Source organism: Motacilla alba, chromosome Z, assembly GCF_015832195.1.
Source record: "Motacilla alba alba isolate MOTALB_02 chromosome Z, Motacilla_alba_V1.0_pri, whole genome shotgun sequence".
NCBI lineage: Eukaryota > Metazoa > Chordata > Aves > Passeriformes > Motacillidae > Motacilla > Motacilla alba.
Window position 1 is genome coordinate 71620891 of NC_052046.1, and position 72089 is coordinate 71692979.

The following is a 72089-nucleotide window of genomic DNA, read 5'->3' on the forward strand; positions in this document are numbered from 1 at the left end:
CTTTTTTTTTTTTTTTTTTTTTTTTAACTGGCCTCTTCTCTGTTTTGTTTTTGTTTTCCTTTCTAGTTCTTCCATAGTGTAGTAAATAATGGCCACTTTAGGACAGAGGTTGCTTTATATTATTATTTTATGTGGTGTCTTTGGGCTTTTATGTGGTTACCATAACACAAGTGCAGCACTGCTGTGGAATCAAAATCAGTGAGGGATGTGAAGGTGTAGCTGACACCTCTGGTAGTGCTCTGTGGTGGAGTTTCCACACCCCACCCATAAATTAAAATAAGTTAAATACTTGATAATAGTTAATAAGGAAAGTGATGGCCAGGGGTTGAAGCAGTGCTATGTTGTGCAAGGGGAGTCTGTTTACCCACATTTATTAAAAAAACACTCCTCAAATACTGCTTGTCCTGACTAACCAGGACATGGCTTTATCTGCTAATGAGCTGATCTCCCTGTTATTCCAAGAGGCACCAGAAGTTTCCAGATGCTTGTACTGCTCATTTTCCTAGAGGAAGAGCTGCTGTAGTGGAACCTAGGCCAGGAGCAAGCCACCACAGGAATGGACCTTGGCTCCTTTTAGGAGGCAACCCCCAGAGATTTCTCCAGGTGACTCCACCTCATTCTCTGGACATTGGTGATTGAGCAGGTGGTTTGTTTTTGGGGTTTATTTTGTTTGTTTTTGGTTTTGTTTTTGGTTTTTTTCTGGCATGCCAGCTCCAGCTGGAAATTCCACATTGATGGAGTTTTTAAAGTGTCCTGCCATCATCATCATCATCTCATCTCCTGTGACTGGGTTTCCTTATTTGCAAAATTGTCTGTAGTGCTTCAGGGGCAGCTGTTTCAGCTGCCAGTTCCACCCACTCAGCTGCACTTGGCAGAGTTGGTCCATGGTGTCAAGAAATTCTCTGTGTCACACTGAAACCAGAGTGCTGATCTCCTTAATGGGCTGGTGCATTCATTGCTGTTCTGGTTTTCCCAATGCTAACATGTGTCTGACATTTAATTCCTATTATTCACAGGCACACATGAGTACCTGTAGCAGCCTCAAGAGAAAAATATGGATCTGTTTCAAAATGCTGAAACCACAACTTCTTTTCTTTGCCTCAGATATCACCTGGAAAGGTGACCCAGCTTGTCCAAAACCCATTTGGAAAACAAATTTTTGCAAGAAACCTGACCCTAAACCCTTATGTTACCAGCACCTTCATGTTCCCCCTTTTGCTCTCCTGGGTCTGCTTTTGGCTTAATCTACTTTTTGCTGTCACTGCCTGAGCTGCAGCTGACCTGAATCTGTTTCAGCCATGCAGGACATCCTAACATATTCAAGGCTGGAATTTCTTCTGGGAGTGGCATAAAATTGAAGTTTCTGCTGAGGTCAAGGACAACTGAGCCGTAAGTATTCACAAAAACTTTAAATTGAAAATACAAAGCTGTGGGAAGTGGGAGCAGATTTATTTGTTCTTACTGTTACCAATTTTACCTGGGACAATTTCAGCTCATACAAGTTGAGCAAAGAGAATGTTAAAACTTTGGAGGGGATCAAAAATATTTTCGTGTTTTGTTTGCATCAATAGGACCCAAACCAAGTTTCAAATTTCTTGTAATACTGATATACTTATTGGCATTAAAAAAGAGGAAGGGATTTTTTTTTTCCTTAAAAAAGTAACAAAGCTGAGAATTTCAGTGTCTTTAAGGAAGAAGCAGAACAGGATAAGTCGATGTGACATCATGAAACATAAGTTTTGGCAGCTCCAGAATTTGTTTGGATTTGTAATTTCACCCAAATCTGCAATTTACCCACACTCTTGACCTTTCAGCTACAGAGGAGTATTCCCCCTGTTTGGTGCCTCCCATTGCTTTAAATTAAGACCTCAAAAGTCCACAATTTTCAGTGAGTGTGTTTTTCCTCTGCTCACTGTCAGCACTGTGGAATGCCACATTCACACAGCTGGGGTCTTGTGCTTGTAATTAATTGCTGTAATGAATTAGAAGGATAAGAGACCACTACAAGGGTGTGAATATCCCCCAATCTATGCTTTAATATTACATGAAACTACTTTGTGCTCATGACTTCAAGGATTTTAGCAAACAAAATAAATAAAAAGAAGTAACTGCCCCAGCTCAGACCAAGTAACCTCATATAGCTTGGGACAAAAAAGATAATTTGTAGGTGGTTATTTTCCCAGAATTATGTCTGAGGAAAGCTCCTGCTTATCTTGGTGCTAGAAAGTAGAAGTGGGTAATTCAAGGAAAGATGAATCAAAAACTCTTCATTTCATTGTCACGTTCTCAGCCTCTGCTGGCTTCAGGGGGACCTTTGACTGAAAAGTTTAAACTTGTTAAATTTGTTATAGAGCAGTAGGAACCACTAATGATATGAAATTTAGTAATGTAGAATGGGTTGGTTTGTTTGTTTGTTGTTTTTTCTTTGTTAGCTTTTACTTATTTTAAGATGAGGAGCCCACAGCCACGAGCCCAAGTCTTGAAGTCAAATGCCCTCTTCTGGCCAAAACCTGATTTTCTTAATGTTTAAAATTAGGTGTTTAATATGAGAGTTTGTTCTAAACAAAACTCCAGTGTCACTGCAAGCTTTTTTGTTGGTGATGTTGTGAAGCAGGTCAGATTGCTGGACTGAGCTATTCCTGTTTGACAGATGGTTGTTTTCTGCCCAAATCCTCATGCTGCGAGTCTCAGAGGAAAGAAAGCTGGAAAATTGGTAAGTCAGGAAAGAAAGCAAAGTATGGCTGTCACTTTTGTGACAGTGTATTTTAATGTACGCCCTAAAATCAGGGCCACAGAAGGAATGCAAAACCTCTGCATGAATGTATCCTGAAAACCTCATGGCCATGATAGAAGTGAAAATTACAGAACAGGCCCAAGGTTATAACAGAAAAAAAAAAAAAAAAAAAAAAAAAGAAAAAAGTGATAAAGTCAGGATCTCAACCCAAATTTGAAGAGTTTTCATCACCTGTGACAAACGAGACAATTTCAGACTCCAAGGCACCAAGTTCAGCCAGGGAGGGAAAGGGAGAGTGGAAATATGCTAATTCATGGGGACTGTAAAGGCGTGAGGACATTCTCCTTCCTGAGACCTGACTTTGCCTCCTACAACTCATTGCCTCTCTTTTACCCCTTTTCCTTGGCACAGCCTTGGCTTGCAGCTGCCCTGAGTGTCAAAGGGTGAGTCTGTCACTCCAGAACATCATGTTGAAAGCAAGTAGCAGAACTCTTCCCCTTCTTTAGCTGGTGTGTGCTCTGCTTGAAAAACAAATGCTTTTAAGAAATTCAGGAAGCTGTGAAAAGTGAGGGCCTTGAGGATGGGCTATGGGCTTCCTGCTAAAACTTGGTTTTCACAGCTAATCTGAAAGTGATTAATTGACTTCTACATTTTTGGAGGGAATGGAAGAAACTGTGGGCTGGGAGGTGAGGAGCAGACTTAAACACTCCAGAGTTGTGGGTGTAGGGTAAGCTTAAAAGGCCACAGAGCTCAAGAGCTGTGGCAGCTCATCAAATTCACCTTTCAGCCTCTATGTGGTAAAGCTGCAGCTCAGGTTTCCATAGAAGTCCATGCTCTGGATGGGGAAGGATGTAAGGATTGACCAAAAGCCAATACTCCTGAGAGACAGGCATGGGAAGATCCAATTCTTTGTGTGCTGAACAAATAGCCATGTGAAAATTTCCTGGACAAGGGCTGCCTTGCAAAGTTTGTTTTTAAATGTGTATTTAAATTACTTTTCTTATGGATCAAATCTGCTCTTTAGTTGTGAGTCCTAAAAGTAGGAATGTGGCAGCTAGGGGTTTTTTCAGGTGGTAAAACCCAGTCTCAGAGTAAATGATTAAATGAAAAGAGCAGGCATTTAATAACAGATATTGATACATAAGGTAGGATGCACAGGACAGTGGAGAAGAGATGTGCTTAAAAGCAGTGTTTACATTTTATTTTTAATCAGAAGCCCTTTTAAAGTGATGCAGAGGGAGGGAGCAAAGTCTTGCAAGCGCTGTGGTGAGGTATCATGCCTTTCTTCTCAGTGGGACAACTCCCAGCCCCACTTCTGCCACTGGACCCTGCATGGAGGCTTTTACAGCTCTGGGATTTCTTCAGTTCCCTCTGGATGAGTGGGGTCTGTCCTTGTTGATGCCCTCCAAAATGCAGGTCAGCTCTTCAGATCAGGTGCCACAGTCACAGCCTCAGCATAGGCATAGGATATATGATGGAAGAAATCTCCCCTGGATCAAACAGAATGCTTGAAGGCAGAAATATCTAATTTAATTTAGAAAAGGAAAAAGAAAAAAAGCCATAAGACACAATTTTCTCTCCTTCCTGCCACTCCAGCATGCTTTTTCCAGGAAACTCCATCTTCAAAACTCCCTTCTTCATGAGATGCACAATCTCCTTGCTCCAGGCCCGTAGCAGTGCCATAAGCCCTAGAGTTTCTGCTTTGAGTTTACTCTGTAACACAGAACAACTTTGTCAAGATGCATGGCTTTAAAAGGTTTCTCAATATGGCTGCATATTTCATCAATAGAAGAAATATGAGATTGGGTGACTGACACAACATTTACACACTTTTTGTTGTTCCTGTTTCCTGTTTATAGTCTCTTTCTGGGTTCAGGTATCCTTGTGAGATGAGGATACCTGAAGATGGTTTCTGCGGCAAATTTCTACATCCTGTGTGGACACTTTTTTCTTTTCCTTTTTTAAAATTGAGTCCTGGGCTATGAAATTTCTTTTCTCTGCTTGTCTTTTGTGTTCATATTTACATTTATCATTCCTCTTTAAGCCTACCTGCATTCTTCCCCTGAAGGACCTCAGACTGCTTTTAAGCTGTGAGCACCTGATTTATCCATTCTTTGGCTCAAGGATTTTTTCTTTATCCAGACTACCACCATGAAGAAAAAACTGGAAGGGCAGTCCTTCCACAGCCTAAATGAAGGCTGCTGCTGCTCCTCTCTGAAGTGGCAGCCCTGACCACACAAGCTGGATTTTTCACTTAGCAAAGCTTTCTCTGGTACATCACTGTCTGAGCCCAAATTCAGAGCAGCAAACATAACCCTGAATCCAACATGAGAGAAGGAGAGATCATTTTGATGACAGTTCTTGATCACAGTCAAAAAGGGGATTAAACTTTGCATGGAAAGGAAAACAAGCATGCTCAAAATGCAGCAGCCTGTGTGGAAGGGGATTTTAAGAGGAGAAGGGAAGGAAAAGGAGCTCATGGATGTGGCTCTTTGACCTAGAACCTGCTTGGAGAAAAAGGGACAGATGCAACTGGTTTTACAAGAAAGAATCCTTAAAACATCAGTGACTTCACTTAAATTCTGGGTGTCTGTAGATGGCCTGAATTCTTATCAGGTGAGTTGGTGCTGTCACAGTAAGTACAAACATGTCATCCCCTCATTTTGGAGAGGCCACAGAACAAATTAGTGACGTTAGACACAAAATGCCATCCAGGCCACCCTGACATCCCCCAGCCCTGCCTGGTGAAGATGCTGGCCCCTCTACACAGGCTAACCGAGGTGCTGGAAATATTCTTAACACCCCAGTCCCTCTCTTCTGTGCGTGTGTGTGTACATATTCATCTGTATTATACAAAAATTACCATTTCTGACAGATCCTGAAACATCTTAATTTAATCCACAAATGGTTAAATGCCCACTGTGTGGCATTTTGCAGCTCAGAAACAGATAGTTAGGCAGCCTGTGCTGCAGGCATGTAACAGGTACGAGCCAGCACCTCCGAGGCAGTGGGAGCACTTTAAGTTCTTGGAGCAAAGCCAGGCTTTAGTCATTCTTTCCCAAGGCTAATCCTGTGGAGTGCTCATCCTCGTGCTGCTTTAATTTATCTGAGCATAATAGTGCACACTATCTCTCCTCAAGAGTGGGCAAGAGAGGCACCAACAGCAAACCAAGGTGCAGAGCCTGAACAAAATGAAAACCTTGGCAGGAGGATTTAGCTCCAAGCTGCAGATTAACCCCTCTGTTTTCAGAAATGTCAGAGTGCTGCCTCCCCTTTTGTTTGGGTTGGTGACTAAGAGCTTCACCCGCTGGTGGGAAAGTCAAATCCCTCTGACACATTCTTGGTCTGGAGAGGAGCAACCTGTACAAGCAAGGGCCACCACTATCTGTGTCAGATCTCCCTCCACACAAACAAAAATCATCCCATGTGCTGTTTTTTAAAAGAGGATTTGGTTTTTTTTATAAAAATCCTTCCTTATTGTGATGCAAGGTACACTCAAGTCTCCCAGTATAGATTATTTCTAGGGATTCGTCTTTGAAGGTGATCTCTAGGCACAATAAATAATATGCACTTATTGGTGAAACGTGAACCACGAGGCTTTTACTGAATGATGTAGGATTCTGGAATAGCTGTGAAGGAAGCACATCTCTGCAGTTATCCTTATGTGTTAGCATCTTTTAAAATAATCAACAATAACAGCAAAAATTTCTCAGTAACCCAACATGCTAATCAGCGACAACACGCGATATGGGATCATTTAATCATGTTTACACAGACTAGTCTATTATAATATGAAGTGTCCAGTGTTATCACTGTAAATCATTGCTGGAAGTTCACTTATAGCATGTCTGGCTGCTCCTGTGAAAGACAAAATCTTTTCTAAATGCAGGTGGAAATAGGGGACAGAGTCTCCCGCTGATTCCATCAGTCCTGGCACTGCCTCACACAGAGCTTTGAAGAAGTTATCCCATGAGAAATCCAATTCCAAAACCTAAAGAATGTCACAGAAGGATGTTCATGCAATAAAAGAAAAAATAAAAAAATTAAAATTAAAAAAAAAAAGTTTACACATTTAGAGAGCTTTCTCCTTTTCTTGGAATTGTCATTTTATTGGGATTTAATTTTTGTGACGTTGTCTGGACCCAGGTGAATGTAGGAGCACTAGGAATGGCACAGGCCTGTCCAAGCAGCTACAGCCTCAAATCTCTGACAATCATATATTTGTGAGAATTTATCTTCATGTGAGATGAAAACATGGAAGCGATGAACAACTAGGCAGTGAAAACACAATTTAAGAGGGGGAAAAGAGCAATTGAACATTATTTAAACAAATATTGGAATAGCTTTCCAGAGAGGGGAAGCTCATGAACATCCAGAGATACTTTTTTTATGGAATGCTGGAGAAAGTCTGTGCAAGAAAAGCTCACATGGAGCATTTGTGGTAGCCCTTTCAAAACTTCAAATTAAAAATTTTGGCAATGCTCACTCTTTCTTTGCTTTCTAGCCTACACATGAAAACATGAAAAATTTGTAATTTAGAAATGGTACATTTTTTTCCTAAAAGCATTCTATATTTCGTTGCATTTTTCTGTTTTTTTCAGAGTATTTAAGCCAAAATTGTCTGTGTTTAATCAAGGGAGATGTAGGAAAGTCGCTTGCCTTGTCACATTGACCCGCAGAAATAAATAACTACACATTGAGTGTGTGTCTGAGGGAATTTATGTACAAATATGTTTGAATGCATGAATTAAAGTAGGAAAAAAAAAAAAAAAGTCAGTCAGGGTCAGATCCTGGAGTATACCAAATCAGGGGTCTGTGGAGTGGGAATGGAGTTTGCTTTGAAAACAGCCCTCATCTACATCCTCTGCCTCCCACACAGGGGAGACCCACACGATATTCTTTAGGTTTTGGAGCTGTTGCAACCCACTGAGTTGGAGGAGACTCTGTCCCCTATTTTCACCTGTGTTTAGAAAAGATTCTGTATTTCACAGGAGCAGCCAGACATGCTATAAGTGAACTTCCAGCAATGATTTACAGTGATATAACTGGGAAAGAAAGAAAAAGAAAGAAAAAAGAAAGAAAGAAAGAAAGAAAGAAAGAAAGAAAGAAAGAAAGAAAGAAAGAAAGAAAGAAAGAAAGAAAGAAAGAAAGAAAGAAAGAAAGAAAGAAAGAAAGAAAGAAAGAAAGAAAGAAAGAGAAAGAAAGAAAAGAAAGAAAAAGAAAAGAAGGCAGCACTCCTCCTTTACCTCCTGCAACAAAGTGTTAATAAAAGGGACCTGAATTTCATCCCCTGCACATGTGAATTAACCCATACTCCTTTACATAAATGCTTGCATTTTACACAAAATACAAGTTTTAGGGGTTTTTCCTCTGCAGCATAACCAGGCATTGTGTGACAGCAACAGGCCAGTGGTTTTAAATGTACTTGAAAATATGTAATTTCCACTGTGTGAAACAGCTCAGTGTAGAAGCTGTAGAAGGGCCATAACCCAATCACCTGACAGATATTGCAGTTTAAATGGATAATATTTTAAAGTTTAATTCCTGGGGTCAGAGGTACACTGCCACCTTCATCTCAAGCGGCTTAAAAACCACTGGTTTTCCCACTTGCTCTTGGATATAAAAAGTATTCCTTTAATTCAAAACTGAATACATCCTGTGGGTGGTCAAACAAGGGCACAATCTTCCTTTCCTTCTGCTTTGTATTTTCTACCATTTTCCAGTGGGACAGAGAGAAAACAAAGAAATTAATTATGAGGGGCTGCAACTGAATGACACAAAAGGCAGGACTGTCACTGTGTTTAACACCAGGTGCCTTTGCCTCCCCTCACCACACCCCAGCACGCTCAGGGGACAGACAGGGACTCTCTAATGAGACATTACCACCCCATTTAATGGTTCCTTTTTACACATGCAGGCTGCAAGCATCTGGATATGCTTTTATGACAGCCCGTGTGCCTTCTGCAAAATGAAATACCCTTCCCAAAAGTGTTGCCTAAGAAATCTGTCAGGTTGTGACAGTGGGAGCTGTCGAGGAGATGCTGTCTCCTAAGACATCAAAACCACAAAGCCCCAGCAGCTTTCAGGGCACTTTTGGATGCCACACAGCTTTGGAGAAAAGCTGACCTAATGAGATTTTTCTCTATGGTTTGTGTGATGCACAGAGCTGAGAGAAACTGAGGAGCTGTGAAGCTCCAGAGGGCTTGTCTGGAATTCCTGGCATTAGAAGCACCTCTGTCCTGTCTTAGTTTAAGCTCAGAAAATGTCCCATCTGTGTGACAGCTGTCTTTGTCCACTGCCTGGAGAATGTTTCAACCTTATGATAATTTTCTCAGTCAAAACATGCAGGCAGTGCACACTATCTATAGAAAAAAATAATAAAATAATAATTTAAAAAATGCCTGTAAAGTAGTTCCTAGACTGGCCCTGGCTTTCACCCAGGCAGGAATGGGGAGGAAGGCAGGCAGGATGGGTTCAGGTCTGTCAGCACCTGCTCAAGGAGACATGTCCATGCCAACATCCAGCCAAGGAGTGATTCAGTGATATAATGGTGCCTTTTTTTGTTGGGTGAGTGCAACAGTGCAGAACAGGAGCCAAGCTGAGTGGAGCCTCGCCGTGCCCCTGGCAAGAACAGGCAAGGCAGAGCCCATGTGGAGGAAGGAAAAGTCAACTTAATTTTGCCTTTCAAGTGATAGCCAGCCCTGAGCAGGGTAGTTCCTACAGGGATATGGGCAGACATTTCCATGCCAGGGCCACAGTTCTTGGCTTTTTCAGCTGTAACCAAAATAGAAGTGGTGCAGCGTTGCAAAGGGAGGCTTTTCCTGTGAAATTTCAGATTCCTTTTTCCAGGCACAGGAGCCCTTCAACAGTTCAGCTGTGGTAAATCATTTTCTCACCAGCAAGAACCAGGGCATGAAGGTGAATCCTGCACCAACATACTGTGGTGAATCTAAACAGATACAAAAAAAAAAAAGAACTACTTTATTTGGACTGTGTTTTCATTCTATTGGGTTTTATTGCATTCTATGCGTATATGCATATATATATATATATATATATATATCTATATATCTATATATATATATGCGCATATATACATATGTGTATGTATATATATACATGTTTGTATTTATGTATATAAATACAATTAATTAATTTAATTAATTCATTCATTCATTAATTGATTAAAGGAGATGTGGCAATCTATTTAATTCAAAACACAGGTTTTAGCTTAGCTAAATATTACCCACTTGTCCCTCTATGCATAGAAATACTGCAATATACAACTTTTGTGATGACATTAGATCTTAGTAATAATAAAAAAAAATTAAAATTATAAGAATTATTTTTGGATTGTAATAACAATTTTTTTAAAACATTGTTAGGGTGCTTTATTATCCTCCCAAAGTATATTGTGGGATGTCAAGGATATAATTTGGAATACTTTTAAGCCAAATAATATATTGAATAAAAGTGTATATGCTTTCTGTGTACACAGAGTAAAAAATTCAGTCAAGGCTTGTTGCTCTGCAACCTCAGAGCACAAGGTATAAATTTTCTGTGTTCAACAGTGAAACCTTGGAAAGCATGTGATTTTTTTCAGGATACAAACATATTTTTTAAGCTGTCTATAATTTTTCAGGCCAAAAACTCTTTTTTATCTTCCCTCAAGATGGTTTGAAGGATGAAGAACAAACAGTGGGTCAAGAACAGGAAGGCTCAGGAATGTAAGTGTAGATATATGTATTACTAAATATAAATACAAATGTATGTATGTAAAATGCACACTAGTTTAGTTTAGTTCTGTTTATTTTATTTTATTTTATTTTATTTTATTTTATTTTATTTTATTTTATTTTATTAACTCTTGGGGGAATGGTAATGCCTATTTATAAACTTCTTCATAGCCTCAGTCAAACCAGCACTGAGAATAAATTAGCAGTGTTAAAAGAGAGCACAGAATTTAGAGGAAGCCTCTTGTTCTTTGTGAATTCTAATGCACCCAGGTTAATGTGAACTCCTGTGTCACTTTCAAGCTGGATGCTCCCAGACTTCTGAGGATGGAAAGATGTCTTTAAGACAGACTCACTTTTTGCCCCTGGGACTGTGCAGAGCACAAACTCCTAGACAAAAAACTTTCCAAGCTCCAAACCTGTGATGGGCCTCTTTATGCAGTGGATTTTTTTTTTTCTTTCTTCCTCTCTTTCAAGCACCACAGCCTTTAGGCTAAACTGGCACATGAAACTTCTCCATCACTCCAGAGAAAACCAGTTTATCACAATCCAGATTAAAACATATACATGGTCCCTTGCAGCTGTAGGAATTTGCCAATGCTGCTCCCTGTAGGAGCTTAAAAATGTCCATCAACTGAGCTGTATCTTTTGGCTGGTTTTTGCATGAATTTTTTCTTTTCTTTCTTTTTTTTTAAACAACACAGAAAAAAAAAAAAAAAAAGAGAAAAAAAAAAGTTATGCAGAAGGCTTAGGAAGTCCAAAAAGATTACTGAGGATTGTTGAGAACATTCGTATTGCTTTTCACCTAAATGAAACCTCCCTGGGGTGAGCAGAATCTAGAGCAGTTTAAGAGCCCTCACAACTTCCAGCAGGGGTCTTGCTAACAGCCAGGTTTGGGGAGTATCAAGTGTTCTGTGAAGAACTTTATCTGGCCTCTCATGAAGATTTGTCATGGTTCATACAAACAGCTGGAGATTTTTCAGGCATTATTATCACAGTTTTTTCTGTGAGGAACACCAGTCTTCAGCACAGGCCTGCCCTATATATTATGTCTCTTTTGGAGGTGTTTCTTTTTCTTGGCAGCTGGGATTTGATAAACTGTTTTTTCTTCCTAAGCCCGTGACTGACACAGCATGCAATTTCAAGTCAAGTGCTTAGCATTTCATTTCTGTAGGCTGCCAGCCAACCTTTTTAGTCCAGTGTTTGGGGGTTTGCGTTGTGTCAGGGTCTCAGAGGATGCTCAGCTCTTGGATATCAACACACAACCTACAAAATTTATGGTGTGTTTGTGTGGTTTTTTAAGCAGTGAGTTACAAAATCCTGAGCAACAAGGGGAGCAGAGTGGTTTTCCCACCTGCAGCTAAGATTTTCTGCAGTGTTTCTATTCTGTTATTTGTGGGTGGGGCTCCTCCAGGATCCCACATCACCTGTGGGATCACACATCACCTGTGTGCCTGCATCCACTTAGCAAAATTTTCAGCTGGATTCCCTGACACCAGTTTGAGCTCAGCAAGTGGAATTAGGGCTGTGCCAGTCTGTGGAGCACATCTGCATTTTTCACCTTTTCCTGGATTTTCTTCTTTCTAGCAGGTTTAAAGTCTGCCACAGCTGTAAGGGCCTGGAAGCAGGAGAGGAATTTCAGAGGAAGAACTGATGTGATCGTGAAAAACACCATGCAGTTCATCAAGGCTCAAACCATAGCACAGCTGTTCTTATCCTGGATGGCTCTTCCATTCCCCGGCTTCCCCTAGCATAAAACCTTTGTTTATTCACATCCTTAATGGTTTTTTTTTCACTTCCTTTGAACCCATTTAGCCACTGTCATTCATGATTTACCTTGGGATGTATTTTTTTCTTGAGAAGCAAAAAAATATTAAATAGTTCATGTCTGCTCTCTGGAATACAAGCATGGACAGAATTTGAATGTGTTGACAAAAAGTCTTTCTGCACTTGGGAGAAATTGTGTCTTACTTCAGGCTCACTCCTGGAGGTAAAGTATCACTTAGAGTAAGTAAATACAGGAAAAATCATCCCCAGTATTTTGAGGTTTACAATCCACACTAATCCCTTTTTTTTCTGTCTCAACATAAAATATGCACTTACTAACAGTTATTGTAAAATATGCTGGGTTTTCTGGGGGTCTATTGTGTACAAAATAGAGAAAAGGGAGAAGAGGAAAGAAAGAGAATGAAAAGTAAAAGAACAATAAGAAAAAGAACAAAACAAATACTTTTGCTGCAGTTGAGAAAAGGAAGGAAGGAAGTGTCGGAAGGAAGTGTCGGAAGGAAGGAAGGAAGTGTCGGAAGGAAGTGTCGGAAGGAAGGAAGTGTCGGAAGGAAGTGTCGGAAGGAAGTGGCGGAAGGAAGTGGCGGAAGGAAGGAAGTGTCGGAAGGAAGGAAGTGGCGGAAGGAAGTGTCGGAAGGAAGTGTCGGAAGGAAGTGGCGGAAGGAAGTGGCGGAAGGAAGGAAGGAAGTGGCGGAAGGAAGGAAGTGGCGGAAGGAAGGAAGGAAGTGTCGGAAGGAAGTGTCGGAAGGAAGTGTCGGAAGGAAGTGTCGGAAGGAAGGAAGTGTCGGAAGGAAGGAAGTGTCGGAAGGAAGTGTCGGAAGGAAGTGTCGGAAGGAAGTGTCGGAAGGAAGGAAGGAAGGAAGGAAGGAAGGAAGGAAGGAAGGAAGGAAGGAAGGAAGGAAGGAAGGAAGGAAGGAAGGAAGGAAGGAAGGAAGGAAGGAAGGAAGGAAGGAAGGAAGGAAGTGGCGGAAGGAAGTGGCGGAAGGAAGGAAGGAAGTGGCGGAAGGAAGTGGCGGAAGGAAGTGGCGGAAGGAAGGAAGGAAGGAAGGAAGGAAGGAAGAAGGAAGGAAGGAAGGAAGGAAGGAAGGAAGGAAGGAAGGAAGGAAGGAAGGAAGGAAGGAAGGAAGGAAGGAAGGAAGGAAGGAAGGAAGGAAGGAAGGAAGGAAGGAAGGAAGGAAGGAAGGAAGGAAGGAAGGAAGGAAGGAAGGAAGATCACATTCAAGAAAGAAGAAAGGCTTTTCAAACTTGATTTAGAAATATGAACAGGTAAGTATGATGCGTAAATTAGTATGTAATCAATAAAAAGAATAAATAATATTTTTAATCAACAAAAGAAAAGTACTAAAACCAAATCAAAAGCCTAGAAAGAAGAGATAAACAAAACCTAAGTGACTTCAAAACCAGTCTGCAGAACTTCCATCTACTTCCAGCCACTTGGCCATAGTCCCTAGGTCATTTTTGTTTTTTGCCCTGCCATGAATTCACAAGGCATTAACTATTTCCTTCCCTGTCAGGGGTTTTCATTGACCAATGATTATTTACTGTTCTACACAATAATTCTTCCAGGACACAGGTAAGTGGAATGGTATTAGAATTGTTGAGCTCCCAGGAAAAAAAATTATAGAGGAATATAGAGGAATACAGCCCTCAGCAGCTGAGCAAGAAATTATTTTAGGCATAAAGCAAGAAAATACAGAATCTGATCTATTATCCATACTGAATCATCTCCTGGGAAAAGACAAGTGCACTTCTAGAACTGGTGAGACTATCAGAGGCAGAAGGCATTGCAGCCTTATCATGATCTGTCCTTTAAGAGAACTGAGAGAGGGACACCAGAAATGCATTCAGAGTCCTCCAGAAAACAGGCTGAGAGGCTTCTAATAGTGTTGCAAAGCTATAAATCAAATGACAGAGAAAAGAAAGAAACAGAGGAAAAAAAAGAGAAAAAAAATAAAAAAGAAAACATCCAAACCCAGGAATCTGCAAATTCAGCACAGCAATAGGAGGTTTGTGGGATATCATCACTTTTAGCAGTTAGAGCAGAGGTGAGGGGGAAAGGCATGTCACAGACACTGCAGAAGGGGAGGAAACGGGATTTTGGTCCTCAGTGCTTCTCTGGGTACTGTCGCAGTGAGAGGCCGTGCTCTCAGCACTTGGAGTGCTTCACCCTTGGCAAGGTCTCTGTGGATCCCAAGGGGCCAGGCTGAATTTCAGCAAGACAGTAAGGTAATGTGAGAGAGCAGTAAATGTCTTAGAAAAGCAGTGTGCTTGGTGTGCACTGCCACTGGACATTTTTACACCCTGCACTGAACCATTTCTCTTCTCTTCTCAGTTTTCCTGTGATCCTCAGGCAATACACATTTCCTTGTCCATTGTTCAAGACCAAACTCTCTTGCCCACCACAGCACCTTCCACATCCCGATTCCAGGTAAATTAGATTTGTGATTACCCTGCCACGAATCAAACTTGTTTGTTTGGTGGTGCAGTTTTGACCAGCTTTGTGCAAATGGCATGGTGCAGGAGATAAACCTGCCCAGGTGAGGGTGAGGGTGAGTGGGAGCAATTTGGCACGGCCAGGTCTCAGTGTCCCACAGGGAGAGGGCTTGGGCTGTTAAATCTGAGCTATTAATGGATTCTGCTTCTTGTGTGGTCTCACAGAGCATGACAAGGCCAGTTGCAGAGTCAGAGGATGGCAAAGCAGTCTCCATCAGCTCTCTCATCATGTACATGAGTAACCAACAACTCACCAGCCCTCCTCTTACTCCCAACCCCACCCACCCACTGTGGGATGGAAGGAGAAGTGAATCAGAAAAGCAAAATCAAGATAAATTGATCAAAACAAGGACAGTTTAACAAGCAAGGCAAAGATGCACACACAAGCCAAGCAAAAATTTTTTGCTACTCCAGGTTTCTACAAGGACAGTTCTATATTTATATAAAGCATAGAAATTATGCTGCAGGAAAGAGTTCTGCTTTTCACCTGCCCTGTAATCCCAGCATGAAACAGGAGTTAGAAAGAAAAACAGGCCAGAAGCAGTTTGATTAAGTGTGTTTTTCCCCTAACTCATGAGTTGCAAGAGACAAAGCTTTTCTTATAACCAGATTGAAATAGTACTTAAAGGAGACGCCTTTGATATTTATAGAAGAATGAGAAACATCAGAAAATGAAATCTGCAAATTCTAGTAGCAGTCTGTTCAGAATTTGAGCTCTTTAAATAACAGACACTTCTTTGCTGAACATGTTTTTCCTGTCAAACTTACTTTAAAAAATTATCTTTTTTTTTTCTTTTGTTTCCTTCCAAAGAGCAGTGAGACACCACAATAGGTCTTATTTAAACAGATTCTTGTTTTATTAGGGATAATGAAAGGTTTAGTTCATCTTCTAAGCATGGTACCGTCACTCTGGCGACTGTGTAAACAGATATTTTAAGTGCAGATTAAGAATTACATTATTACATTCTCTACACAGAGAAGTGCTTGGTTTAAAAGTGAAGGTAATTATCTACAGATTTCAGGTAAATGGTGCCAAAAGAACCTCAGTGAATCGTTCACTGATTCTTTGACTAAAATTCTCAAAACCACATTTAATCTCTTTTAAAGAGAAGAATTGATTTTTTTTTCTTTTTTTTTTTTCTGGTAAACGACTGAATTTAGAACTGTGGTTGCTAAAACAAGAGAATCTTAAATATGACTTGATTAGAATCTGAAACAGTACCTAGGAGTCCTGATAGAAGAGGTTCCCTGACTCTAAAGCAAAGAGGGGAATGATCATCTGGCAGTTGGTGATGGAAAATTAAATTTAAGTGTAAATTATAAATGAGAATAATTAACTACTACAACAACCTGTCAAAAGGGGTTTTTTTGTTGTTTTTATTTTTTAACAGGTAACAAGGTTTTCTCCAGTGAGAGTTCTTCTTTTTTGCAATGATTGATAACTTTGTGGAAAGACATTTGGAAAATGTCTTCATTCTTCCCCCCCACCCCACTTGAACTTTCTTTAAAGGTATGTCTAATATGATTCCTCTTTTGCAAAAAAAAAAATCAGTTAAAGATTTGGTGCTTAACATCCAATTCCCATACTATTTTATTTAAGATTGGTTGAAACTTCCTCTTATACAGTAATTTGAGACTTTCAGTCCTCAATCTCAGCTGAAGAAATCTGAACTCAGATATTTCATTTGTGATTTCTTCTAGGGGATTTTTTTTTTTTCCTAACCAGCTGTAATCTCCATCACCTGGAATTTCCACCTCAAGGACAGTTCACTTTCCAAAACACAGACAAAGTTCAACTGAAAAATGTTATATTTCAGATGGAAACAAAAGGATGAAACTCTTTGATGCAGTGAGTATGGTGGAAGACACATTCATGCATTTCCATGCAGCTGAAAAAAAAAATCTTTGTATTGTATTTCTATATGTTACTAAAACAGTATTGGAACTCAGGTGAGCTGGTATTTTGGCAAATCTTTGATTATAAAATTAAACATATTTTTATGACAGGCATAATTTTTTCCTTGTCCAAATGAACATGTATGGTTTTATATACTTGAGTTTCAGATAAATTTGACTTTCAGAAATTTAGGTTTTTAGCATTGTAACCTGGTATTTTTACTGGAGATGTTCTGGAATGCAGATTACTTTTCAAAAGGTGTAAAAATCTCCAAGGAACTCCATATGTCAAATTTTAGCCTTAGCTAAATATAAACATATTAAAGAAAACAGTAAATAAAGGCAGCCCTTTCCTGAGGAAGTTTGGTGAGTCAAATGAAATATCATTATTGAAGATTGACCAAGACTGCAGATATTTGAAGCAGAAATTCCTTGGGTACTTAGGGACTAAGCTGTAGAACAAGATTCAGACTTTATTTCCATGCCACTCTATCTTCTGCTGCACATTCCTTGGCACTAGGAATTGCTAAATACAACAAATTCTTTTTAAGCTGCTGTGGACAATTCGTTTTAAGAAATAACCTAACATTAGAAAATTTTTTGTGTGGTATATTTTTGCAGTTTCTTTCCTTTCTCTTTCTTGTTTCTTTGGTAAAAATACTATTTGTCTTTAGAGGAAATATACTTTAAAAAAAATTACAATCCCATTTCACCTCAATTAATAACATGACACGAACCTGTCAGAGCTGTAATTCTTTGTCCTGAGCCCTTACAAATGCCGTGCTGCTCACAGAAATGCTTGGAAATGCTCTTCATAGTGGCAGCAGAAAACCTAAGGCAAATGACTGAGTCTTTAGCAGCTTCCCTGCCTGTGTCCTTAGTTATAAAATACATATATTAATGGATATATCTCAGTTGTCTGGTACACTTGAAGGCATCCCGTTTGCTGTTCACTGACACATCTGTTTCCTTTGCTTCACTGTGAGCAAAGCAAAGCATCTGGCCACTTCCTTGACCTTGGAGGAACTGAAAAAGCCATGTGCATTTTGAGGAAAATTACAGCAAGGAAATGAGGTAGCCTTATTTGCTTGCAAAAAGGCCTGATCCTTTAAAAATTTTTGTTAGTTTTTTTGGGTTTGTTTCACTTTGTTTCTTTCTTTCTTTCTTTCTTTTAAATTAAAGAACAAATTACACCTTCTGCTAGTGGTATGGATTAATTAAGGTGAAGATTAAAGTAAACGTAGGGCAAATAGCACCTGTAGGTAGTGCTTTGCACAAGTTAAGGTCAGTATCTTCTATGTATAAGGACTCTAAAATTTTATCTTATTACCCAAATTAGCTCTGGTCTCAGGGATGGTTCTTTCTTTTCCACTGGGATTGTGTTGTTTCTCATCAGCAGTCTGTGTTTTAGTTTGATTTGGTTGTGGGGTTTCTTGTTTGGTTTTAGCTGCCTTTTTTTTTTTTTTTATTCTTATTTATTTATTCTTTTTCTCCAAAACAGGAGGGGTTAATCAATGTTCAGGCTTCGTATTTAAACTTCATTAAAGCCTTCTGGTGTTGGTTCAGCTTAATTCAGTTTGCTCCCCCTGTTAAATTGCATTGGTTTAAAGCCAAACCTTGCTTAATCTGCTGGAAAATGCACGCACATCAAAGGATGGAATATCATGAAGGCAGGAATATGAAGGGGAAAGATGAGTGGCAGAATAACTTTTTGATCACAATCGTCTTCCTAATTTTACTCAAAGCTCAGTTAACAGACATTTTTGCCGGCTATGTTTAACATCGTTGTGCTGTTGCCCTCAGTTCTGTATCTCACACATCTGAAAACAAAACAACAAAACAACAAAAATCTCCTTTTTGGCCACTGTCGGTGACTGTGAGCCATGAACAATTTAATTCCTGGTGGTAAATGCCTCACTGAAGGAGACGTTAGCAAGCATCAAGGTTTTAATTTACAAGAGTGGTAAGTTTTGTTACACAATTATATAAACCTGTGCTGAAATCATAGGGAGTATTCAGATGTGCTTCTTTCGTCAAAATTTGCAGGGGTTTGGTATCTTTTTATGAGTCTGTCCAAAAGAATCCTGAGTCCCGTTTCTTAGCAGGACACAATCACAAGTCACTCGATTTTATTTGAGGGCAGAGGGATTTCTGTCGGTGTCACTTTCCCTTTCTAAAAGTGACGATCTGCTTTGGTAATCATGACAATTGTAAAGTGGCTTTGGTCGAGTTACACTTCAATAAGGCAATTATCTAGGTTAACACCTATGCTTAACTCCTGAAATAATTAGTTCTTTGACTGTCACTGGCAAGTGAGCCACTTTGTGCTAAATGGGAAGTTGCAGACTGATTGTAGATAAATCTCTGATTTGCTGATATTTGTGAAAGAATATTTTAAGAAGGTAAAGATCTCCCTCCTAGAGACAAGTACAGATAGAAGAGAAAACCTGATAGCATTTTCCATTTAAGGCTTTGTCAAAGCAAGAGAGAATTTTAGAGAATTTAGAGGATTTTACCACTCAAAATTTTTTCTGTCCACTGGCATTTCCAACAGTATCATCGATTCCCCTTAGGAATGGGAACCAGCGGCTTGCAGCGTGAGACTATTCCTCACCTGTGGGAGAAGGGAAAGACTATGACTGGAACAGTCTGGATGCATCTGTGGAAAAGGGAAAGGAAAAATAAGAAAATAAAAGTGACAGGTAAGAAAAGGATGTTATTGACCACTCCTGGTTGCAAAAGTGAGTTTTGAGCAGATGAACATGACCAAAGGGTACAACACAACAGAACTATTCATTCCAGTGTATCAATAGAGGTTGATTATAGACACCTAGAGTCTAAAATGACAATTACAATTTTTTTTCCTTAGAATTATTAGAAAAGCCTACTGCTACCCTCATTGTCTTTTGATAATGTGCTTCCTGTTCTCAATGTCTAATGTTCATAAAAACTGCCGAGGAATAAAATACACATTTAGGTAAAACACTGTAAAATCTCAGGAGTATTTTATTCACACTGTTCTACTAGAGGTCTTGTTTCCTGTGTTTTATTTTGCAACTGCTGTACATCAGAAGCTGATTCCTTTACATTTGGAGCACATACAGAAATCAACACAATACAGACCTATGTGTTTGGCAAATAGCTGGGAATCTTTGAAAAGGCATCTGTGTCTTGAGACACAAAGAATTTCTGCCTAGCCAAGGATTTTGTGAATGCTTTTGTAATTCAAAACAAACAAACAAAGGCGTGTCAGTAAATGTAAACTAAATTTGAGAGACAGTAAAGAGAATAATGAAGTGACAGGCAGGACTATTCAGATAACACAAACTGTTGTGGTTCTGCTTAGTCCTGAATCCACTGAGAAGCAGCAGGTTGCTCCTGTTGCTTTCTAATGCTGCTTAATTAATTCCTCTAAAGACACAAATGTGAGCTGCACGACATCTCAGCTGTCAGCTTGGAGATGCCAGCAAGGACAACACCTCTGCCATGTCACTCACATTCCGGGTGATTTGGGGATAACGCTCTGGAGAGGGCCTTGGCAAACATATTTCTAGAGCTCTTTGATCTCATTGCAGAGAGCAAGGTGTGTCTACAGATCCTTCTGAAGGCAGGATTTAGTTAATTGCTGTTGCACAATTTCTGGTTTGTCCTCTGCGTGGCAAAGTACTTATTTCCACACCTAGTGCAGCAAAGGACAGTGTGTCACCTGTCATGTCTCCAGCCCTTTCAATAGTTACAAGGTGCTGTGTTCATGGGAATCATTAAACTCCTGCTGTGTGATACCACGGAACTAATGTCTCAAAACAATTAGCCACGGTCTTATGTTGATTTAAGATAATGCAATCCAGTCAATGTTTTCCTTGTGCTTTCTGTAGAAACAGACAGGACCTGGCTCCCTGAGCTGCATTCAGTCCAGTCACTTGCAAAACCTCGTGTAGTAACACTCTTGGCACAAAATAGATTCAATGGCTGTGATTCAAAAGGAATAATCTGGCACATAACTTCAGAAGGAAGAAGAAATTCTGTAGTTGGAGTGGGGTTTTTTTTGTTGTTTGTTTGTTGTTGGTTTTTTTTTCTGGCCATACTATACGTTTGAATTCTCCAGAATCAGAAGCAGATCCCAAGGAAAAGTGGCTTCAGAAGAATAATTACTCAGGGAGTAGTTGGATGGGAGAATGTCCCTAAATGGAACTCTGCCTCCTTCACTGGCCACCAGCGTGAACAAAGAATATCAGAGCCACTGCAAAGCCCAGTGGATGCTCTGCTCTTCCAGTGTGTCAGGGGCAGCAGATTAGGAACTGCCTCAGCTGAATTTCAAATCTCAGGGGCCATATTGATAACCCAGCCATGTCTCATCCTCTGTGAGTTTCTTCAGTCCCTCCCTGAAATTTCCCTCACTAGATGCCAGTGTTTTCCACCCTGCTGGGAATATCTGAGTAATCCTGGTAAAAGTCAATAAAAAAAAAAAAAGCTGTTGTCTTAACAATATAAACTCATGTGTTCATTGGTAAGCAAGTGAAGCTCAAATGAAGAGCTATAAACTCCAATTATGAGCCCCCTTTTTAAGTGACCACACAACACCATGCAAATAATGAGTTCTTGACTACCTGCCATCTAAAATAAGGAGCAATTGAGCAGTTGTTGTCTGTAACACTTCATTTGGGGTAGCAGCATAGAGATTTTTTGTATCATCATGCCTACCTTTTTCAGATTATCAGAAATCAAACAAGATTTCAGCCCTAAGAGGTTGAGGAAAAATCAAATCTAGCAGAAGGAGCATTGGTTGTGTGTTGCAAACATGGGCCTGAGAGGGGTGGAAAGTGTGCTTTCACATCATGACTTTGCCCTAATACATAATTGTTGGAAAATGAAGTTGATGTTAGCAAAGATACCCCTAAATTTGGGCACATTTAGTTATTGGAACACCAAAAAGTCATTAGGCACATTGTCTTTCCAGCAGATGGACAAGAATACAAATTATTAAAATATACCAGATTTCTGGTGGTGAAGAAATTTTTATAACAATGATAAAAAGGGGCAAAAATCTCTGATAATATTAGTTTATATAATTTTTATTATTTTTCATTGCCACATTACGGCAAAATGTAATTCAGATAGCCTTATACCTACAATGATTTTTGGGGAACCAGACTGCCACTAATAAGCTCTGAAAGCACAGAAGGTTCATCTCTAAGTGTTCTCGACCTAGGATGACAACTTTCTTTTGCAAATGGGTCAGCAGCTCAGCTCTCATGTGATTTAATTTCTGGAGAGGGTTGTGGTCCTCTTTTAGTTTACATTTTTAAACCAGCCATCTACTGGTATGCACAATTTAATTTCTGAAAAGTTCCACTTGAAAAACATGGAAAAATATGTTAATTTCATAGATGACTCTTTTGAGCTGAGTAACTTAAAAAGCTGTTCAGCAACACAAGACCTTTTTCTCCTCTCCTACTACCTACTACCAGCTGAACGTCAACAATGCATTGCATGCTTACATAACCATATTTATAGTGCAAGTCTGGTAGCCTGAGTCTCACAATGAACCTGGCAGGATGGTGCCTATTGTCTTTGGAGAGGCAGAGATTTTGGAAGGGACTGAAACATGCCCACAAAACCTGTCCTGGTATTTGCAGACCAACCATAAGCTGGGCGTGGGGCTCCCTTCAAACATTTGGACAGCACTTGCAGAGAGGCTGAGTGAGAAAACCCCTTGTAGAGTGCTCTGTTCCAAAAGTGAGAGGCAGAAAAATCATCACAGGTTACCCTGAAACTCCTCTGGAAAATTCTCCCTCTCTAAAATTCTCCCTTTAATTCTCCCTCTAAAACTTTGCCAGCTGGGTGAGGAAGGAGCTGGAAGGCAGAGGAGGTTCTTGATTTCTGCAGAGGGGGGAAAGAAAAAAAAAAAATCTCCATCTCCAGCTGTTTCTTGGTGGCATTATTCAAGTGTTCTAGCAAAATTCAACCACATCCTGAAGAGATTTTTGGGTCTTTGTGGTGCAGGGGAGTGCTAGGAGGTACCAGGGGTTAGAGAAGAGGCACTGGTGGCTTGGTGCAGCAGCTGATGTGACAGAGAGGTCTGGGATTCCAGCTCAGATTCCAGGTGAAGGGGGAGTCACTCCCAATTCCAGGAAGGAGGGCCTTAACCCCCAGACAAGCTAATTACAGTTGGTAATTAATTTAGCCCTAATGTGTGGTAATCTCCAGCCGTATGCAGCACAAATGTAAATTAGTACACAAAGCTGGTGATGCAAGAGCTGTTTGTTTACAGGAGTAGAAAACTAATTCACTTTTCATCCTGCTGGGTTTCAGAGTGCAAAGCAGAACCAGTGAGTTGCCAGCCTTTACTTCTCTTCAAATAGATGATATATCTAATATCTGATATATCAGATATTAGATATATCATGTCCATAGGTATCCAATGATTTTTACTATCTCAGAGATAAGAGTGGGTGGACAGATGGTTTCATTTTGCAAAAGAAAATTCCCAATACCATAATATCAAAGTTGTTGAAAAAATCTTAATAGAAATATTTGTGGGTTGGATTTTTTGTTGTTGCTTTCTTGTTTGAATTCTCAAAAATCCAATAAATGAAGAATCTCGTTCGGAGATGTGCCTGCAGAAACCTTCACAAAAATTTTGGTTTCCTTGAAATTCTAATTTTCAGTGGAGTCTAGATCCAATTCCAGGCCACAGAATCCAGAAAACACTGCTTTCATGCTTTTTGGTAGAGGGAAACTAACATAAAATGTCTCCTATTCAGCTGTCATTGGAATTGTCTTTTCCTCTAAAAGTATTAAATTCTGAGCAAAAAAATACAAAGTTTTCTGTGGAAAGTAAGCACGCTGTCTAGGGACCAGAAATGAGATTTAAAAGTTAAATTTTCCTCTCAGAGAGTTTTCATCAATATTTTTCTGTCAGTTCTCATAAAAGCTGAAGACACCTCATGTTGCACTTTTATCAGATTTCATTCCTTTGATGTCTTTAAAATGCTTTTCTTTGGGGTGAATAAACACGGAAGGTCTGGAGGGGTAAAAAATAAGAGTAAGTGGCACAGAACTGGTTGTAGAGATAGGAGACCAGGAAAATTATTAGTTGCATTTACAGTTTGATTTTGTGACAACAAACTCCCAGTCGGTTGGCTCGAGTAATATATAATAAGGTAGGAGAATAATGCTGAAATTGTCACTTCACTGCCTTTCTTTTCCATCCTTTGCCTGTTCAAGGCATGTTGAAATCTCACTGGTCCACCACTGCCATTCACTGTGCATTTCTGCACTGATTTTATTTGCCTCAGCTCTCCAAGTCACACCAAACCCTCAGATCAACATCCAAACCTTGGTTCCATCCTTTGCTCATATTGTTCCTAGGGAAGGGAGGAAGGAAAGAACAGAGAAAAAACAGAGGAGGAGAGAGAAAGAGTGAATAAAAGTGAGAAAGAACAAGCAGAAAAGTAAGAAGGTGACAAAAAAAAGGTAAAATCAAGAGCACAAGCAATGAAGAGAATTCAGGAAAGAAAGAAGGAAATAAATAAAAGAGAAGGAGAACAAAACATAGAGGGCCAAATTGGTCCCCTGTGACTTGCTTTCAATGGAATTTCTTTGGAAAGTCATTTAGCCCAAAGGGTTATAGCAGTAGATTCCCACAATGTCTTGATGGATTGGTGTGAATGACTCATATCTTGACTTTTTCCAGCATGTTGCATAAGATTTACACACTGGGCAACCCCAGAATTAACTTTGAAGTGGACCTTAGCTTTCTGAGCCTCTGAATTAGCTGCTGGCAATGACTTATTTTGGTGGGGACAAGAGTGATTTTGGGTTTCTTTTAATTTTTCATCAATACAGAACTGGAGCCTTTGTGCTTTGCAAGGCCAGCTGCCCAAGCTTTGTTCGAATTGTTTGTAAACAGCTCCATACACCAAACACAGCTTTGTTCCTTTACTGAGGACTTGGGGCGCATAAACTTAAATAAAATGAAGCTCTCAGTGTGTGATGTGAGCCCAAGTTTCAGGAACGTGTGCTCCCAGCCCTGGAATCCTGATTTGCAATGCTGAAGTGAGTTAATGAGAGAAGCCTGTGGGCTGCAAAGAGCTCAGGCACAGGAGCTGTGGCACATGCTGCACTGCCAGTTGCACATGGTGCAGCAAAAACTGGGTCTAAAGTGTGGATTAGGCTCCAGGTTTGCCCTGCTTTCCCTGCCTGAAACCATCCGAAAGCCTGTCTGGATGCCAGTGCTTCCATCTGGGATGTGCTCTAGCCGTGGATCAAATCCGCCACGTGGCCTTTGGCCCTGCATGTGTTGTCACCTTCCACAGCTTTGGCTTTTCTGGCACAACAAATTTCCAACATTCCCTCCCAAAAAAAAAGGTACAGTTTATGGCAGTGCCCTGGGAAGTCTGGCCTGATGCTTCCAGGATGTGCAGAACTTGAATAAACACCTCACCAACACACAGCTTGCCATTCCCAGCCAGTTGTGGAGTGACAGCAAAGCCAAAAAAAACCCAAAAAAAAACCAAAAAAAAAAGGCTGGTTCTTGATGACACATCCCTGATTCAGTTGGTCCTGAAAGGGGAAAAAAAAAAAAAAAAAAAAAAAAAAAAGAAAGGAAAAAAAAAAAAGGAGGAGGTTTCTTTGCCTAAACCTGCCAGTCGAAATCTGACACCGTTTGGTGGTTACAATGAAACACTTTATTAAACTTCAATCGCTCTTTGAAACCGAATGGTTTCGATTGCCACACAAAATGAAACTGCTGTCGTTTGCTCACGGCTGGGATGTTGGCTAGACAATTCATTGAAAAATGCATTGTAGCTGAAGCGAACAGATAGCACTGTGTTTCTAACTAGATATGTGGCAGTAGCCTGATTTTCGCCTGAAATAAGCACCTGCTTCTCCTACTGTCTCTCTCTTTCAACCTGTAAAAAAATAAATCAAAAATAAATCACAAAATTCCCAAACAAATCTGTAGTCTTGCTTAATAATAAAACAGATGGTGCCCATACAGAAATGCTCTCCTGCCTCTCACTCACCCTTTTTCCAGTGAAAGTTAGGCAAAACCTTCTTTGCTAATACGTAATAATTTCTCTTGGAAAGCCTATTTAAAAAGTGTAAAATATCCTTTTCAGGTAATATATTTTTTCATAGAAGTCACCAGCTATTTAATGTCTTTTTTTTAATCTGCCACGACATTACAACAATACCTGCCTACAACCAGGCACTCTACAGAAGAAAAAGTTGACAACCACATATATTGAAAATCAGTCAGTCTGAAGGGTCAGAAAGACAGAACACACATAAAATGCTGGATAACTGAAATAACCACGAGCTCAGCAGAAGCCAGGGCCTTTCCAAGAATTTTGGAGGACCAAGAGCCACATCTGGTCATGCATTTGTGAAATCTGTGTGTCCAGATGCCCTGGCAAAGTGCCTTTCTGAGGTCTCAGCAGCATAGAACGCTGAGCATCTGATATGAAAAGAACACCAAAAGAAGGTTCAGCAGTTGTTATGTGATGCCACCAAATCCTGCAGCATCTGGAAGCTCTGCTGAGGCTGCTGTGCCTGACAGGGGCAGCATGACTGGGGCAGATCCACAGTTCCCATCCTCTCTGTTGTCTGGGGCTTGCTCTGTTGCAAAATGTGACACTGACAAAAGCTTTATTACAGGTCCATGAGACAAAGACTGCAGTTTTACAGACAGCCACTGCTTTTGTCTGTGATTTGACACCAATTACAGCTTCTTGCCCTGTTTTCTGCCTCTCAGACAGTTTTTGAACTGTAGCATTGTCTTATGTTTCATCTTTCCACTACTCAGTTTCCTCATTAGTCTCTTGAACCGTGCTGAGAGCTGGAATAATTATTATGCTGCTGAGTCCTTCTTTCAGCTGCAGAAGGGCATTGAAGGACTGAAAGGGAGTGAAATTCCTCCCAGGGAAATCATGATGATTTGTCCCTGTCACTCTCTGATTATATGAAAGGGTAAATCCCAAACTGAAAATATATATTTTTGGACGTGTTCTATTTTTTTACGTGTACCAAAGTAAATCTTTGAAAGTCTTCATCTACACAAAGACAGCAAAACTAGGGAGCAAAACCAGAAAAATATCTTTTTATTGCTATTCATAGTTGGTACACCAAAGTCTGTCATATTTTATTATTAAATTACCCTTCAAATAGTTTGGAGTTTTTTTCAGATTTTAGTCCAGACCAAGAACAATCTTATGAAATCAGTGTCTTCAGAAGAGTTCGTCACACTGGGACAAGAACATATTCCTGCAACATGACATCTCTCCAAAACTGGCCTAGCTGTTTTCCATAAATAAAACAATAGAAGAAAATGGAAGAATGTACTCTGGAGATGACTCTTGGACTCTATTCTACTCAAGAGGGTCTTAGCAGGAAACGTTATTTGCAATAATTGACTTGAACTCTATAGAAGAGTACTGGAACTCACCAAAAAAAAAAAAAAAGAGAAAAACCAACATTTACAGCTAATCAGGGTTCCTTCATACTGCACCTCAAAGAAAACTTGATTAAAACATCAGTTGGGCTGACAATAAATTACTCAGAATTAAAGTTTTTTTAAATATCAGGATTCAGGGTCACCTGGGCTGTGTGTGAACCACTGTGTTTCACAGCTCTGGAATTAGGCTCATCAGGAATCCCTACTCAGTCACTTTGGAGCCAGCCCTGGGATTTGGTAGAGGCTGCTAAACATTTCCAGCGAGATCCTTTGGGCTCATCAATCAGCCTTTCACAGTGAAATGTTTTTCATCAGTTTGGTTCCAATCAGCTGTAATAACCTACAAAGAGAGAGATGAAAGCCCTGCATGTCAACAAAACAACTACTGTAAGTATTTTTAAAATACTTACATTAACAAACGTTAGCAAAACGCTTTTAGGAGAAAATATTTCTGCAAAAGGCACAAAATCACGACTGCAGCTAAAGCAGGATGATTGGGCTAAATAGAGATTCATTCCCTGTTCTTAGCAGGGTGTGTGCTGATGGCTGTAATTTAATTCTGGAGACAAATCAAGGCAACTCATCATGATACATCTGCTGAGTTTTGAGTATGTGTGGAGCAAGCGTGTTTGCTTTCCTGAAAGCTTTTCCTAGAAGCAAAATGCAAAGATTTATGCATCTGTTTTGTCATCTTTTGATACAGCTGATGAAAGCCAAGGCATAGCCCCATGCAGGAATTTTGTTTGGGGCATAGGTACTGGCAGAAGGGGAGAGAAAATATTGAGAACTTCCATGGTGAATTATGAGGTAATATTTGGCAAATAGCAATTTCCAGTCACAAATATATTTATTTTTTAAATGTCTTGAAAATTGTTCTTCTTTTTCTCTATTGACTGGTCCCATTATTTTATAATGAAAATAGTGGATGAGTGAGTGGCATGAGTCCTTAAACATTCTGATGTCAACCAACAATGCAGATTTGCAAGTATTTCCCTTTTTTGGGGGTGGTTGTTGTTTTTTTTAAATTATTTGTACTGGTAGTAGCAGTTTGCAAGTGACCTAGACAACAGCAAAAGAAGGACATTTTAATGTCCAGCCTATCATTACCTGCTGATTGCTTTTCCTCCACAGAAAGGAAGCTTTTTTAAAAGTCAGCTTCAGGCTATCTCAGCAGGAATTAGGGATCATAATTAGACACAGCCATGTGTTTTCAGTTTAAGGAATTCAATTATTTGAAAATGTAGGATCAGAAAACAAGGAAAGGGCAAGCATTTCCAAAAATGTAATGTCCTGCAGAGGAAGGAGGTCACAGCTGTGACCAAGTCCAGCCGCGATGCCCTGCAGAAGTGATGCTCTGTGGAAGCTGTGTGAGCTGCTGAATACATCATTTCCTCCAAGGTAATGTTGTTCCCTTGCATTTTGCACTGTCATTTTCTCAGCCACAATTTAATTGCACTTGGAAATGGACCTTGGCTTTGATGGAGGACACAACTCCCGAGGTGCAGGACCAACACGTGGAGACCAGGGCAAGCAAAGACAGCAGGAACCACTCCTCATCTTTGCCAGAGAAGGGGATAAGGCACCAGATAGAGGACTTGGCAATCAACAGAAAATGGGCAATCAGGGATAGCTATTGCATCTCACTCTCCTCCATGTGGTGTAAGGAGGGCTACGGTCCTGACACACTGCTGTGGCTATTGCTACAAGATTTAAATCGATTTGTCATTCGTATTCCCTCAGATGAAGAATGGGCAGAGCCCTGGTGGTGGAAGGGTTTCAAAGGCATGTTAGGATTTTTTTCCTTCCTTTGGGTACCAATGACCTTGCATAGAAAATTAGTATTAAATGTTCAGCACAAGACAGAAAACCACCACCCAGGTGAGCTCAAAGAAATCTTGAAATGTTGGAGATTTCCAGGGGAAGTGGAGAGCAACCTGCAAAGATAAGTCTTGTCCTCAGTCTTGCTTGTTTTCCCCCTCATGGCATTTCTTAAACTACAGTAAACAAAGCATTTATGCTTTACAGGGTGTAAATTTCCGTGTCCTTCAACAGCTGGTGCCAGCACAAGTTTGGTTACTTCAGCGTATTTCTCCAGGCAAACTATAATAACAAAATGAATGTATGTGTATTTCTGTAAACAAACACACACATGCAGGAATCTATTCCTATTAGCCATTGTGTAGGAATGTATTTCTCTCAATTAGCCTTTAACCATGCTGAGGATGAGGTGATGGATCGGACAGGAGTCTCTTGTGCGTGCTTTAGCTGTTCCTGTTGCTGTTCCTCAGCTGGTGGAATATCTCCAGAGCAAACATTGCCAGTGAAATGGTTCCTTTGCATCCTCCTGAGAAGAAAAGATGAGGAAAGTCGTCTGTTACTTGTTAAATATCAAGCAGAGACAACTATTTTTCCCTCCCCTTCAGTCTCTTCTTACTGAGGAAAGGAAAACTACCTTCACTGAGTGCTTCAGTCCCCTCTTTGCTGGGTCATGCTACATTGGATCGTAGTGCATTAATCACCAGGATTTAGTGGCAGGGTTTCCTTTCAGCATAGGTGGTAGCTCCTGCCCGTTTGGAAAATTCCTCATTTATTTCCATTTCACATTTTTCTCTCCTGCATTACACAGCAAACCTGTTTCTTTGTACCTGAAGGATGGAGCTATTTCTCACTCTGCTTTCACAGACAGAAGGCTGTTGAGCACCAGAAATTAGGGAGGCTGGCTGGAGGTGCCTCATCAACATGGAACATGGTCATCACTCAAAGCGACCAAGCTGAAGGCTGTTTGCCTCACCTGGAGGAAGGAAGCAAACAGTTTGCAGGCACAAGGTTTGGGAAGACAAGGCGTTCCTACTGATGTTCCACAACTATGACTACTTCATTCACAAAAGGCATTTTTCCTTAGAGCCACTACAAAGTGAAGGGGCAGAGGAAAGATTCAATCCCTCAGATATTTAAAGCTCAGCATTTGTTGCTCAGACATTCCTATGGCCTTCCGAGGCAGTCTTACACCCATTTTGCCATGCAGGACTGACCATTATGCAGAAATTGCCAGGTTCTTCAGCCTCAGGAGACTGAGAACAATTTAGCTACATTAGGTCGTTGTTTTCCCCTCTGTAATTAACTCTCCTGTGCTGACACTTGAAGATCATTCACTTGCCAAGGAAGAACAGTTCTCTAAATATATCTGCAGAGAACTCGTTCCTCTGCTGCTCTGCGGTGAAATTCGGTATTTTTGCGCCGCTTTTCTTCTGAACACTTCCACCCTCAAGACAGAAGACAAGGGGAAATCATATCTCCTAATTACAGGCTTTCTGTGGTGCCTCAAAACATCGTGTCATCCTTCATGCTGGTACACACTGTGCTAAAACAAACAACATTATTCTGTTAGCAAAAGAAGAATTTGAGCCATTAACCTCCTCACTCCATAAGCTGGGGAGTATAGATTTGCAAAGCAGGCTGAGGGCAGGCTGAATTTGCAACGAGCTCTGAAAAAAACCTGGAAAACCTGTTTCCCTATAAATTAATTCTGAAAAATGCTGTCTTTCCATCCAATTGCTCATGCAGTACTGCCATCTCGTGCTCCCTTCTGCTGCAGCTCTGCTTTGGCAGCAAAAAGCAGGTGGGAAGAGCCTGCTCATCCCAGCAGAAATAGTTTGTGCTGTTAAACTGCTATCCTGCCAAATGCCTGCCTACCTGGGTGCATGAGCAGGCTGTGCTTAGGTCGTCTGCCAAAGCCTGTGGGAAGAAGATTTAGGGCAGAAAAAGGTCCTCCAAACACAGGGATTTAGGGAACTTCCAAAAGGGAGTTTACTCTGCAAAGTCAGCAGTCCAGCTGTATTTTCAAACAGAAAACAAACAACAATGAATTACTATCTTCTCCTTAAAAAAACAAACAAAATCCAAACACAAAATACAAAAGAAAAATAAAATGACAATTAAAGAGTGGGTGGTTGGATTAGGAAGGGGGTGCAAAAGCAATTAAAAAGCTGTTGGGGTAAGTGCTCTGTGAGCATCCTGACTGACTCTCAGTTAAGCATTTTCCTCCTTCCCCAAAGACCCACAAGCTGTAAATGCTTGGTCCCCGAGGCTTCCACTGCTCAGAATTTCCAAAGCATGGAATGCTCACAGCGAGCTGATGGGAGGATGTAATGGGATTTGAGCTGCGTGGGATCCTTCACTGGCAAACACCAACAGAGCCAGACTACAGCTGCAATTCCACGGGTTTATGAATCACCTGCTGAAACCAACGGGACAACGAACCTGCTGCAGATTACACACGTGCTGACGTCTCTCCCTGAGTCAAGGCTGTAGGATGGAGAATAAATTACCCAGCCAGATACAGCTGACGTATCATGGAAGATGTAAGTTTGAGATTGGGGCATCTTGATTGCCCTAAGATGCTGAAGGTGCTGTTTGGATAATACACAAATAATCCATTAAAAATCTTTTCATCTCCCAGGCTGGTCTGCGAGTTGTTGACATCAGAGTGTTGCTGCACAAATATTGTTCAAGGCTGAGATGTGATTTCTGTTAACAGATATGGGGGATAAACTTGTGCCCATACCTGACTGGTGACCCCAAGGGATGTTTAAGTAGCACTGGTGTTTTCATTTTGTATGGGCTGAATTTTGTTTGCCATCACCAAAAGATTTGGGAGTACATTTGCCATGCTTCCACCAAAGCATTCCACTATGCATTCCTCTGAACACAAAACTTGGATTATTTTTATTAATGACCACTATTATCGACAATATAAAACACATAGCTTTGCAATTTATGGAAAATTTTAGAAAGAAAATCTTCTCCTGGCCCATGCTTCATTTTTCAATCGGCTGAGAAGGGTTTGAAGTTTAATAACTATGCAAGGTGAAAAAAAGTGCCTGATCTCCAGGCTTGAAACAGTATTTTGACCTGAAGGATTTGGTTTCCTTTTTGTTTTTTGGTCAAGTGACAGGCCATTCACTGCCTTTTCATGTTGCAAAAGCTGTTTTCTGTACCACGTAGCCATCACTGCACTGAACACTTATTTTGCTGCAGGTAGGAACTCAAATGTAAGAACTTGATATCTTACAACAAGTGCTCTGTGCTCCCATGAAAAGGGTTTTTTTTTTCCAGTTTTTTAACATAATGTAATATTTCCCTTGACAATTTGTAGATTAAGTATACATTTTCCTCTGGCTCTGAAGCAGAGAACACGCAGTGAAGAAAAGGCAAGTCTGTAATTTCATGTTGAAATGTCAAGCTACTCTAGAGCTGGGCATTTTTTCTTTGTTTTCCTCTTCTCACTGTATATTTACATACATACATGCATATATATATATATATATATATATATATGTTGGGGGTTTTTTTGTTTTTTAATTCACTTCACAATGCTCCCTCTCAGGAAACTAGGTGAGTCCCCAGAAGTGTGTATACTTTTTATTTCCATTTTGGACCACTGCAGCCACTGAAACATCTGAAAGGACTTAATGAACTCTCTCCTTCAACCAGGAGTCAAATGTTAGCTACAATAAATAAGAAATACTGGCCCTGGGGACCAGAAAAATACTGCATCATGTCATTATTTCTTAGGTTTTTCCCAAAGAAAATATCTTTGGGGTACCAACTAAGAAATTAGCTCAACAAATGCTGAGCTCCAAAATGCCATCAGAAAGAGTCAGCCTCTGTCTCAAGGAGTCTGCCTCTAAAAGCAAAGCCTTCATCATGACCAAGTTGGGCTGATTCTGCAGAAACTTCAGCCTGAGTGACTCCCGTGCTCACAACATCCTTCAAAGGACAGCTTTTTTCCAGTAACAAACAATTACCAGACACAGAAGCCAGGTATCTTCAGTTTTTAGGAGTGGCACTTCTCAGAGCATCTGCATGGATGCTCCTAAAAGCATTTTAGCATATCAAAATTGCACCAGGAACCCTGGTGAGTGGAACCCTTGTGAAAGAGTGTCACATTTTCCTCTTGCTGTTAATCACAATGGTCCCTTCCCCTGGCAGGCAGGTGATGCCACATCGTTTTACAGAGCTGTACAGCCTCAGATTGCAGAAGAGATGATCCTATTAAAAAACAAACAAAACAAAACAAAACAAAAAAAACCACACCCAGGGAGTGGCTGGGGAAGAGCTGGAATGAGTCATGGACTGTAGCAAGGTACTTCCTGCCATTCAAACCTGATAGGTCAAATGCAGGAGATAAAAAAATTTGAGGAGGAAATGAAAAAATATTGTTAAGGAAATTGATAAGGAAAAAACACACTGATCATTGCAATTTTGTTTGGAGTTGCAAAAATAAAGGTTAATTCCAGTGATAATAACACCTATTGGCATTTACGATGAATTAAATTTATAGTGACTACTGCATTTGGGCATACTTAAATAAAATTAATATCTATATTTGCCTTCTATATCATGTGTTGAAAAGGGAGTGCTTTGTTCTCACCTGATTTTTGAATGTTCCACAGTTTTTGCCTTATGCTTTGCTGGAGGAGATGAAGGGATTGATTTACAAGACATAACTCGCCAAGATTTGCAGAGACAAAAGAAACAGAGCTAATTATAAGGGCTTTGAAGATAATTCAAATAATTCCTCAAACCATATGCTGGGATATCAGGGAGTAATGGCAAGCTGGAAATATCCAGCAAAATCCTGAGGCTGTTAGAAATGTGATACCACACTCTGAATTCTGCTAGTGGCCTCATCTGAAGGTAATTTTGAGCACCATTGAAATACTCCAGGTTTCACCACGTCCTTACATCAAGGATGGAAACCCAGCTTGTCACGTCTTTGAATCTGTCTGTCTGCAACCCAGGCTTTTATTCCTCTTTCAGCTCCAGCAAATATCATCATTGTGCAACGGATTTATCTAATCAAACCTGTTGAGCACATGCTTTTGATGTATTTATGCAGGAGGGTGCCAGGTGATCTCACCGCGTTCTGCGCACGTTGGGGTGAAGCACCCCTGACTCACGTCTTATAAATTACATTTTTCATGCCTTCAGCTCAACCTCCTGGGTGAGTTTAGCCAAAGTTTGTCAAGTGTGGCTACTGGAAGTGGAGCTGTCTTTAGGAGAAGGGGGTGTGATTTCAGAGAATGTTACGCAGCTCCACATCACGGCGCAGGTGGTAGAAGATGCACTGGCTTGTTGCTTCTGGAAAAGAGTGAAATCACCTTTTCAGGACAGACTAGAAAGTGCTGGTTTATTTGGATAAAAGAGTCACGGGAAGGATATCCACAGATTATGTGCCATTAGACAGACTGGTGTCTGTCGTGTGGAAATTCTGACTGTAAACTATTCTCATTATCAAGGAGAAAAATGCATAAATTCTATTCACTTCTAAAACTTGGGAAGATATCCAGGAAAGGACTATTGCAAGGTCATGTGTAAAATGTATACTGTTTAAATTAGGGGACTTTAAATCAATTTTTATACTCTTTTTCCCAAGTAGCAAGTAATAGGACAAGAGGAAATAAACCTCAAGCTGTGGCTGCGGAGGTTTAGATTAAACTTCAGGAAAAGATTCTTACTGAAAGGATGGTCAAGCATTGGAACAGGCTGCCCAGGGAAGTGGTTGGGTCAGTATTCCTGGAGGGATTTAAAAGATGTGTAGATGGGACGCTTGGGGACATGGGTTAGTGGTGGCCTTGGCAGTGCTTGATGATCCCAAGGGTATTTTCCAACCTAAATAATCTTATGGTTCCATGATTCTACACACAGGTCGATGGATATATATAAAGTTGTAATCTTTTTTTTTTTGACTGACTGCATCTCTGAAACAGCAATTGTAAAATTATGAAATACCATAATATTTAGGTACAGAGTACCTAAATCTTAAAAGCTGATATGGATGTGATGAATTAATCAGTTCACTGTAAATACGTGATTAGGCATGACAGTACTGTACCCAGCTTTAGATCATTAAAAGAAGTAAATTGCTCAAAGAAATACATAAGGACATGTGTGGTAAAAAAAATGGAGATGCAGTGATTCATAAAAATAATTACAGAAATTTTCTTGAATACTCTATCTTTATCAGAGAGGATATGAGGAATCACAGCATCAGAAAATATATTCATTTCCTTCAAGATGCTCAAAAGTCTTCTGAAGAAAATTTGGAATGCAGCAGTTTAACTGAGACCATTATTTCCTGGAAAAGAGTGTCTCATAAGAGAAGAGAATGTCCTGAGAAAAGCATGTTTGAGACCACCTGGAGAACCTAAATACACACGAGTCCATAGTGCCCTGCAGTTGTCACTCCACGCTCTGTCCTATTTGCAAAGTTATGTCAGTCAAACAAAGCGCCCAGCGACTGGGGAAAAGGGAATACCACAGCAGGTTTTGAAAAAGGGTAGAAAGGACACAAAATTCTTGCCTGTGCCTTGTAGAGATATGGATTGGATGATGGATGGATGGATGATGGATGGATGGATGGATGGATGGATGATGGATGGATGGATGGATGGATGGATGATGGATGGATGATGGATAGATGGATGGATGGATGGATGGATGGATGGATGGATGGATGGATGGATGGATGGATGGATGATGGATGGATGATGGATGGATGATGGATGGATGGATGGATGGATGGATGGATGCTTGGATAGATGGATGGATGATGGATGGATGGATGGATGCATGGATGGATGGATGGATGGATGATGGATGGATGGATGGATGATGGATGGATGGATGAATGATGGATGGATGGATGGATGGATGGATGGATGGATGGATGATGGATGGATGATGGATAGATGGATGGATGGATGGATGGATGGATGGATGGATGGATGGATGAATGATGGATGGATGGATGGATGGATGGATGAATGATGGATGGATGATGGATAGATGGATGGATGGATGGATGGATGGATGGATGGATGGATGGATGGATGGATGGATGATGGATGGATGATGGATGGATGATGGATGGATGGATGATGGATGGATGCTTGGATAGATGGATGGATGATGGATGGATGGATGGATGCATGGATGGATGGATGGATGGATGATGGATGGATGGATGGATGATGGATGGATGATGGATAGATGGATGGATGGATGGATGGATGGATGGATGGATGGATGGATGGATGGATGAATGATGGATGTATGTATGGATGGATGGATGGATGGATGGATGGATGAATGATGGATGGATGATGGATAGATGGATGGATGGATGGATGCTTGGATAGATGGATGGATGATGGATGGATGGATGATGGATGGATGATGGATGGATGGATGGATGGATGATGGATGGATGATGGATGGATGGATGGATGGATGATGGATGATGGATGGATGGATGGATGGATGGATGGATGGATGGATGGATGGATGCATGGATGGATGGATGATGGATGGATGATGGATGGATGGATGATGGATGGATGGATGGATGGATGGATGATGGATGGATGCTTGGATAGATGGATGATGGATGGATGGATGGATGGATGGATGGATGGATGGATGGATGATGGATGGATGATGGATGGATGATGGATGGATGGATGATGGATGGATGCTTGGATAGATGGATGGATGATGGATGGATGGATGGATGGATGGATGGATGGATGGATGATGGATGGATGGATGGATGATGGATGGATGGATGAATGATGGATGGATGGATGGATGGATGGATGGATGGATGGATGGATGATGGATGGATGATGGATAGATGGATGGATGGATGGATGGATGGATGGATGGATGGATGAATGATGGATGTATGTATGTATGTATGGATGGATGGATGAATGATGGATGGATGATGGATAGATGGATGGATGGATGGATGGATGGATGGATGGATGATGGATGGATGGATGGATGGATGGATGGATGATGGATGGATGGATGATGGATGGATGCTTGGATAGATGGATGATGGATGGATGGATGGATGGATGGATGGATGGATGGATGGATAGATGATGTATGGATGATGGATGGATGGATGCTTGGATAGATGGATGGATGATGGATGGATGCTTGGATAGATGGATGGATGATGGATGGATGGATGGATGGATGGATGGATGGATGGATGATGGATGGACGGATGGATGGATGGATGGATGATGGATGGATGGATGGATGTTGGATGATGGATGGATGGATGGATGGATGGATGGATGGATGGATGGATGGATGGATGATGGATGGACAGATGGATGATGGATGGATGATGGATGGATGGATGGATGCATGGATGGATGGATGGATGGATGATGGATGGATGGATGGATGGATGGATGGATGGATGGATGGATGGATGGATGAGAAACTGCCTGGATGGTCACATCCTGAGAGTGGCAGTTCATGTCTCAATGTCCAAGTGGAGGCCAGCGATGAGTTCCTGAAGAAACTTCCAGGTGTTCCTGAAGAAACTACCCTGGAACCAATACTGTTCAATATCTCCCCTAAGGACCACAGAAGAGCCACCAAAATTTTCAGAAGGCTGCAACCCTTCTCTGGTGAAGAGAGAATTGATGTTGTTCATCCTGGGCACAAGAGGAGTTCGGGAAGAATATGCTCCAGCCTTTCAGTATATTAGTGGGAAAGAAAGAAGGAAAGAAAAGAAAGAAAGATGGAGAAAGATTTTTTGCAGCACATGTAGTGACAACACAAGGTGCAGTGATTTTAAAGTGAAAGAGGGTAGATTTAGAGCGGATATAAGGCAAAAATTTTTTGGAGTGAGAGTGGTGAGGGCACTGGAACATGTTGTCCAGAGAAGTCATGGGTTCACTGTTATTCAAGGCCAGCTTGGATGGGCCTTGAGCAGCACAACCTGGTGAAAGACATCCCTGCCCATGGCAGGGTGTTTGGGTTAGCTGATCTTTAAAGGTCTCTTCTAACCCAAACCAGGCTACGGTTCTATGATTCTGTGAGGCTTTTTCAGACAGCACATGTCTTTAATAATATTCAAGCATTGTCTTAATGTTTATTACAAAATTGTGGTAGTGCTCTGTGGTCAGGCAGTCAACTACATTGAAAATATTTTCTCTGTTTCCCAAGCTTATTAGATATTGTATCAAGTAGATTCATGGATGCAAATAATGGTGTTAACCCAATAAATGTTTGTAAATTATATTGGTTTTTTTCAGTCATTCTGAATTTCCTAGAATGCCAAACAGACAAATTTTAAAAGCTTCATTATATTATTTTCTGTGCAATTTAATGGCACTTCAACAGAAGTAAGACAGAAAGCACAAACAAATGGAAGGATAATAATTAAAACCTATTTATGTATTGCACATATACATATAGACACATGTGCATGTGTGAGGCACGCTATACAGAAGTTTATACACTCATGCAGGTACTTTAACTGTAACATTTTCTGAGAAAAATAGATCACTGTGCACCTCAATTTGCAGGAGAAGCTGCTGCTTTCTGCCTTTGAAAATTCCAATCATGTGTCTGTCACTCAGATATTCACTTTTTCTGGCACGTTTCTCCAGGGATGTACAGGGAAGACCTGAGGGTCTGCTGGCCCTCCCACGGCACATCTCTTCATTGGAGTTGAATATTTCTTCTGGAAATGAAGGTGAGTAGAAGAAATGTTTTTAGCTGAAAAGTTTTTACTGCTTTTGCTACCTCTGCAAAATTCTGAATTTTCTTTTGCACCAGCATTTTTCAAGGGAGGCCTCACGTGACATTCTTTGTTTACTTACAGTGGAATTATGGTTTACCTTCAGGTTTATGTGAGGAAAGAGCGAAACATTAAACTAATTATGTTAGTCATATATTGAAATAATATTGGAACACATTGTTCAGTGATGCTGGAGGGAAGAGGAAGAAGGGAGGAGGAATTTTGTAGAGCTGAGAAGTCATGAACTTGCTGTTAGCGAGGACTTCTTAGCAGCTCTGTATCTCTACCTTCTCCTTTATCACACCAGGACCCTGATCCCTAAACCTGAGTTTTTATTTGGACAGTTGCGTTTTAAAAACTCCAATTCAACATGTATTTGAATTTATTTTTTTCTATGATAAGTCTCCAGGGTAGAGGACTCTTCTCCTTTCATATAAGAAAGTGTTGACATAACATCATGGATGTTTGGGAAGCTCTGACTCACTCTTCAGAGGATAATGGGTGGTACTTGGATTGACACCAGAATTCTTTCATTGGAGAGGGTTTTCACTCAGTTTGCAGTCTGGGACAACATTGTGAAAAGCTGTTGATATCTCACTGTCTTCCAAAAGCCAATTTGCCCCTGGATGAAAGGCAAGCTATCATATTAATGTATTCTCTCCATGTGCTCAGATGAGATCAAGTCTAGCTTGGTCATAGGAGATATTTATTTCTAAATAATTTTTTGTATTTTGGATTTTTAGACCACTGCTCTCATGAAAGTAGCATGGTGTTTCTAAGCTGTCTTCAGGAGGATTTTCCATTCCCTACATGCTGTTTCCCTCCTCTTCCCCCACAGAAATTCCTTCCTGATCTAAGTCCTCTTGTTGATATTGTCCCTCCTTCATTTGCATTGACCTGGGGCAACAATTCCAGTGGTTTCACTACGTGGAAGTGTGCCTGGCAATTTGAATAATCTCCCTGCACAGCAAACAGCCAGGGACACCCAAACCCTACTTAAGGTTTTGTTAATTAAAAGACTGGGCCTAAGCTGCTCCAAGCAGAATAATGGAGCAGATCCCATCGCTCCCTGTCTCTTTGGTCCATCACCAGTATCTACATTACTGGAACCACTCAGAGTCAAGAAGTCTGACAGAAATGAGCTTCACCTGCTGTCAGGGTTGCAGCCAATTGGCACAGCACTATCAGCTGCTGTTGGGTTCGAAACAACCAGCTCCAACCTGTTCTGGAAGGTTGCTGCCCCACTCCACTGCTGTCAGGTTGTTCTCCTCCTTCCTCTCTCTCAGAAAAGGTCTTTTTCCCTTCAGCTACATCAACTGATTTTAGGAGAACCTAGGCTTTTCACTTTTCACAGCACAGGTGTTCTACAGAATAAGTAGCCTGACATCTCTAAATTCAGTTTTATCTCCACTCTGCTGTTGCAAGTTGCAGGTAAATTCAGCACAAGGTTGCTGACAAGTGTTGCGCTGATGAATGCTTACAACAGAAGAAGCAATAAATACTGGAGGAGGTACACAAGAAGTTGTATACCTTGCAGAAATTATTTTAAAACATGAGCAGCCTCCACCTAACCACAGAAAGAGAAGAACAAAATTGCCAGGAAAACAGTTTGTGTGCTAAACTGACTTCCACAAGCAGCATATTCTGCCTTGCTCAAACAATACATGAAGGAAGGGAAATAAGCTGCATTTTTATTCCATTAACAAAATGAGGGAGAAGAGGGGTAGAAGGTGCAAAAGGGTAATTTCAAGAGGAGATTCTACAACAAAACTTAGTAAGGACGGCTATGAAAAGGGAACTTTTAAATAGCTGATGAGATGTGATTCCAGCCTCCGGAGCAAAAAAAGCAAAGAGGTTTTGGTTATAGTCTTTGGAAATCAGGGCAGGACAGAAGATTCCAACCTCCGGAGCTAAAAAGGAAAGAGGTTTTGGTTATAGTCTCTGGAAATCAGGGCAGGACAGAAGATTCTGTCCGGTGAAACAATAAATCTTGTGTGAATTAGGACTGAAAACTCAGACTGGGAGGACTAAAAGTAATGTGCAATAGGGAAGGGAAAATGTGTTTGTACAATGAAGAACAATCGAGAACAGATGCAAAGGACACATTACAAAACCATAATATTTATTTAATTAACGCTCAATATTTATTCATTACTTTCACACCTGACAAGTTGTAACAACTTTCCACTAACTGGAAGTCAAGAACTTAAATAAAAATGTAAAACAGTCTATGCAGAACTGTTTTTTCACACAGAGAAACTCCAGAAACCTGTCATGGCATGGACTTAATGGATTTCTTTTCTCTCTTTGGCACAAGTATCTCTTTGTAGCCATGAACTAGTGAGAGACAAAAATAATATACTGCATAAAAAACAACAGGTTCACTGAAATCACACCTAAGCTGCTGCAACTACTTTGACTGGCAAACAGAATTCTCATTCAAATAGAAAAACTATGATAGCTCCTTCTATTTAAAAATTAATTAGAAGTGTGCTTGGACAATCTCAGCCTGTAGAGCTACTATGTTTAAAGAAATTGCAATCCTTGATCTGTGTGCTACATCTCTAAACAGAAACAGAGTAAAATAATTATTTATCCCTTGTGTTGATGTTGTCATATGAAATAAATTTCTTCATACTGTGAAATCAGTAATGTTTCAAACATAAGCTTTTGTCGTTACGTCTGAAAAGAAACAAATTTGGAGAATATTTCCACAGAAAAATAGAGACAATTGGGAAGGAAAAACAAACAAATCAAGTCTGACACGTTATGCAATGCAGATTCCCTTGGGTGTCAATAAATATGGCAAAGCCAGGGAGGGTTTTCTGGATCAGAAGTCTAAAGAACAAAGCACGAAGTTGCACCTTGACAAAAAGTGTCTCATAATGAGAAACTAAATTAAATGTTTCCTCCAATGAGCCCCAGTAACCAAAGCAAACAAGGGAATAATAATGAGCCTTGGAAATATTACCCATGAAAGAGGATCATGTAGTCGCTTTGATGAAAATTGAAAATCACCCCAAATCAAACAAGCCTCTGCACATCATCACACTGAGTTCTCACATTTTTGGCTGCAGGCACATTTCATATGTAACCTGGTTTGACAAGTTGTACTGGAAGAATGCCAGGGCTAGAAAATCTACCTCTTTCAAACTACACAACTGCTATAAATATTAACTTTTTGCACTGATTTTTTTTTTTTTCCATTGCAATACTGAATGTTGAGATCTTTCCTTTCCTGGACCATGCTTGAACACTCTTCTCCAAAACTCTTTTTCCCAGAGGTGAACAGAGAATGATGAATGCTAAAACGTACATAAAACAAAACTTAACCTGGGCATCAAAATCCAAAACTTACTTTGAATGTTGTGATTGAGTTGAGGGCTGTCAGGATAAATTCTGCCTCTGCCATACTTTGTGCAGTCAGCTGAGTTCAGCAGAATTGCACAGGATGTATACAACAGTTTGGTCTATTAACTTCTGCCATTATCTAACCTCCTTCAGTTTTGGGTGTAATCAGCTTAGAGTAGATTAAATCCTGTGCCAGCAGATCCACAGAACCTCTGAATTCCTCAGGACAGCTTTTTTATTCCAGGTTGCAAATATACCCTGTGCAGTTGGGAATAAACATCTAATTTCCTAGCAGAGTTTTTCCAAGAAGTTCTAGTTCTTGGAACATTTTGACTATTTGAATAATGATAATTATACAAAAAAGCAATACTGATGAGTGATGGACAGAGCAACAACTACTTTTAAAGTACACTTACTTTACCTTAATTGCCACCTCTGTTTAAATGGGAGTGCCATTTTGCTAGGGGTTGGCATATATCTAGTATTTTCCCCTTATTTTACTACCAAGATTTTAATATTAGGCTGCTTCTGATTACCCTTGAAATCACAGGACAAGGGGAAATGGCCTCAGGTTGTGCTAGAGTAGATGCAGATTGAGTGTTAATAAAAATTTCTTCACTGAAAGGGTGGTCAAGCATTGAAAGAGGCTGCTCAGGGATGTAGATTACTGACCATGCCTGAAGGGAGTTAAAAGATGTGGATGTGGCACCTGGGGCCATGGCCAAGTGCTGGGCTTGGTTAATGGTTGGATTCACTGATCTTAAAGGTCTTTTCCAACTTAATCAGTATTTTCATTCCATTATTTGATAGTTACTGATATTTGAAAGGAAGCAAGGAGAAATACGCTAGAACAGAGACTGTACTGAACTTGATTTTTCAGTGTTGTGGGTGAGTTCCATAGAGACAAGAGGTTGGTAAAATTGAGTAAAAAAATCTATATAAAACGTTGAGGACTGGGAATGGTGAGGTCTCAGACAGAACCCTAGTTTCCATAGTTGATGTAGATTCTTTTATTGCCCATGATTGTGTCTCCTTCTTCAGTGCCCTGGTCTCCCTATGAAGTCATTACTCTTCCCAAACAGTTTATGGGAAGACTGGATACCTCACACAGTCTTCTGCATATCATGAAGGTGAGACATTAGAGATCAGCTACTTTAACACCTAAATTTTGGATCATTAAACATTTTAGCAGGAAATTTTTAAACTTTGTTCTCCAATTGTGGGACTGGGGAGCAGACTTGTGTCCCAAGTCACTGCATCTGCAAGTCAAAACCGTGTGGAAAATTCTGTTTTACAGCACACTGCACTTGAGGAAATGAGCATGAAAATAGCATTTTATTTATGTGTTCAGAGGAAGCTCTTCAGAGGTCTGTGACTCAAATAAAATCAGAGGTAATTTCACCAAAACATCCCAGATTTCCTTAAGTCCAGCAGAATGTCTTCTGAATGAATGTGGAAAATTTAAGTGGATTCTGCTTAGATGTTCTAGTACAAGAAATCCTGAAGAAAAAAAGGTTTTATCTGCTGGAGGAGACTAAGCAAGCAAAACAGCCCGGAAGCACTTGGGAAAACACAGTGCTTGGATAAAATTGTTTTGAAAGGGAGCACAGAAAAAAAATGAGACTAGAAATCATTCTGCAATGTCAGCTCCATGACTTTTCTGTGCCTTCTGCTTAAAAATGTTCACTTGTAAAGTAGTAGATGTAGGGTGGGAAAAATGGGTTTCTTTGGAGAAGTAGACAATGGCAACTGAATTGCTACCAAAAAAAAAAAAAGGAAAAGCAAGGACGGAAAGCGAAGAGATTCTTTTGGGGCCTGAGATTTGTGTAACATACATTTTTGTGAAGTTGGCAAGACTTGTGGGTGCCTGATGATAATTGCAAGGGGCCCTACAGGCACAAGCTCAAGCCAGGACTTACCCCTGTTAATCACAAAGGATGTAAAAGGACAAACGTGGCACACAATTAAGGCAGATTATTGGAGAAGAGAAAACAGGTCACACAATAGGAAGATGCTCCTTTCCTCTTCATACCTCTTGGCAAGGCATGGCACCACAGCAGGCAACAGTGGTGGGAAAGATGCCCTAGAAAGGTTGCACCAGGTCAGCACACACAAAAATGGGGCTGGGTTAAGAAAAGATGGATGCAGGAGTCAAAAAATCCCATGCCAGAATGACTATTAATCACAAGACTGATGGCAGTCAAACAATTTTGGGAGATTCACACTAGAGATTCATTTTCTAGGAACAGAGCTGACAGATCTGTCTGAAGGTTGGAGTACTCATAAAACTTAATAAATCATACAGGAAATGTAGGAAATCTGTCAGAACAAAACCCACAGAATAAGTGGGTAAAAAAAAGACTCCCCTGAAATGTCATGGTTAGGTTTTCAGAATTAGCTTTTCAGTACATGAACTTGCAAAAAAGGCCTGAATTTAGAGTACCAAGAGTTGTGAATCCAACCAAAACATCACCTTTGAATTTAGGGATTGCACTGAGAGTTTTTCTCAGAAAGAAAAAATTGATCATGTGTCTTCCCTTAAAGCTGTAATGATCCCACCTCTGAATCAGCTGGCTGGAATCTGCTTCCAGTAAAGTCAGCAATGGAAGCCAAAATATCTAAGGAAAGATGAAATCAACTACAAATGGACAAAAAAACAACGTCCTTAAAAGAAATGGACAAAAAAACAGTGTCCTTAAAAGAAGTGTGGGATAATGGATTTTTATTTTTTTGGCCAAAACACTCTTATTGAGACAGAGAAACAAGAATTTGAACCAGGAAGTTATCAGAGCTGCCCTGAAGTTATCAGAACCTAGAGTACCCCTCTTCTGGCTGAGATGCCATTTGGAGATGGACGAGACCTTACAAAGGTTCCCAGATTGTAAATGGCATTAAAACTGGAGACATGAGCCTCACAAGGGCTTGTAAGACTGTGAGCACTGTCAGATGGGTACCCAAACCTTCAGCTTAAGTCTTCCAAACTTAAGTCTTCCAAAGCTTAAGTCTTCCAAACAGGCTAAATTTGTCTTGCAGCTAAACAATACTGGTCAGCCTAATCATCAGGAAGGACAACTGCTTTTGTACAGAAAACACATAAAAATAAAAGAGCAGTGATAAAAGGGATCTCAAGCAGAGGAAAATCTTGAAAGATTGCATCCAAAATCTAAGCCACTGCTCCTATTCCATTAACTCTGAAGAAAAGCTCAAATTACAAAATAGGATGCAACACTGGGAATTGTCTGGAATCTGATTCTACACACAAGTTTGCGTATACACAAGGAATTTTGCTGAAATTTAGACTTCAGTATAAGTTCTTAAAATTGCAGTTGAAGAACTCTGGATTTGTGTAATAAACCAGTTGTGTTCACAGAGGACATCTGGTGTAATTTCATGTTTGGTATCCTCAGTCTGTCTTTACATATACAAGTTCAATATTTATCATAACTCACTCCATAATTTGTTTTTTTTTTTTCCCAGTAAAAGGAGAGGAGACTTCTCAATTAATTGGTGAGAAATAAAAAAAAAAAAAAGGATCTCTAGGTATAATAATTCAATAAGCATGCAAGATTGGGAGAATATCCAACACTTGCATGTTCTTATTTGGCAGTTCTGAAGCACCATGATTAAGTTTTTAAGAGATCAGTTCGAATGTGTTTTTTTCTGGGGAAAAAAATAAAACAGCAATCAGTTCAAGAATTAATGACATTTCTATGGAGGAAACATTCAACTTTCTGGAGGCTTGGTTTAACCTGTGAAGTGTTTACACAGGGTTTTAGAAGAAAAGTAAAAGTGCAATGAAGGAAGATGATTCATGGGCGAGGAAGTGTCAAGCCTCCTCTTAGAAGGCAAATCTGGATTAAATTCATAGTGAAGAGAATTTGGCAGTGAGGAGAGCAAGGAAACTAGGCACCTGCAAAGAGGAACTTTATGGGCTCTGGATCAAAATTAGATGTAGCAATACATTTAGGGGTGGAAGACATCACAGTTAAGTTAATCCCAAGGTGTATAAGTGTCTGTAAGACACAAAATATCACTAAAAGGATGAAAATGTGAAGAGAAAGTGACTCAAAAAGGGCAGGTCTCAATACTAAATAAACCATGCAAAGGTGCATGCAAAACTCAGATTAGCAGCAAGCCAGCAGGAATTTACCCCTTTTGAGAGGTGAATGAGCTATTTTGATAGCATTATCCCCAAAGAGGTGTAAAGATTTAAAAAATCTGGCTGCCGAGTCAGAACATCGTAAATGAAGTTTATTTAGATATCTTGGAGCAGGATGTATTTTCCTATGCCTGTTAGTACAATGCAGAGGATTAACCCAATTACAGCTCCTCTCACCTTTTTGCCCACAGGTAAGGGCAATGAGAGCACATATGAAAGATTACTTAATATGTAAAAACCTAGAGTGTCTTCTTTTTCAGTTCCACCTGGGTCTATTGTGCCTGTATCAAATTTATATCTGCGAGATGAGATCTTGAGCCTTATCTCTGTAAATTATTATAAAATTCACACATAAACCTACTGTATTCTGGTGCAGTTTTTGCTCTGTGCTGACCCCAGACTGGTTGAGCTGGAGGGGCAATACAAGAAAAAAACACCATCTATTAGCTTTTCATGAAACTTATAACCAGAGAAAATTTTCTTGACTAGATAAAGAGAAACAGTTCAAAATAAGAACTGGGATTATGACACCTCTAAAGGCAAAAATACAGAGGAAAAAATATGGCGAACTGAAAAATTAGGAAAAATACCTAAATAAACAATGCAAATGGTCCTGTGTCTGGCACAGAGGCAGAGAAGAGTTAATTAAATGGAAGGAGGCATCTGCCCATCTGTGCATGGATGGATTAAATGGTCTTGAAAGGAAGAATCCAGATCTGATGTTCAACTCCTGAGAGAAATTTTTGTCCATTGCTCCTTTCATGATGGGCAAAGATTCTGTTTGGACTTGGCATTTTCACCACTGGTGCTTCCTCCCTCTATAGCAGTATCACCAGTGGTTTGCTAAGGACTAGGTTTTGGCAGATTGTGGAGTTTGCTTTTAGGTATGACTTGGAAAGAAAGCGAAATTGTCACTCATGGCAAGTTCTATTAATGCCACACAAGTGTTTTTCTTTTCTTGGCCCCTGGGCTTTTAGAGAGGGGAAAGTGAAAAACAAAATAAAATCAACTTGAACTCGGCCTACAATTAAAGATTACAGATGAATGTTGACAAATTCATCCCTTGAATTATTTCAGAAGAGTTACCAGAGGTCAAAACAGTAATAGTCTCTGCATCACACCGTATTTTAGCAGGGATTAATGTGCTTTCAAAGAAAAGTTCACGAAAATCTCCTTTCATCCTGAGATTTGTTTCCTAATCAGTTTTAATCAGACGAACTTTCATAACAAGTGCCCTTAGTAGTTAGACATTTTCCCAAACAACATTGGGTCATTTGGCCTAATGCAGTGTTTCCCTTGGTGCCTGAAAAAAAGGAAGCTTGCCACAGCAAAAACAGAATTTTACTCAGTAATTCAGAGGGGAGTTTTGTTCTGTCAAAGTAAAAAGATGGTCTGGATAGCACCAGAAGAAAATGTCCCATGTTTAAGACAAAAGTAATCTATTTGGTGCTTTCAGCACTCTTTCAGAATAGATATTGTAAATTTATTTGTGGCCTAGGTAGGTCTTAAGGAATGAGCTGTAAATGTAAATGTGACCCCACAGAATAAATACAAAACACCAACAGGAGTTTTACATAGCATTCAGCCCAGGATTCCTGTGACCCACAAATGGGCATAATTAAGGGAGAAACACATATTCAGTGTGACCCATTGAAGGTGGATTTCAGGAGCCTTGTGTGAGAGCAGAGCCCAGAGCCAGACTCTCTGTATGCCACAAAATGCCGCGACAAGAGCATTGCTCTGGAAATGATGGAGACACAACAGACACCATTTTTATGTGAATCCAGTGAAGGTAAACCTTTGAAAACTCAATTTTAAGAACCAAGATGGTTAATCCAGGTGCAGAACGTGCAGTGTCCAGCCAGGTGCCTCTGTATCAAGAGATGCACTACCAACACTGTGGAGTTAAACTCCCTTTTCATCTGCTGCATAACAGACATGGTGTTGGGGAGAGTGGCAGGCAACTCCATGCCCTGGGGAGAGTCTCTGACATCTCTTCCCATCTCTGACATGTTCCTCAGCATTGCTCACATCTAATTTCACAGGAAGTGGTTGGACAGAGGATGTGTCATTCCAGATGTATTTGCACATGAGTAACTGAATCTTGTGACCTTGACTGGCATCCTTAGAAATACTAGCAATAAATAAGCCCACATGTATTGCAAGAACACAGTTTTTTACCCAAGCAAAAACATTTTTTGGAGAAGCATGGGCTCTGCAACATCTACTCCACATTCTATTGCATGAACAGCAGCCAGAGAATGGAAAATATGTGCTGCACTGTCATCAATGCACAAAATAACTTCCCTGTATTTTAAAGTCTTTTGTAAATTATTATCAGCTCAAGGTGAGCCACAGTGACTGCAGCATGTGACTGACTCAAGTCTTTCCAGTATGCCCTTTGTCTCATTCCACTTAACTCCTTTCACTGCAATTTATATTCTACTAACACAGATACACACACACACACACACAAAAAAAAAAAAAAAAGTGCAGGCTCTGAGTCAGTCTGCCTGAACAGAACCATTTTCTTGCTGCTGCTTCCAAGAACCAGGAGGGTTTTGACTCTCAAACAAAACCCTAACGCAGTACCCAGGAAGAGAGAGATCTTCACACTCATATTCCCCTTGTGTTTAAAAAGATCCCTGGTTTTTAAATGTATATGTGCACTCAGCACACATCCACATCCACAAATGTATTCACAGATCAGAAATTAATCTGACTAAATTAAAGCCAAAAGTAGTTGCTGCAATGTAAGAGTGAGAGTACATATGTTGCAAAAGTGTGTTCTAAACCATTGTAAGTACCATAGTAATCATGTCAGTGGAGATTTAAGCTTTGACTTGGAAAACAGGATCCCTCACTTTGAATTCACAGAATTTCATTAAAAACTAAATTGGAATGCTGTGGGGAGGAGTAGCAATTGATCACAAGCTGAATCAGTTGAGTCTGAAGTACAAACACAGAGCTGTGTCTTCTCTGGGAAGAATGGATTTGGCACTGAGTTGATCCTCAGGTTCTTTTGGAAACCCTTCCCAGCCCACATCCGTAGAGATACTGTAGATATAAGAATACATTCATAACTCTGGAATGTTTCAGAGAGCTGGATTTGTCATTCCTTGTTAACAATGGACAGCACCATAAATGTCCTTGAACGTTGCAAGCAGTCATGGTCATCTGCCATGGTTCAGTGCTGGGTTAATGGTTGGAATCAATGAGGAATCAATGAACTTAGAGGCCTTTCCTTACCTTAACAGTGCTCTTCCTCCCTTCCTTCCTTCCTTCCTTCCGCCACTTCCTTCCTTCCGCCACTTCCTCCCTTCCTTCCTTCCTTCCGCCACTTCCTTCCATCCGCCACTTCCTTCCTTCCGCCACTTCCTTCCTTCCGCCACTTCCTTCCGCCACTTCCTTCCGCCACTTCCTTCCTTCCGCCACTTCCTTCCACCACTTCCTTCCGCCACTTCCTTCCTTCCGCCACTTCCTTCCGCCACTTCCTTCCTTCCGCCACTTCCTTCCTTCCGCCACTTCCTTCCACCACTTCCTTCCTTCCGCCACTTCCTTCCGCCCTCCCTCCCTCCCTCCCTTCTTCTCTCCCTCTCCTCCTGAAGTATTTAAGCCTATACAGAAACAGATCTAATGCTGAGAAAGTGGTTTTGCTGGGCTGCACTGTCCACACAACACAAATTTCTGTGATGAAAAATGCTCATTTTTGGTACTATGGTTTGGCACACTGGGTCAGTAGGAAACATCTAGAAGTTCTCAAACATATATTTTAAATATTGCTGTAATGACCCATGTTTTTAGTAGCCCCCATTTGGGCTAATAGAAATGTCATTCCCTTACAACCCCTTCCAAAACTGTTACGAGATTGTGTTTGATAGACTAACCCCCCCCCCCCCCCCCCACCAAGAATTTAAATAGAAATAAAAGCTCTTCTTTTTTCCTCGTAGAACCAAAGGGAACAGGACCACCAACATTTTTTGCCTTCTGGTCATCTGGAACCAGTGCAAATTCTTTTTTTTTTTTTCCTTAATTTTTTTTCTCTTTCTCTTTTGTTGAAAACTGTTGGAGTTTTACCACCAGCTTTTAAAGACTAACTTCACAATACAGTAAAGGAAAGATAAAAATGCAATAGATTAAAAGTCATTTTAAAAAATTAACCCCACAAAAATCAGAAAGTTCACAGCACAGGAGTCCCGTTCATAATTATATTCAGTGTATTCGGAAGAATGTGTATTAAATTGTTCTAGTTTCCATAAAAATTTTGAAAACATCTGTATGGCAACAGCACTATTTGACCCAATATTTAGGAATGTGCTGAAAGAGTCTTTAAAGGCAGCCAAATAAGAAAGTTTTCAGAAACTGAGTTCCTAGTGAATTAACCAGGGGAGGCCACATTTGCTTTAATAATCTGCAACACAGAGCTTGAAACCATGCTGCCAACAGGAAATGGTCTTTAAAAAAAAAAAAGGAAAAAGTGAACATATTCTGAGAGAATACCTTAAAAATTCTAATCAAATTATTTTTTTAATGATAAGTGGACAGGAAATTTGATGGCAGAGTGACTTTAGGAGCCCTACAGATTTAAAGCAACAGACAACATCAATCTGGTTTTCCATATCTAGTAGTTTAAATATTTGTTGACACTGCTGATTAACACATTCTATTTTTAAAAATAGGTCCAAAATCCTGTTGTGACTTGACTTGTACTCTCCAAAAAATCAGTGGGGCTTTGTGTTTTAAGATGTTATTGGCTGGAAAACACAAGTCTTATGCAGCGCTTTGTGGTGTAACTGTCTATCAAAAAACCAAACCAAAAAAACAAAATAAAACAAAATAAAAGAACAAAAAAAGCTGCATTTTCCTGTTTGTTAGTCCCATCCAAGGCACTTTGCTCACCTCTGTCCTATGCTGGAAATAATGACAGCTCATTCTGCCTTTGATGAGCGGGATAAAAGTGAATTGACACAGAGCACCGCTCGGTTTCATGGCTCTGACGAAACTCGTGGTGCAACGTGAGCAGTTACCTGCAGCTTTTACAGCAGAGTGCTGTGAGTAAACCTCTTGTTAGCAGTGGGTTTGTCTCCCCTGAGAAGCCAATCCTGCAGGCTGGAGCCCCTCGCTGCGTCTGGTGACGCACGGGTGTGCTGAGCCTCTGGTTATTCGCGCACCTGATCTTTGCGTTAGCCACGCGGGGAAATCCGCGTCACCCCAGTGCCATCACCTCCCAAGGAAGCGCAGCTCTGGCCTCACCAGCACCTGGAAATGAGGATGTGGTGATTGGGATGCTCCTCTGACCCCAGGAAAGCACCTTGTCAGAGTACCTGAACAGAGAGCTTTTGGACTTGTGGGGCACAATTTCACATGAAAACTTGAAGTTCTGGAAAGATTTTCTGTCAAATGCCCATTTCCTCAGTGGAACGCAGTGATTTTTTGACATTGTTGATTCAGAAGGCTGCTTGCTATCACACTGGAAATCCAGGTTTTGTATTTCTTCCCCTACTAAGGACATGTTATCTCTTTTCCTGATTCCTAGATTCCTGATCCCTCCTTTTTCTTCCAAATGCCTGCTGTTTACAAGAGCTGAAGGGGAACAGAATGGCATCTAATCTCAACCCTGCATGTCCAATTTTTATTTATATTGTGGAAAAGGATTGCAGTTTTGGCAACTGCAAACAATTGTCAAAGGAACACAAAGCAGACATTGATTTCCAATGCCTTGCGCTCTTCAAAGTGAGGTAGGGTGTAAACCTGGAATAAGTTCACTCAAATGGAACATTGCTGGGACAAGAGCACTGGCACTTCAGTACAAGTTTGCTGCAGGTTAGACCCTAAAACACAGCCAGAAAAATGTTCTCGTTACCTCTTGAGCCCTTAAGTAATCCAGAGGCTACAGAGGTAGAAATACTACTTAATTTCTTTTCTATGCACGCTAACAAATGCTGAGAACACTAAATGTGCTTTTAAGGTTGTTGGATCAATTTTTTTTTTTTTTCAGTTTAAAACAATTTAATCTATAAAATTAAACTTGAGACACTTTTCTGCAGGAAAATTTCCTTTCCTAGAAAGTCTTTGTTTTTATAGTCCCAGTCTTAAAGAGGAGCACGTGGATCAAAAGTTTTAAAAATCCAAATATAAAATGAATAATTTTGTTTCAGGCCAAGCAAATTCTATGGGTTAATCTGAAGGGTTTTGCTCTTGTCTTAACTGGGAAAAACAAAAACGTTTTGAGATATCCTCTTGCTGAATTGCAATTCAATCAGGAGAGTTCTTTTCCCATTAACTGCCAGGCTGATTCATAAAATTCAAAGAGGCATCCAAAATTCTCTCATTCCTTCTCCCAGAAATGCTCAAGGGCCATCTAGGCTGAGAAGAACTGCACAAAAAGAAAAAAAAATAAAATAAAAGAGAGAGAGAAGTGGTGAGAGGATCTTCAGAGGGGGAATACAATCTGTACCTTGGCAGATTTGTGATTGTTGGGCAGAGTTGAAAGGGGTCACTTTGAAATCAGGCCAATGAGTGACTCAGACCTCCTTGGTGGGCATCACCATGGAAATTTAGTGGGTTTAGACATTCTGATTATTCACTTTGAAAGGAATTTATTTGCAGGTTGGGACAGGATAATTTCCAGTGTCAGTCCCGTTCTTAAAACCCAAAACAAAGCAATAACCAAGGTTTGCAAACAAGCTGTCTCTGGGGCTTTTTTCAACACGTACTTGTGAAAAGCAGCGTTCCAAGGGCATCTAACTTTGACGTGGGGACCCAGTTATATTTCTGAGTAAGGTGGGATGCCAAGGCTTTCTCAGAAGCACTGGCAGGAGATATAAGGAAAGCAGCATTTGTTATCTGTGCAGAAGGATTTCCACCATGTGGGAGGAACAGTGCTGCCATTGTCCTCCTGGCAGGAGGTGCGTGCTCGACTGGCAGCAGAGTGTACCCAAAATGCAAGCCAACAGGAATGCCACCTTCCTTTGGCACCTGCCTCTGCAGGATGCTGCTGCTGCCACGTGGCCAAACACACACCTGTGTCTGTCCATCCAGCCTCCTTTGCTCTCCAGGCAGAGGGTGGGAAGGGAAACCTCGCGTGCCAGGCTGGGTAGGAGCAGCCAGCTGCTGGCAGTGCCCCTCAGGAGGGCTTCTCTCACCTGCCTGCCAGGCACCATAGCAACTGCCAGCCACAACCTGCAAACAGCTACTCAGAACACTCCTGTTTGTGCCCCGTTGCCATGGGCTGGGAGCTCCTGCGTGGTTGGAGGAGAGCGTGTGGCTGCAAGCAGCTGGCCTCGGTCACACACAGCCAAGGGGCTGTCCCCACCCAGGGCATGGAGCCTGTGCTGGAAAACCAACCCAAATCCTGAGGAAACCAACCAAATAGTGTTAATTTAGACACAATTTTTATATTTGGATTTTTAAAATAGTGTAATTCAATTTATTTCACTAGCAAGGGAGCAGCGCGCTTTTGTCTGTGTGAAATTTGGGTGTTAGAGGAGCAGATTTAGCACTGGTCTTTATCTTCAGAGCAGACCCACTGATGGTTTTGGCTGCAAGGTGCTCATGTGGAAGCAGTGGTGCCTGCAGGTTCCTGCTCCCTTCTCCACTTCTGAGTCATCTTTGCCTTTGTGTGTCACAAGGTCACTCACCCATTGGTAGCACCTGAGCACACTGCAGCCTTTCTTGGGGACTAAGGAAACACGCAGGGAGGTGTTACTAGCAGTCAGGTCAAGCATATTTGCTTCATCAGACTGAAGAGGACAGAAAATATTTATTAAGAATAAAACAAATCCATAAAAATAGCGGGTAAGCATTTTAAAAACAGTGGCTCTAATCTTCTGAGACAAGATATATGGGTATGGGATTGTGGTTTCTCTTTGTGGTGCTCAGGCGAGTGGCAAAGATGAAAATGTAAAAATTAACGTATTTTGGTTTTAGCAATGAACCCTGGGAGTGAGTGTTACACCAAGTTGTACTCCTCTCTAGGCTTCATAAGAAATCCCTGACCTAAGTCTGTCTAAGATTTTTGCATGTACTGACAATTACATCTTTAGCAAAGAAGAACAGTTCATGGGGCTGAGATTAAATCTAGCACATCTTCCTGTCCATGCTGACATTTTAGTCCAGTACCTACTTGGAAGAAGGAGAACTTTCTGTTGAACTGCAATGGTAAATGTAACCCATGTCTCTCTCTTTTTTTTTTTTTTTTTTTTTTTTTTTTTTTTTTTTTTTTTTTTTTTTTTTAAATAAACCTGTGGTAAATGGGCAATGCTTTCCCTCAGGGAAATGTTCTCACCAGCTTGATTCATGGAAAGTTACTCATCTTCCTACCTAAAGGAAAGAATATGTATTTAATTCCTGAGAATAGACTATTACATCACATGAGCAAAGATGGGTTAACAGGAGGCAAAGATGTGAGAACTTCCAAAGGCAGCAAAGTTTGCAATGAGATGCTCTTCAGACGAGTTTGTGTAACATTTATAGGAAACACTTCACAATTAGTGTATTAAAAACATTCTTGTCCCATGAGATGACCTAATACTACTGGCCTTTTCCTCCTCATATCTTGCTTGAAGTGCAAGTTACAGCAGATATTCTTGCATTACTTAACTAATTGTCATCACTTGCTTGAGTCATTCCATTATATTATTTGTGGTGTCCCATGAAAGTCTTGTAAAAGTGTGCTTGCACATCATTATTACGGGGGGGGTACTGATGCTAAACTGGGAAAATGCCATGAGGCAAATGCTTAATAATTCGTTGACCTCTGAGAAATGCATGTTACAAACAGGTTATGTGTACTTGGAAATATAACATGGTTGAAGAAGTGTCACCTGAGCTTGTGAGCTCTGGTTATTGGCAGAAGAAACTGGTATGACAGTAAGTTTTCTGAGGTACAGGACAAAAGCTGACACAATTATTTTTGTCAACGAAATTCACTGTGACTGAAGCCTTTTGATGTGGCTGAACATTGTTCTCACTCGACACTGCCCGCCCTTGTCTGATCTTAAATGTGGATCAGAAAATCTTGCTGAAGGGTTGCCTGGAGCCCCAAGATCATCCCAACATAATATAGTTTTAACATAAAGTGTGGTTTTGTCGGCTTCTAAGTGCATGATTACCATTCTAAAAAAAGGGAAAAAAGGCTTAAACTGGAATTTGCAGAAACTGTATTTTCCTCTGCCCCTCTGCAGCTTAGGAAAACTTAAACTACAGCTGTAAAGGCTAAAAGAATGATTAAGGTGTGGGATTAAGAGTAGGAAGTTGTTTGCCTTCCATTTTGCCTTATGCAGGGCACTTTCTCAGTCTGAAGAATGAGAATAAATCTCTGCTGTGCCAGCAGCTCCTCAGTGGCTTCTGGGAAGTCATTTAGACACAAGCAGATCCAACAACCTAGTTTGTTCTTGGAGGAGGCTGGATGTTACAGGGAAGGTGGGGACCTGTGCTAACAGGGTGCTGTGCTTGGCCTAAGAAGCCTTATGCTCACAGGCTGGGTTTGTTAGACTGAAAATAAAGTCATGGCAACACAGCCACGTGGCACCTCTCCAACACGTGGCTCACAGGAGCTTGGGTCTGTCCACACACGTCTGTATTTTTCAGCAAGACCTTTGCTTTTTCTGGACTGGGTGCTCATGGTGAACATCTGTGTTCCAGGTCCACAACTGACACATTTTAGTGCCACAAATCCAAACCTTATTTTCTTAAACTCCTTTTCCAGCTGTGGTGTCACCCTGGAGACAAGAGCCATAAAATCTCCTGGCTCCTGAAGGTCTGCTTGGTGTGCCTGGGACTGCTTCACACTTGAAAACACTGAGTTAGAAATTTCCTTTTCCATCCAAGCTGTAGAGCTGGACCAGTGGGTGCATTCAGCACATTCCTACCCAGACAGTCCCTGCCCAAGTGTTTGTAACATGTTTTTCATCCAGAGCTTCACTGGTTCATGTACTGGTTAGACAAACAGCTCAACACCTGATTAAAGACACAGTGGTCACCAGAAAAGCAGGTTTCCTCTCCCTGTTTTATCTCATGGTTTGTCTTTTCTAGCATTTATTGCAGTGGGGATGGATATTGAAGGGGGTTGATTGGGCAGTGCAGAGCCAGCAGGAAGAGCATGGCATTGAACATGAGGCTTTCTTATCCTAGCTCAAAGTAAAAAAGTCTTAATATGATTTTTAAATAATTAAAAATAATAAAAAACAATTCAAAAATAATTTACCTGAATGGGGACAAAAAATATATGCTTACCTCAAAAAGCCCTTTAGATTCTCCACACGAGGGAAGACCTCCTTCTGCAAAGCAGAGTAATGGGGATTTAATTGTGGCTGATGTGGATTCAGGAAACATCCTTCTCCTCTTCTCTATTTACTCCCACCCATCTTAAGAAATTTCCAGCATCGTTAATCACCTCCTACCAATCTTCACTGCAGTGGGAGAGTGGCCCTTATCTTGGAAGGCAAGACACTAAGTAGGGAAATATGTTCTGCATTCTCATGTCAGAGTTACCCCTGGGGTTTCTTCCTCCCTGTCCGATGGCAATGACAGCTCCACCTTATCACACAAGGGTATGGGAAGGAAAGATGCTTGTTCTGTTATCTCTGTTATTACTGAATTCATAAAGAAGGAAGGAAAACTGACACCACAGGAAAGGCCATTCTGGTTGCAGATTCTGATGACAGCTTGCAATTTCCTCAAGAAGAACCTATCGGGAAAGGTGGCCTAATATGGGCCACAGTCTGGATAAAGAAAAGATTATTTGGGGTTTCTTTCCTTCCCTGTCCTGGCCATTTAAACATTTAATAGTTTAATACAGTAGTAGAATCTGAAAAATATACAGAATCTGTATGAAGAATATAAGTTTGCTATGTCCCTTGCTGTATCATTATTCTGAGTATCACTGGTTAATATATGTGGTTATTTTAATAAAAAGGTAGACTTTCTTTTCCTTTTGTAACTTAGCAGAATGGTGGATAAATATTTATTACATAACATAGAAACCAAGTCTCTAAAGTTCTTTAAAACAAATTGTTGCTGTTGGAGTGCACGCTGCTCTACTGATTTGCATGTCCAAAAAAAATTCATTAAATGGATTTCATTCATTTTTATGTTAATTTTATGTTACAGCTAAAAAAAATAAATTTCATCAGAGCTTGCAGATTTCTCTTTTTTTTCTTCTGATCACATCACATTCTGCACACAACACAGCTCGTCTAAGCAGAAACACTCCTGGAATAGTCAGATTCAAGCTGATTCAGTTCTTGGTGAAGGAAAAAGAAAACCCAAGCTGGAAAGCACTCAGTAATCTAAAATTAAACAAATAGTAACTTGACTTGGCAAAACTGTAATTCTTTCTTGACAAGATTTCATTGGACTCTCGTTCTCCAGATAATATTAATATTTTTTAAATTACATTTGCTTGGTCAAAATATCAGACAGACAAATGCATTAGTTCCACATATGTGTGGATTCTGCTCTGAATCCTAGGGACAGCTGGACTGACTTTCAGCTGGACTAATTGGATCTTGTGGGTGGTTTTATCAGGATCTCCTTCCAAATATACATCTAAAAAAACCCAGGTCTTACTTTGGTAGGTGCATCCCCTGAACCATCTGCTGGCTGCAAAGATTTCTGAAAGGAGCCATGGGAATGAAACAAAGCCTGCCACCGGGAAGGAGCACGTAAAACTTGCAGAAAATCTTCATGTGTTCTCATTTAGTATTATGTCACAGCTATGACAATAGTTTTCCACCTCATTCTTTAAACTGCTAATTAATCATTGGAATTGTATAAACCCACTCAGGAGTACTCTAAGAAATGACCTGTGTCTCTACAGGCACAAATATGACAAACAAGACATCCTGTAAAAAAAAAAAAAAAATCCTTGTGATTGCAGAGGGGGGAAACCCTACCCAAAAGGAACAATATAATTAGATCTCTTATTACAGTGTGCTTGTGTAATTCCACCAGCGAGTGGAGTTTTGAACAGGAAGGAAGGTGGCATTTGGCTGCAGAAGTGCAGGTAAATAGCAACTGGCAGCCACTAGATCTGAATATTTAATGTTTGCTCCCAAAGAGAGCAGCAATGGCCCAGGTGCAATAAATGAGAACAGCTGGGCAACACCCCACATCCTATTCTGCTCTGCTTGTGAAAAGCTACTGGAATTCAGTAATTTTGCATTTCTACAGAGCTTGAAATTAAGGACAGTCTTAATGGAGTCACCTTCTGAGAGATTTTCATCTTCAACAAGATTATTTTCTGCACAGCAGATTTTTTTCTTTTCTCTTTTTATTTTTTTTTCTTTCAATATACACCAAAGTCCTGTATTAACCCGTGCTTGACTGAGGGGGATTACTCAAAAAAGGGGCAAATTTATGCCAATGTGTTTCCTAGTTGGAGCAACTGTGAATCCTCAAAAGACATCTCTATGCAAAATAGCATGATAATGACATAGGCCATCTAATTCTTGGTTTCTTTGAGTTAGTGCTGTTGATTTGGGATTCTAGGCTGAGCTTTTTCATGTCCAAAAATTGAGCTTTGTGTGCTTGAGCCTGCGAATGAAACAGAAACTATGCCTGTTACTTTCCAGAAATACTACTAGATCTACAGTGTCTGAAGAAGGAAACTGAAACAAACTAAAAAGTGCAATATCAGGGTATTTCAAAGGTACTCCCTTTGAAAGTGTTCTTCAGCCTCTCTGTGGAGCAGGTCTGCATACCCTGTTGGTGCTTTTGGCCCTAATTATTTATGCCAGCTGCTTGTCCAGATGAATGAATTTACCAAATCCCAATGGAGACAAAATCAGCCATCTGCTGCAAATCCTTGATTTACCTTGAGCTTTCGTTGTGTGTGACAATTTCCAGGTCCTTTTAGAAACAAGGATTTTGATGTTCATTTCCAGGATTCTCTCCTGAGATAAGATTCCAGGTAAGTTATATATAAAAAACTCAAGGAAATGCAGTGTTTCAGTGCTTTTTCATGCAGTATCTATAATCCTAGAATAATTAAATGATCCTTGAAGTTTGAAGCTTGTAAAAATGTTACTATGCACCAGACATAATTTCAATTACAGTTTTGTCTTCCTCGTCTCCACAGTTTTTCTTCTAAGCTGTAGTTTATTATGGTGTCTGCAATCTTTTTTTTTTTTTTTTCCCCCACAATTAGGTCCAGCCTAATGTGCTGTAATTAGTGTGTTTGCCATTTAAGGGCTGGAATGAAGAGCAGCTGTGGACTTCAGGTTTGTCTAGCTTTAAGAAAAGGAGTTTGAGGGACAGCTGCATGCACTTGTCTGTCTAGGCCTGTGAAAAGCAAGCCCAGGGTAAAACATGGGACAGAAAAAGGCCAGAAATTCTCTTCAGACTCCCACAAGCACAAGGATCTGAGGTTTGCTGTTAATTGACCTGACAGATGCAGGCTCACCCTGCTTATATTTGCCCATCATCACCTTTGAACCGAAGCTCACAGCGCAGAAACACCTGAGCAGGTTGTGCATAACCCAGTCCAGGCCAAGAAGCAGTGGTTTATTGCTGGTTTATCCCTGATTAATAAACCCTTACCAAGTGTTTGCACCGCTGCAAGATGGTGAGCATGGCTAAAAATCACTTCACGTGGACATTGAGGAGCAGGAGTGAAAGACCTTCAGATAACTCAGATAAATAAGTCATGCCACTTCCTCAGAAGGCAAAATTGTCCTAACAGCGTGGCCATCCACAAAATAAAACATCAGGGGCAGAAACTCTGCAGAAAGATATGAAAGATCCCATGAGCTAAATCCCCCAATTAAAAAGAAGCAAGGCACTGATGGTCAGAACATTTGTCCCTTGAGAACAACCCATGCAGATCCTATTATAGTTAAATCATGAATTGAATCTAAGAAGTTCTGCTGTATTCACATGTAGAGAGATTTCCAAATTTGTTCTGTAACAGAGTGCTGATAGTTAAATTAGGATGTTTCTGATTTGCTCTTTTTCATTTTCACTTCTAAAATAAATATATTTTTATCTATTACATGCATAATCCTGCAGCTGTTGAAGACAGTCATTACTTTTTTCTTCTCTTTTTCTTTTCTTTTCTTTTTTTTTTAATATTAACTTCAGATTTTAAAGCAATAGATTAGACTTAAGATTCAAAACATGGATTTTTTTTCCAAAATATTCAGAATTCCTGACTGTCAGAATGAAAGCCAATGGGAACTGATGCTTATCATATCACCTGACAGACTGAGTTATGTGTCTTTGACCTGTGGGAGAAAATGGAATATATGGTGCCTCTGCTTTTTAAACTTGAGAATTACATTGTTTAAGCTTCGATCTCCAACTTAAAATTAAAAATGGACACAATATGGGGTTCAAAGTGTTAATAAACAGAAATTTGGAGGAGAAGTGAAGCTCACTGGCAAGTGGGAATGACTGTCACATTAAAGACATGTTGAGAAGTGCAGACCATTTCTCAGAAAACACATTATCCCAAATCTGCTTCTGCCTCAAACTGGTGATCTTCAGCAGCACTGGAGTTTCTCTGCCACTCCCAGAATCCAAGCTGGTCGTTTCCTCCATGGAAAACAGGGGGGAAAGGGTTTGCTTTGCCCTTTTGGAAATCACCTCTTGAGCACAGGGCTAGGAAGCCTTGTGGCTCTGGAGAGATGCCACAGACCTTGCTTATCCTGGAGCTGGTTTGACCTCATTTTCTACCAAACTCCTTCTGCTGTTTGCTCTCCAGAGACAGCTGTGAGCACAGGTTCCTCCGGGCTGCTCCCTGAGACACATTTTGGGAGCCAAACTTGCTCATTTGTCAGCATGCAGGGTTGCCGTGATGAGTCACAATACAAAAATTTAACAAACTGGAGGCCCAAATCCTCATGTTTTCCAGGCCTGAAAGGAAAAAAATAAAAAAGACAACAGCACTTAAATTCTGACACATCGGATATGGAAGAACAAGAAGAGAGGCAGGGAAATAAAGACCAGCTCAAGTTTGGCTCAAAAAGGAGGAGTTAATGTTTTGTTCCCATTTGACTGGAATAAGGATTCCCTGGGCCTGAGTCACCGGTTTAGGCCATGGAGTTCCTTTTGTTTGGAAATAGCTGCATTCACAGGAACTATCTTTTGAGAAGTGTTCAGCAGCCATCCTACTCTGTAGAAAACACAGCTATAAATCCTTTAAGCCCCATTTTTATTTCCTTCCATCAGTTTTGGGTGCCCATGCATGGCTGCAGCTTCTCTTCGGCATTCACAAGGCCCTAAAAGTTAACTTTTCTGTTGACTTTGAGAAGATTAAAGTCTTTGAGAAGATTAAACGGCAGCACAGCAATGAAATTTTACATTTGTATGCAAAATGGGGTTTTTTAAGAAAAAAAGACAGCCACCACTTTATTTTGCAGATGTACGCAGTACAATACAAAATATTTTAGGAATGCTAAGACCTGGCTGGTTAGTAATCTTACTATAATCTGTTTAGTCCTATCAATACCTGCCATGAATGATCACTCTCCCCATTTCAATAATGCACTCATGAGAAGGCCATTTTCTGCCAACATTGTGAAAAATCTATTATTTTAAGCACAAAAGGAAAAGATTAGCAAAATGCAACAACCTAGTTGCCTCTTATTCTTAATTGTTGTGAGGTCTAAGCCAACAGATTTCCTCTTTTCACAGTAAAGGACAGATGTTGAGGGCCAGGTGGGGTTTTTGTTTTTTTTTTTTTAAATACTGTGCCACCAGGTGTTTAAGGAGTTCCAAGTTCAGGTGAAAGAAAGCATATTATTGGAAGACAAACGTGACAAATTGCTTTTATTGGCTTTAAAAAGAGGGGTTTGAAATCCCAGATAAATTTTTAAAAACCAACAATAATAACAACAACAAACAAAAAATTAAAAAATTAAAAAAAAAAAAAAAAGAAGAAACATCCAAAGCTGAATATTTTTCATGTCAGTGAATTCTGGGGAAAGTTGCGTGCAAATGTGCAATATAGGCATGTGCTGTGTAGATGCCTAAGGGCTAAATCTGTACCCCATAGGCAATCAATACCAGCAGCACCATAAACTCTTCCCTGCAGTTCAGGTGTGTTTGGATCACGTCATGAGTGGTGTGGCCTTGGTTCAAAATAATAGCAATAATGTCATTAATTAATATTTAGCCTGGAGGGGAAGCAGAAAAGGGAAGTTGGTCCCCCGTTACCAAAACTGAAAGAATAACAATCATGACTCTACAAAGGTATTTGTGCTTTTAGTGACTTTTTCTATAGCAAAAGATGAGTTAACAGGGTAAGAATTCAAGTCATACCTCAAAAATAAACACCTGGCAAATGACTGCCACATCTGGAGCACACCACAGTATTTAAATTACATTTGGCTCATCACCCTGTGCTTTGCAGCTGTTATGGCACAGAGGAGGATAATTAAAAGCAGCAGATTACCATGGTATTTAATGGACTGCTGCTGAACTATTTGTGTGTTTGTGATCCAAATGAAAACTGTTGGGCAAGTTATGGCTTTGGAGAGGAAGATGTTTATGAGTGACAGTGAGTTTATTGAGAGTGTTTATTTACCTGGTGATCCGGGGCAAGAAGCAAAGATTTCAGGACACTGAAAAGCTGTAGGGATCATAGTGTAGTTATGTTAGGAATGTGCTTTAAGAGAATAAATTGAGTCTTGGCTAAAGGGAAATCCAGAATACATACATTAACATGCCACAGTATCAGCTATGTCAGTTAAGGCTCTGCGTCGCCACATAAAGAAGTGAAAGAAAACTGGTTTCACAAAAAAAAAAAAAAAAGTCATAGGAAGGAAAGAATGAAGGCAATGAGTTGTGGTAATTTGACTGCTCTTCTGGTGCACTGAGCTCATCCCACAGCTCAGGTACAGACAGGTTCATTTCAGGACTGCAGGTGACACACAGCAGAGATTCCCCTTCGGCCTCCTGCTTGCCACTTTGTTTGTCAGCACATAAAAGGTGAAAAATCTCTCCTTTTTTTTTTTTTAATGTTGACAACCATCCCTCCCTCTTGCCTAGCAATTGTTTATGACCACATTCCTGGAGAGAAAAGCAACCTTTTCAAATTTGATAAAGACCTATTGTGAGTTCTCATGTGAATGCCAGGAGCTACATGGAAATTCAAAGACTTTTATCACTCTCTAGTGTGGTCCAAATAGATAGTGGCAAGGAATGTTTGGTTAATGTGTATAAACTGAAAAAATATGAACTCTTTGGAGTTTCCGTTCTGCCTTCTCTTATTTTGCTCTTCATCTAAAAAACCATTTTGTCTCAAGCTCATAAGCACCTCACATTTCTTCTGTCTTAAAATCTAGGGTTAATTGGAAAAAATTTCAACCCACCAAACATTTCAACCTACCAAGTGTTCAGGTATTGTGTATTAGGTTGTCTTTTTCCTGAAATACCTTGAAACAAATATGATTTTGAAGTGTGGCTTGAAATCTTTGTGTTTCCTGAACTTCTGAAGGGAATGCAGTTGTGTTAAGTGTTCTTGTGGGTTTTGGGGTTTTTTTCCATAAAAATGTAAGTAAGAAACTTTTTCTTTGTTACTTAAGATAAAATATATCTTACTTAAAACAAAAAGAATGGCTCTCACTTATTCACCTGTCTCCAGAGGCTGAAGTTTAAGTAAGAAGTTTCAACCCTGTGACCTGAAAGCTCCAGAGCAGTAGAAAACCATGGCAATATGAAAAGTGCCAACATTTGGCTGAAAAACTCTTGCAATAATGGCTAGTGAAGCAATTTCTTTGGAGTTGGTTAGGAAGCACTAATTGAGTATGAGCTCTCTGCATTGTGAGTGGCAGACATTTCTTCCTGTCCATGGCAGGGGAGGAAATTATACAGAGGGCATGGGCAAGGGAGATTCAGCCTTCATCTTTCCTTTGCCTGGCAAAACTTAGGTAAACAGCTGCACAGAAAGAAATTACCACAGAGATAATTTCTTTTTTCAAAGCAGCACAATTACATGCTGCTCCTCTCTCCAGGTACATCGCAATCAACAAAATCATCTACACTATCATCCAGGTTTCAAGGCTGATGATGGGAGAAAAAATAAGCAGTCAGGGAACCATGATAATATTTTTATTTTATTTTGCATGGTCTCACATTGTACATGTTCTGTTTTAGTGGGATGGGGGAGAGACACAGTGGTGGCTGGATCAGTAGCTGGTAATTAATTATTTTTAAATTAACTATAAAAAATTATGTTTGGGATTACACTAGACTGGCTTTGTGTTTCGTCTCTGCTCCATTGTTAACTAATTCTACAATAACTTTGAAAAGAATTTTTGTAAGTCCTAAACTTTAACATAATGTAATCCTAAAATATATTTTCACCTATGAATTTTCTCCTAAAGAAGTTTTTCAGGTCATTTGGCATAAAGATCCATTCAGAAACAGTATCTGCTTCCCCACCCACAGCAACACTAAAAATCCATATCACATGAAATATCAGTTATCTTCACTCACTGTGTCTGCCAACTAAATTCACTCAAACTGTGAGAAAACTTGGGGCAGATTCCAAGATCCCACATTTAAAACCTTGGTGATGCAAACCATTGATCAGAAGAAAAATCCTCTAAGCATACGAATGTATTCTTTTTGAGCAGATTTATTTTCACACACTTTTATTAGATGTTACTCAAGGGAACTCCTAATGTCAAGAATAAATACTGAGCAAAAAAAAAAAGTACATTTAGTCTATAGAAATTACTAATTATTAGAACAACCAAAAACAACTGAGCTTGAATTTAGCACCTGCAAAATTCACATCTATAAGCTTTATTTTATGATAGTTTCTTAATACTAAATAGGCCATAATATAACGAAATCTAAAGCTCAAATGGTATCAACTAGACCAAACAGAGCAATAACCCAGTAAAAATAATTCTGTTCTGTGAGGCTCCATGCTTGAATAAAGGGAAATGTGCAAATCCACCAATTCACAGATGTGGGAACAAAGGGGAAAAGAGAAGTCATGAATAGCAGATAACTGTTTAAATGGAAAACCTCTTTTCAACAAAAGAAGCAATCTAATATTTCTTTTCTATGGCAATGGATCTTTTACAATTAAACCTACCATCAAGTTTGCATGGGGGAAAATCCCTAATTATATCACAATAAGACATCACAATGCCTTATTCAATAGGATTTATTTGATGGTGTTCGTTGGCTGATCATTACATTTCAAGGTTGCGTGTTCATTTTTCAGTCAGGCCCTGAGGGAACGATAGTTTCTAAGTTTAGATTATAACCAAATGCTCAGAAGTTTTGATCCCTCATGTCTTCATCTTGAGACCAGATCTCAGCAGCCAAGACAAGGATTAATAACCAAGGTGGCTCATAGGACTGGTGATCACTGATCTGAACAAACGTGCCTTGGCTTCTCATTTTATTCCTGTCATAGACACACCTTATGACCAGAGACCTGACATTTTCTTTCTGCATTTCTCTTTTTTTTCCCCTTGGTCATGTCTGTGTAGCCTGTTCAGTGTGCTCAGCTTTGAAGTGAAGCAGCGAATCATATGTGTGAGTGTTTATTGCCAGAACAGGCCAAGGGACCTGGTGCTGTGCGGAATTTAAACTCCAAGATTTGGACTTCCAAAAATGCATGTATGCCGTTAATTAGCACCCACACTCTGCCATGGAAGTTTGTTTCAGGGCATAAAATTTAAAATCGGGGCATAACATTTAAAAAGTCCTAAATTTTAACTTAATGAGACCCTAAAATATATTTTCCCCTATGAATTTTTCTCCTAAAGAAGTTTTTCAGGTCATTTGGCATAAAGATCCATTCAGAAACAGTATCTGCTTCCCCACCCACAGCAACACCAAAAATCCATATCACATGAAATATCAGTTATCTTCACTCACTGTGTTTGCCAACTGAATTCACTTAAACTGTGAGAAAACTTGGAGCAGATTCCAATATCCCACATTTAAAACGGTGGTGGGGTTCTCTTTGGGGCTTCTTGTTTCAGTTTTGGGAGTCTATTTGCTTGTTTTTATAGGTGTCTTTCTTCAGATCTCCCCACTGGGCACAGGGGCTCAGGGTGGGAAGTTGTGTGAACATCTTTTGCACAGCTGATAATGAAAAGCATTAAAACATTTACTCTAAGTAATACATCAACTGATTCTGCTTTCTTACAGAGCCCAGGCTGAAGACAAAATATGCCAAACTGCTTTGTAAGCACAGCATAATGATGTGGGAAATGACAGCCAGGAAAAGACTGGAACACGTCTCTAGTTAGTGCCCAGAAAATCCCTAATAGGCAGCAAATTAACCGAGGTGAGTACTTGGGAATCTAGGGAAATCTAAACTTCTCTCTGACTGTGGTTAACAAAAGCTTGAGAAGTGTCTTCACAAAAAGTCCTCAACACTAATATTTCCAAACTAGTCATGTTTTTCTCTGCTTAGAGCCTTTCCCCTTTTGCACAGATTCCTGTTATCAAATACATGCATTCTGCTTGGGAAAGGGTAGAAATGTAAAGCCATCTAGCACTATATGCCTGCTGGGAATCCACCATAATCTGATTTAGATGAAAGGTCTGGAGGAAGCCAAAATTTTAAGTCTCTCTGCAAGTTTTCAAAGGATGATACTGAAGATCCTTAGAGCTAGTCCCTCATCACAAAACTGAATACTGTCCTGCCTGACATTGTGAACAAATAAAAAAAAAAAAAAAAAAAAAAAAGGTATGTGAAAACAGCTTTATTTGTTTTACACTGATAAACCTTTATTTGCAAATATTCCAGTGCCGCCAAGGGATTCGGTAGCATTATTCCCCTGTTATTGATCAGGGAAATTAAAGCACAATGGCTCTTTCAGAGTTCACCCAGCAGAAATATTTCTACTTAGCCTTTTGCACTTCTTCTTCCTTTAAGAAGCGGTGATATTTACACTTGTATTTTTCAAATTTTAACTCAATCTCCAAACTCCCTTTGAAGTCAACAGGCTGAGTTACCAATTAAAATTAATTGCTCTACCTTGGCCTGCATTATTTTATGGAGATTATGGCAAAGCAGGCCATTGAAACCCTTTGAAAATGGAGGCCAAATGAAGACTCTGCTGCTCTCACACCTCAGTGTGCTCTGCTGGGAAAAGTATTCCCACGGCCCACATGAATTGCAGGCAGCCTCCCCTCCACAGATGTGTGGAGTAAATGGCTCTTGGGAGAAAACTGGGGAAAAAAACACAGAAAAAAACACACCCCTGTGACAAGCAGGGATGAGGATCCTGGGCTTCTGTGGGAAGCAGAGGCAGCACCAGTGAAATCATTGACAATTAGCCCCAGCACTGCTCCTCATCAGCATGAAACAGCCAAGTTTAACTCTGCCAGCTCTTTAGCTGGTTTTGACAGCTTCTTGTTCCTTAGCTTTTATTTGGCTCTACCTTCAGAGATTGCTATTCTGATGAAATATCTTCTCTTTCTTCCAACCTCCATTCTCAAATATATGCCTGCAGCTCCTGATACTTTTCTCTTTTTTTCCCCTTTCAATTCCCATGTGTTGTGCAACACTACATAGTCTGGAGAAAAAAACTTAAAGCCTCTTCATTTTATTGCCATTGTGTATTTGCAGAAAAGGTATTTCACCTTTTTTTTTTTTTCTATAAAGCATTCACATTTAGTAATTTACAATTGAGCAAAAATAGTGATGTGTTATCTGCATTTTCACTACAGTGGAATTACATGGACAATCGTAACATTCTTTGGATCCGACTGTTCATAAAATCAGGCGTCTGCAAATCAACTCTATAAAAGTTATTAGCACAACATCTTGTGCAATCCTGCAAGGATTTCAAGGAATATGCAAAGAGACTGAAACCTGTATCTGAGCTTTCTGAGTACATCTGTGATGACTTTAAGATCATAATCTCGTAGGGCTGTGTATGGCAGCGCATGTTTTCCGAGTGCCTCGCCACACTTCCTCAGGAGCATTTCCTCACAAAGTGACAGAAGAGAAAGAGGAAGGCTCCATGATTTTCCTCAGCTCCATGAGGTCTGTCCCCTTTTCTCACAGGGGACATGGTCTCTACCAGAGATTCACTGCAAGCCCCACTCACCCCACACCCCGGAGGTTCACTTTGCCTCTCAGATATCAGGTTTGCGTGCAAATATTAATCTCCACTTGAGTCCAAGCACGTTAAAACATAGATTTGCACCCAAGAAGTCCCTCCTCAAATCAGGGAAATTAGATATGTTCCTTTCTTTGGCTGTGGTACTCATTTCCTGATGTTTACTGGAAGTTTATGTGATTTACATGGTTGTGTGAAAATAGCTCATCATCAGAGGTCATCTGCTGCTAGAAATGCATTTTAAAATACATTTTGACAGCCAGATTTTACTCAAGACTGAAGGAGAACAGTTAGTTTTGCACCACAAAAGAGAGTCATCTAGACTGAAAAACTGTGAGGTAATTTACACTTACCAATGTTACTTTGTTCTGAAATTGATAAAATCAGATTCATTTAACTAAGACTCCCATGATTCCTATTAAAAAGGAAAAAAAATCATAATAAAGGTTAACAGCCACAAAACCTGTTTTTATTCTTCTCCAAACCCACAGCACTTATCACCTTCATCAACTGAGAGACTCAAGCAAATCCTGTTTTCCCCTGTGGGTTGAAAAAGCATCTGCAAGCTCTCCCCACCACAGGGCTGACCCACACACTGGGAGAAGGATTTCCCAAGCACTTGGGGTAGGAGTTTTGAGATACAAAGGTTTCCTAAGACGCTGTGATCTTAGGTCTGTTGATCAATAGGGCACACCTGATAGCTGCTTTTGAAAACTTCCTCCTGAGATAATTCCTGTGACGTCTGTTCTGATCCTGCCACAGCACAGCTGGGATTGCAGTGCAATCCACAGCCAGCACATTAAAGCAGGCATTGTTTTGTGTGTCAGGGCAGATAGTCTTATCTCTGTACAAAACTAACTCAGATAAAACCGAGGTGGGTGATGGATACAGACGTCTTCACTTCCAAACCATTAAAAAGTCTTTTTTTTCCCAGAGGCAGATCTCAGCAATCTTCTTGTCTTACCAAGGATATGCACTCACTCTCCCTCTTGAGTGCAATCCCTTTTCCAGGGCTTAATCAGGAACCACAGGGTTGCAGTTCAAATCCTAAGTGGGTCATTGACAAAGTGAGTGCCTCGAGAATGCACTTCCCCTTTCCTGGGAAAGCCTGAGCTACCCTGATGTTCAGGGAGGTATTTTCTCCACTTGGGGAAAGAAAAATTTAAAAAGGCAAAGAAAAGGGGAAAGACAGAAAGAGGAAAAGAGAAAAGGAAAGAAGGGGGAAAGGTTAAAAAAAAGGAAAGATGAAGAGGAAGAGGGAAAGGAGGAAAAGGATGAAAAGGGGGAAAGGAAAAGGAAAAACCCGGGGGAAAGGAAAAGGAAAAACCCAAGGGAAATTGTCAAAATATTGTTTAAATGCTTTCTTAAAGGGAAAGCAAGCCCAACAACAAGTTGGAGTAATATCTGGTACTCAATAGCTGAAACACCAGTAAAAATTTAAGAGTAGTGGTTTTTTTCTCCCGATCCTGAGATATCTGCGTGGTCAGATGGATTTTTCTTCCCTCCCAGAAGAGGACTTACTAACAGAGGAGTATAGTCTGGCTCTGGGGCAATGTGAGCAGTCCTGCAGGGCAATAAAGACCAAGGCAGTGCTGCCCCTGTGGTGTGAGCCACTTCCCCTCTGTGCCCTCCCCAGACTGCTCCTCCTCCTCCTCAGCCACTCTCCTACCAAGAACAGCTTTCACAGGGCTTGGCGTTATGGGAACTCCCCTCTCAGTCCACATGAGACATTTTAAAATATATTATATTGTCAGAGACACGTGGAAGTCACTCTGAAGCAGACTTCCATGTCTCCGTCCACTGGTCAAGCTGAATTTTAAAACAGATTTTTACTTCCACTAACAGAAGGCCTGCAAGGGAAGACTTTCTCCCTCTTGGCTGCACTTTTTTGAACACAAGGTGGAAGCTGTTCCCTGAGATGTGATGGGAACAGGCTCACTTATAGTCTTGGATGTGTGAGCCAGACTTCTGTGTTCCACTACTACTGCAAGTCATTACCACTTTTCAACTTCGAGGAATGCCCCTTCCTTTTATTTTTAACAGAAGTACCTCCCAAACGCAATAAAACAACATATGCAAACTCTTCAGTCCTGCCTGCTGCCCTTTCCTACTTATTTCTTCTTTTTGCTGGATACCTAGAGAATGCTTGGCTTCTGTCTGTAAACTTTTGGGAATTTCTTTTCTCTGTTTGTTTTTTCTTTCGAGGAGAAGTTTTGTATTTTAGACGCTGGACACCATATTTTTATGTGAAAAGAAGCCATTTCTTGTGAATTATAGAGATGAGGAAAATATGTTTCCCATCCTCTTTCCTCCCCTTCTGCACTTGAAGCTCAGATCCCAACACCAGAAAAACAGTGTGATAAAAAAAGGGAGCAAAGGAAGCACAAATGTAGAGCAGCACCTGTAAGTCTGAGCAGGAATTCTTCTGGCTAATTGTGCTAAGGTAGGCTGTCACCCTTATCTGATGCAGAAATGCCTGTCCTTGGAAGGAAAAATATATTATAAAACACATTTGGTAAACAAGATGAAGGACCTACAGCCATTTATTAGGCGTTGGCAATAATGGATGGCAGATGGTTTAACTGAGCCTTTACTATCCAGTAGAATTATGTGCCTCTAGGTTTGATGTTAGAAAGCCACGATGAGGTGTTAAAAAAGGCACTGGAAGGCTCCCTATTTTTCACATCAAGAAATCAGGAGGAGTATGTCATATTCCAAAAATGTAATATTCTGCTTTGACAGAAGAACAGTTTCTCTAGATGCACCACACTGGTTCTTTTCCTTTTCTCTTCACTGAAAGCACCATTTAATTGCTATTTGATTCATAATTGCAGAGATTTTTCAGGTTTCTTTAGCTTCTTTCAGTGAGGAGGCTGCTGATCTAGTCCCTGAAGCTGAGCCGGTGAAGGAAGGAGAGACAGGAATCTATGTGGGAAGGGGAAGACCTGCTTCTCCTGCAATGGATTTGTCTGGTGGATTTTTCTTTGTAATTTGGTCACAGCAGCCTCTGGCGGTTTTTAGATTCCATGCAGTTTAGGGAATACCAGTTTGCTGTGGAAGCACTTGTGTTAGAGCTATCAGCATCAACTCCCAGCTGGAAAGTGTACTTCAATGCAAAACTACTTTCCAAGCTTAGAAAATGACCCCTTTCTCTCCCCTTATGCCTAACTTTACTACAAAATACAAATATCTTCCCCAAACTTTAGTTTTTATTTCCTTTTTGTGCTGGGGATATGCTTCAGGTAATGTCTTGTTCAGGGCACAGTAAAAACAAGGATCTGCAAGTGAAAGTGAGGGCACATCTGGCCCCTGCTTTGAAGCCTGTGCCAACCAAATACTGAAGGCATGTGCAAAAAAAAGTGTCATTATCTCAATTTTATAGATAAGAAACCAAGACACAGAAAGATTTTTTTTTCCCAATATTAGCAAGGATCAGTGGTGAGTGGGGATATACTTCATCACCTATGGGGAAAATAATAATAATTATATATATATATATATATATATATATATATATATATATATATATGCACCAGACTCAGTCTTCTGTTTCATTTTTTTTATTTTGTTAATCCAATCTTGCAGCTCTGAAAGGAAGTGAAAAAAAACCTGTTTATGAGCGGAAAAGTGTGGGCAAAACCCTGCCAACTATTTCCCGCTGCATTCTGCATTTTAAAAAAACATATGCACATGTTTCAGGCCTTATCATTCCGAGGGGTGGTGGGTGGAAGGGGAAAAGACAGGACCGTGCTGCAACAGTTGTGTGCTGTGAGAAAAAAGCACAGTGCATGAGCTCTCCCTAGTGGGATCACAAACTCC